This window comes from Fulvia fulva, chromosome 1 (assembly GCF_020509005.1).
Source record: "Fulvia fulva chromosome 1, complete sequence".
Taxonomy (NCBI): domain Eukaryota; kingdom Fungi; phylum Ascomycota; class Dothideomycetes; order Mycosphaerellales; family Mycosphaerellaceae; genus Fulvia; species Fulvia fulva.
The window spans coordinates 3,677,615-3,749,027 of NC_063012.1; the positions used below are offsets into that span (position 1 = coordinate 3,677,615).

At 47.6% G+C, this 71,413-nt stretch overlaps 9 protein-coding genes across 9 annotated transcripts; 5 read left to right on the forward strand and 4 right to left on the reverse strand.

Moving 5' to 3' along the window:
- Positions 1-13,639: 13,639 nt before the first annotated feature.
- Positions 13,640-15,097, forward strand: CLAFUR5_00767 (uncharacterized protein; the record flags this gene model as incomplete). The annotated part of the gene is made up of 1 exon (XM_047899915.1): positions 13,640-15,097. One exon carries the CDS (start codon positions 13,640-13,642, stop codon positions 15,095-15,097), a length of 1,458 nt encoding a protein of 485 aa, XP_047756141.1.
- A 312-nt stretch (positions 15,098-15,409) lies between these two features.
- Positions 15,410-16,581, forward strand: CLAFUR5_00768 (ATP-dependent RNA helicase DEAH12, chloroplastic; the record flags this gene model as incomplete). Its single annotated transcript, XM_047899916.1, has 2 exons — positions 15,410-16,215; positions 16,263-16,581. 2 exons carry the CDS (start codon positions 15,410-15,412, stop codon positions 16,579-16,581), a joined length of 1,125 nt encoding a protein of 374 aa, XP_047756150.1.
- A 1,397-nt stretch (positions 16,582-17,978) lies between these two features.
- Positions 17,979-18,944, reverse strand: CLAFUR5_00769 (uncharacterized protein; the record flags this gene model as incomplete). Its single annotated transcript, XM_047899917.1, has 2 exons — positions 17,979-18,514; positions 18,566-18,944. 2 exons carry the CDS (start codon positions 18,942-18,944, stop codon positions 17,979-17,981), a joined length of 915 nt encoding a protein of 304 aa, XP_047756149.1.
- A 473-nt stretch (positions 18,945-19,417) lies between these two features.
- Positions 19,418-20,849, forward strand: CLAFUR5_00770 (uncharacterized protein; the record flags this gene model as incomplete). The annotated part of the gene is made up of 3 exons (XM_047899918.1): positions 19,418-19,501; positions 19,552-20,549; positions 20,597-20,849. 3 exons carry the CDS (start codon positions 19,418-19,420, stop codon positions 20,847-20,849), a joined length of 1,335 nt encoding a protein of 444 aa, XP_047757371.1.
- A 662-nt stretch (positions 20,850-21,511) lies between these two features.
- Positions 21,512-23,511, reverse strand: CLAFUR5_00771 (ATP-dependent RNA helicase dbp5; the record flags this gene model as incomplete). The annotated part of the gene is made up of 2 exons (XM_047899919.1): positions 21,512-22,700; positions 22,751-23,511. 2 exons carry the CDS (start codon positions 23,509-23,511, stop codon positions 21,512-21,514), a joined length of 1,950 nt encoding a protein of 649 aa, XP_047757372.1.
- Positions 23,512-23,606: 95 nt separating this feature from the next.
- CLAFUR5_00772 (uncharacterized protein) lies at positions 23,607-25,901 on the forward strand (the record flags this gene model as incomplete). The annotated part of the gene is made up of 2 exons (XM_047899920.1): positions 23,607-24,287; positions 24,345-25,901. 2 exons carry the CDS (start codon positions 23,607-23,609, stop codon positions 25,899-25,901), a joined length of 2,238 nt encoding a protein of 745 aa, XP_047757373.1.
- A 2,819-nt stretch (positions 25,902-28,720) lies between these two features.
- Positions 28,721-30,361, forward strand: CLAFUR5_00773 (uncharacterized protein; the record flags this gene model as incomplete). Its single annotated transcript, XM_047899921.1, has 1 exon — positions 28,721-30,361. One exon carries the CDS (start codon positions 28,721-28,723, stop codon positions 30,359-30,361), a length of 1,641 nt encoding a protein of 546 aa, XP_047757374.1.
- A 1,582-nt stretch (positions 30,362-31,943) lies between these two features.
- CLAFUR5_00774 (Guanine nucleotide-binding protein subunit alpha) lies at positions 31,944-33,059 on the reverse strand (the record flags this gene model as incomplete). The annotated part of the gene is made up of 2 exons (XM_047899922.1): positions 31,944-32,079; positions 32,134-33,059. The coding sequence occupies 2 exons, from the start codon at positions 33,057-33,059 to the stop codon at positions 31,944-31,946; spliced, it is 1,062 nt and encodes a 353-aa protein (XP_047757375.1).
- A 2,816-nt stretch (positions 33,060-35,875) lies between these two features.
- CLAFUR5_00775 (Paxillin-like protein 1) lies at positions 35,876-38,284 on the reverse strand (the record flags this gene model as incomplete). Its single annotated transcript, XM_047899923.1, has 1 exon — positions 35,876-38,284. One exon carries the CDS (start codon positions 38,282-38,284, stop codon positions 35,876-35,878), a length of 2,409 nt encoding a protein of 802 aa, XP_047757376.1.
- Between the last annotated feature and the right edge of the window lie 33,129 nt (positions 38,285-71,413).

Sequence of the window (71,413 nt, forward strand, 5' to 3'; positions counted from 1 at the left end):
TAAGGCTAGCCTATACCGGAACTAACTAGCGGCGGTCGGGTATAAGCGCCCTAGGGCCGAGAACAATATAAAGGATACGCAACCTAGGGCGTACGGGAGGCCACGTGCTCTACTAGCTACGGCGAGGGAATCTAACTAGGCCCGGCTCCCCTTTAGTATATAGCCGATAGGCGTAGACTAGGACGTATAAGGTAGTAGTATATAGGATATTATAGAGGAAATGATTGTCGATAACGATAACTAGCCTCGATACGCTTAGTATTATCTAGTATAACGTTAACTATAGTAAGGATATAGTCTAGAACTATTTCCTATACGAGGCGGACCCGTACGTCTACTACGCCCTAGTAATCTAGGAGCTATAGATTAACCCGTACTATAAGAGACTAACGACCTATAAGTTACTAGGCTATACGACATACCTATAAGGCGACGGTAGACCCCGTACGTACTTCTATATTAGTAAGGATATACTAGAATCCGACTAGGAGGTAGTATACTACGTAGACGAAGAAGACGGGGGCAATATTACCTCCCTCTACGTAGGTAGTACCTAGATATACAACCTATATATATAACCGCTAGCCTCGAGGTCTAGCCGCGACCTTAGGGTCTATAGACACCTAGATAGTACGCTTAAGAGATAAGGGTACTATATCGTAGTAGGAGACTTTAATATACACTACCCTTCCTAGGAAAGCCTTATATAGCCGTACCCTATAGCCGACGAAGTACTCGACTTAATAGCGAGTAACGTAATTGCCCTTATTACCCTAAAGGACCTAGGCACCTAGAAGAGAAGGGGACTCTAAGGCACGATCAACCTCTTCTAGATCTTAGATAGCTACTACTATATAGTAACCTACTATAGGATCGAATATAAACTCGAGGCGTCGGTAGACTATATACTAGTTAGGACCTCTATTACGATATAGATATAACGTATACTAGCGAGAACCCCTAAGCTAAACTAGAGAAAGGCCTACTAGGCCAATATCTAGGCGTACCTTAACGACTCTAAGATGCTAGTCTAGATTACGTAGTAGTAATATAATAGTAAAGACGAGATAGACGAGGTAGTCTAAGGGTTAATAGACGTAATATAAAAAGCGACCTTACTTTACGTTCCGCTTATATAACTAACGATATAGTCTAAACTATACTAGACGCCGAAGTATACTACGGTAGTAAGAGAAGTAAGGAGAGCCCGCCGGGTATAGACGAGTAGCTATAGTAAGGAGGCCTAGAACGTATATAGGGAGGTATACTAATAGAAGAAAGCTATAATACGGAGGGAGAAAGTAGTCGGCTAGAGAGCTATAGTAGAAGAAATCGCCGGTAAGCTAGCGAGGATATAGAAGCTAGCAAAATAGGCCCGATAGGACCCTATATAGGGCCCCTCCTTCTCTATCCTAGCGCTATAATCGCCTAGTAGCCCGGTTAGCGACCCCGAGGCTAAGGCGCGTCTACTAGCTAGTAAGTTCTTCCCGCCCCTAGTCGAGGCTAATCTAAGCGATATAAATAGCTCTACTCCCCTAGCCCCTAGTATCGCGGTCTAATAGGATATGTCCGAGGGAGATGTTACCGCTATACTTAGGAAGTTACCGGCGAAGAAAGCCCCGGGGCCGGATAGGATCCTAAACGAGCTACTAAAGAAGTATAGAGATTAACTAGCCCTAGTAGTCGTAGCGATCTTTAACGCCTACCTATAGACCGGATACTACCCGATAGTATTTAAACAATCGACGATAGTAGTCCTACGTAAGCTATAAAAGGAAGACTATATATAGGTGTAGTCGTACTGCCTAATTGCGCTCCTTAACACTCTTAGGAAGGCGCTTAAGAAGCTAGTTATAACGAGACTCTCCGAGGCGGTAGAGGAGTACTCCCTACTCCCGGACACCTAGATAGGTACGCGCCTATAGCGATCGACGCTATTCGCGATAGAACTTATTACCTCTTAGGTAAAGGCTATCTAGTATAGGAATAGGGACAAGGTAGTATCCTTACTTAGTCTAGATATATCGAGGCCTTCGACTACGTATTATACCCGTAGCTACTCTATATCCTAAGGTCGAAAGGACTCCCTAAGTAGCTTATTAACTTCGTACGGTCCTACCTCTAAAACCGTAGTACGTCGATCCTAGTCGGTTAGTATAAAAGCCTATTTTAAGTAGTCTATACTAGAATCCCGTAAGGCTTAGCGCTAGTACCTATTCTATTCCTCTTCTTTATAGCGACGCTACTCCTAGCCTTAGAATCCTAGATGTCATGGTCTCCCCACAGAGTGTACAGAAGGTGGGGACAGAAGAGCCTCAGAGTGCTCAGAAGTCGTCAAGAAGTGACAGTCCAGCTTGGTGTGTGAGCGCCAAGAATCACATGCCCCGTAACATTCACTACGGGACCTAGCCCTCCAAATTCACCCCTCTACTAAACCTTGACAGATTCACTTCGGCTCGTGACTATATGACTCACGGCACTCCCGCGAGCACCCGCGACTGCGCTGGACCCTGGAAGAAGCACGTAGAAGACTCGGAACGTAGGGCAGGTTGGAATAAGGTTTTGAGCAAAGCTGCTGAGCGCGGCTTCGCACGGGTTAGCCCTGTTGATGCGGGGACACGCACTCGCGAGGGTCGCGTATAAATATCTGGCCTTCCCTAGGCCTCTCTTGCTTTCTTCGTCTTTTGTTTTGTGTAGCAATCATACTATACCCTTTTGCATCTGCACTTCGCACCTACATTCTCGCTTTCACCCTTGCATCTTACAGGCCAGGCTCTCGCCCTGACATCACAAAAGACCAACAAACCGTCAACCACTCGAGTCATCCTCATAGGTGACCACGCCACCGATAGAGGTGTCAACCTCGACAACTAAGACACTCTATTCCACTTTAGTAAGTGGACTGACATCCCCTTCTCGAACGCCGCTGCCTTCGGTGCCTAGGCAAACGCTAACCCCGACACCGCCTACGCTCTCATCAACCGCACCGTCTCCTCTTTCCGCGAGACCGCCTAGCAGGTCGAGCAAGCAAACAACTAAGCAACATACCTTCAAGGTATTGTGAACACCTTCCAGAACCTCGCCCCGCACGCCGACGACAACCGCCGCTAGCACTTCTCTAAGAAGGTCAACGACCTGGACGAGTTCGACGGCAACAAGAGCAAGTTTGAGGCATTTGAGACACAGCTCACTATCAAGCTGTTGGCTAATGCCGACCACTTTCCGTAAGAGAAGGACAAAGTCACGTACGTCTTCTCCCTCCTTCGGGGAGACGCCGCGGCTTAGGTACAACACTACATCGATAACGCCACGCAGACTATCGGCTGCCCGGACGTCCTCACCTTGATGTAGGACCTCCGTGCTGCCTTTAGTGATCTAGACCGTAGAGCTACCGCCTAGAACGCTATCCACAACCTCCTCTAGAAGAACAAGAGCTTCGCCGAGTACCTCGCGGCCTTTAACCGCGACATCGGGTTCACCGGCTACAACGAAGAGACCAAGAAGAGCACTCTCCGCCGTGGTTTGTTAGCAGAGCTTCTTCGAGCCCTCGAGGACAAGGACGTCGGTGCTATAAGCTTCCGTGAGCTCGTCGAGACCTGCCAGCGCCTCGACTCTAATATAAAACACACCGCCTCTCTCCTCGCTTCCCGTTCTTAAGGTCGTCAGCCTCGTGGTCCCGGAAGCCACTTCGCTGCTCCATTAGGCGCCGCCGCTCCTACGGCTCTCCCTCCCGTCTCTGTAGGTGACGCTATAGATCTTAGCGCTAGTGCCGCCGTCCCTCGAGTCTAGGGCCTCGTCAACGGTAAGCTCACTCCCGAAGAGAAGCTTCGCCGTCGCCAGGCCGGACTCTGTACCTACTACGGCGGTCTAGGCCACATCGTAGCCAACTGTCCGCAGCTCGCTGCCCGTAACGCCCGCAACCCGGTTCGCGGCGCTGTCGGCGCTATCGAGCCTGCTCCTACTGCTCCCGCTAAGCAGGAAAAAGCCTAGGTCTTCCTTATCGACGCGATGAAGACTAAGAACAACGTTTACCGAAAGTAAAGAGAGGAAAGAAGTTGAGGATCAATACAGCACAGCTAGACCTGTACGACGAGACGGGCAAGGACCACGCTTACAAACCGTTCGTCACGAATGTAAATATCGGCTCAAAGAAACTCTCTTCTTCTAATCTCACTCTTATAGACACTGGCGTACTAGGCGAGTCTTTTATGGACTATAAACTCGCGACCTCTCTCAACCTCGAACCCTAGGAACTGAAGTACCCTCGCACCCTTGAACTCTTTAACGGCACGGAGACTACCACTAGTAAGATTACTCATGTTATATACACGTCAATCACCCTCGGAGGCAAGCGTATGTCGATCACTAGCTTCCTTACGTCCCTACCGCATCAGAAGTTTATCCTCGGCCTCCCCTAGTTCAGACGACACCGACCTATCATCGACTGGACTTCCCTTACTATCAGCTTCCCTCTAGAAGTTCCTCCGGCACCTCCGCCTTCTCCGCCGCCTCAGCGCGGTCCTGAGTATACCAAGATCTTCTAGGTGAACGCCGCTGCCTTCACTACTGCTGCTAAGCAGCCTAAAGCTCAAGTCTTCGCCGCCTCTCTCCGCGATATCGACATCGCCCTCGAGAAGCTCGACAACAAGCGTACACCTACCGACCCTGCTACGAAGGTCCCTCCTTAGGCACACCACATCCTCTACGTATTCGATGCTAAAGCCGTAGACGAGCTGCCTCCTTATCGCCCTCACGACCACAAGATTGAGCTAGAAGAAGGTGCAGAGACACCGTTCGGACCGTTATATTCTATGTCCCGAGAAGAGCTTATCGTCCTTAAGAGATACCTCGAAGAGAACCTAAAGAAGGGGTTCATTCGAGCGAGCCGTTCTAGCGCTAGCAGTCCCGTCATGTTCGTCAAGAAGCCCGGCGGTAGTCTACGCTTCTACGTAGACTACCGAGGCTTGAACGCTGTTATAAAGAAGAACCGCTACCCAATACCGTTGATTCAGGAGACGCTCGAGCGCCTCTCTAAGGCCAAGTACTTCACCAAGCTCGATGTTATCGCTACGTTCAACAAGTTACGAATGGTAGAAGGACACGAGTATCTCATAGCCTTCCGTACTCGCTACGGGCTGTTCGAGTCGCTCGTTATGCCCTTCGGCGTTTGTAACGGGCCTAGTACCTTCTAGAACTTTATTAACGACATCCTTTAGGAGTTCCTCGATCAGTTCTGCACTGCCTACATCGACGACATCCTAGTCTATAGCGAGACTAAGGAGGAGCACCGCGAGCACGTCTGTAAGGTCCTTCAGAAGCTCGTAGACGCCGGCTTGCAGCTCGACATCGACAAGTGCGAGTTTGAGAAGACCGAAGTCAAGTTCCTTAGTTTGATCATTACCGTAGACGGCATCAAGATGGACCAAGAGAAGATCGACGCTATCGTCGAATAGGATGCTCCTACGAACGTCAAAGAGGTCTAGGGTTTCCTAGGCTTTGCCAACTTCTACCGCCGCTTCATCTACGCGTTTTCGGGCGTGGTACGCCCTTTGACGAAGCTCACGCGCAAGGGTGAGAAGTTCGCCTAGACCGACGAATGCCAGGAGGCTTTTGACTTGCTCAAAGCGAAGTTTGTTAAGAACCCGCTTCTACGGCACTTCGATTTCGAACTGGAGACCCGTGTAGAGACCGACGTATCCGACGGCGTGGTGGGCGGTGTCCTGCTACAACGCCGCTCGCCTGAATCCCCCTGGTTACCTGTCGCCTTCCTCTCTAAGAAGATGACCGCCACGGAGTATAACTACGAGATCTACGACAAGGAGCTTCTCGCCATCGTCAAAGCTTTCGAAGAGTGGCGCCCCGAGCTCGAAGGCTCTGCTATACCCGTCCAAGTAAGCTCCGACCATAAGAACCTCGTCTACTTTATAAAGAGCAAGCTGCTTAATCGTCGCTAGGCCCGCTAGAGCGAGTTCCTCTCCCGGTTCAACTTCGTGATCTCGTACACGCCCGGCAAGGCCAACTCGATGGCCGACGCCCTTACCCGCCGCCCTAGTGACTCTCCAGTTGATCGAAGAGGGGGCCGGCAAATCGCAGGGCAACAAGTCATCAAAGAGCATAACCTCTCTTCCGAGCTTCGAGAGTACCTATCGAATGGCCAGCCTACGCTCGCCGCTTCCTTTGCTACTCTCGTGCTCGCTCCTGCCTACCTTGACGAGAGTGACGATGAATCCGAGCCTAAAGAATACGCCTCGGACGCTAAGGACTTGAACGACGATAAAGAGGGCTCAGTAACGACCGACGGCTCATCCGAATTAGACTTTAAGGGGTTTGATAATAAGGAGCAGCCCGAAGGCATTATGGCACGGGTACGAACAGCGTACGATGCCGACATAGACGCCTAAGAGTTAGTTCAGGCCCTTGAATCTGGCGCGAGGACATTCCCGGGCTTCTCGCTGTCCGAGTGCGAGCTCTAGGAAGGTGTCGTCTACTTCCGTAAGAAGCTTTACGTACCGCAGCCCGAAGGCTCTAATATCCGAGCTGAGATTCTTCAAATCATCTACGACTCCGCCTCTAGGGGTCACCTAGGCGTAGCTTAGACCCACAAGCTCCTCGCTAGGTATTACTAGTGGCCGCATTCCTAGAAGGACGTCCGCCGTTACGTACTGAACTGCGCTACTTGCCGAAGAGCCAAAGCTAACCGCTACCGTCCCTACGGTCTCTTGCACCCTCTCCCGGCTCCTGATCGTCCGTAGAAGCACATCACTATAGACTTTATCACCGATCTTCCTCACGGCAAGACCTTTAGCGGCGTGAAAGCAAAGGCCCTTCTAGTGATCGTGGACCGTCACTCTAAGGACCGGTACATGATCCCGTGCTAGAGCATGACCGCAAAGGAGACTGCTCGCTTGTTCTACGAATTCGTCTGGCGCTTTCAAGGCCTCCCGGATAGCATCACCTCTGACAGAGGCACCCAGTTCATCTCGCACTTCTGGAAGCGTCTGTGTGCTATCCTAGGCATCAAGCATAACCTCTCGACCAGTTTTTAGCCACAGACCGACGGCCAGACCGAAATTACGAACGCTATCCTCGAGCAGGTCCTTCGTTGCTTCGTCGACTACCACTAGAAGGATTGGCCTCAGCATATCCCTGCGGTGGAGTTCGCTACTCGTAACTAGGACTCGGAGACTACTGGCTACTCTCCCTTCTATACTACGAGAGGTTACTACCCTCGTACAGGTATGGAACCAGAAGAACCTCTCCCGCCTACCGAAGACGTAAACGAGCAAGCAGCAGACGAGTTCGCTACTATGCTCTCACAGATCTATGAAGAAGTTCACGACGAGATAGTGTACGCACAAGCAATCTACGAGGATCAAGCCAATCGTCGTCGCCAGCTAGCTCCCGACTACTAAGTAGGCGATATGGTCTACCTCAACTCTAAGAACATCAAGACAGACCGCCCCTCTAAGAAGCTGAACTGGAAGAACCTAGGTCCTTTTGAGATCACCGAGCGTATCAGTTCACACGCCTACCGTCTAGCTCTTCCTGCGAACATAAAGATCTACGACGTCTTCCATCCCGTACGCCTTCGGCCGTCGGCTAAGGACCTATTCCCGAACCAAAACCAAGACATGCCAGGTCCTCCCGATGAAGTAGAAGTCGACGAGCCTGTTAACCTACCTTCTGACGACTATGCCGTCCGTAAGATCCGGGGAATCCGCGTAGAGCCTAACGACGTTGAAGGACTACCGCCGATTAAGTATGGAGTCGAATGGCAAGGTTGCCCTGAGTAGGATACCTCATAGGAACCTATCCAACATATCATCTTCAATCGTCAAGCAATCGAAGAATACCACGCCCGCGCAGACGGCCTAGAAGTCAATATCGGCAGGCTCTTCGAATCTGAGCTTTTCGACGGGGCTTACCAATGGTGTATCGACCATGACATCAGGCCTAGGCCTAGTACTAAAGCTGAACATCCTCGATATGTGGAACTACTACGGCTTCGTAGGAACTCAGCTTTGTTCGGGGGGGCTACTGTCATGGTCTCCCCACAGAGTGTACAGAAGGTGGGGACAGAAGAGCCTTAGAGTGCTCAGAAGTCGTCAAGAAGTGACAGTCCAGCTTAGTGTGTGAGCGCCAAGAATCATATGCCCCGTAACATTCACTACGGGACCCAGCCCTCCAAATTCACCCCTCTACTAAACCTTGACAGATTCACTTCGGCTCGTGACTGTGTGACTCACGGCACTCCCGCGAGCACCCGCGACTGCGCTGGACCCTGGAAGAAGCACGTAGAAGACTCGGAACGTAGGGCAGGTTAGAATAAGGTTTTGAGCAAAGCTACTAAGCGCGGCTTCGCACGGGTTAGCCCTGTTGATGCGGGGACACGCACTCGCGAGGGTCGCGTATAAATATCTGGCCTTCCCCAGGCCTCTCTTACTTTCTTCGTCTTTTGTTTTGTATAGCAATCATACTATACCCTTTTGTATCTGTACTTCGCACCTACATTCTCGCTTTCACCCTTGCATCTCACAGGCCAGGCTCTCGCCCTGACACTAGAATACCGCTACGAGCGGCTTCGTAGACGATACAAACATCCTAGTATAGTCTTCCTCGACTAAGGAGAACTATAGGCTACTAGAAGAAAAGCATAAGATCTACGAGGACTAGGCTAGGAGGCACGGGGCTCGGTTGACCCTAGAAAAGTACAATCTAATACACTTTACGCGCCGGCTACGGTTCTATAATATATAAGCTTCTATCTAGATATAGGGGTATACGACTAACCCGGCAAATTAGCTTAGGATCCTCGGACTATAGGTAGACCCGGCGCTACGGTAGAGAAAGTACGTATAGGTAATATTACGGAAAGCTAAACAGAATATAGCATTATACTAGAGGCTTACTACGTCTATATAGGGGGCGAACTTTCGGTAGTTACGACTCCTATATACGGCTATTATACGGCCAGTCCTTACCTATAGTAGCTAAGTATAGTCCTTAGGCAAGAGGGCCTACCTATTAAAGGGACTCGTCGCGCCGCTAGCGAAGATCTAAAACTAATGCCTAAGGAAGGACACCGGGATATATAAGTCGATACTAATAAGGATACTTAAGTACGAGACCGCTATACCGCCGATCGACCTATATATCTAGGGACTACGGACCTCCTACTTAGACAAGTCGGTATAGTACCTAGTATAGAAGGTCATCGCTAGTACAGTCGTAAGGGCCCGCGAATTAGTACTAGCGTATAAGGGCATTCGACCCGGAAACGAGCCGAACTACCGGGTAAGGGACGAATAGCTAGTAATACGATAGGAAGGTAGGAAATCGTTTATAGAGCAACTATAGAAAGAGAGGTAGAACAACTAGGGTATAGGGTATAGTAGACGCCCTTAGCTAGCGGGACAACCTAAGGAATAGTTAGCTACGAAATCCGCGGTTAAGTACCCCCCGAAGCTTATCTACTACCGCCTTACGAGGGCATAGAGTAGTATAGTAACCTAACTACGAAGCGAACACATCGGCCTCTAGGGGTACCTATTATAGAGGAAGGTTCTAGAATACACGAATACTAGCTACCCCTACGGCTATTACTCCTAGAATATACGGTACGTACTCCTCGTCTATCCGAGGTAGTCGCTAGGAAGGGGGAAGTAGATAGTAAAGGCGAGGAACCGGACGATTAGGGTACTTCTTAATAACGTTAAAGACCTACGGCGTATTACGAACTAGATACTAGAGAAGGGCTAGCTAAAATAGTACCGCCTAGTAGGAGTAGTATAGGAAGAGAGGATACGGTATAGCGCGACGAGACCGGCTAGGAGCGGGGGCTAACGGGGTAGTAATATAGACTACGTACGTTGAGAGGGAAAGCTAATCTAGATAAGGAGAAGTCGGGGGCGGGAAGGGTTTTTACCTATTCGGGTTTCCCTTTATATATAGTAATAGATATATACCTATATAGGCCGAATAGGGTCCTAGAATAGAGGAATAATAAATCTATCTATCTGATTACCTTGTTTTTTGCTAGTTTCCGCTATAGGCATTCCGCGCTATATAATAGGTAGTACCCCGGACAGTTCGCGTACCGCCTCGTAGCCGATATATAGCCCCTAGATATATAGTCTCCTATATAGTTCGAGTAGGCCTACTTGTTTATATACGTATAGGTTTAGTGTCTATACTATTAGAATTTAAAGCATTAGAGGACATAAAAGGATAAGGAGTGCTTTTCGACTATCTTAAGGCTATATTACTAGATTAGGCCTTATTCTATTACTAGATCCGCCGCTTTTACGTCTTATAGCTATATAATTAGCGCCGAGGCCTTCTTACCTTCTAGCTATTTCCTATAGAGCTAAATCGCCTTCTAGATTAGAGAGTTAAGAGTAATCGGGTTGTCCTCTTAGAGAGTACGTAGGCAACCTTAGTTAGGTCGAACTCTTTAGGTATATCGTAGACTAGGATCGTAAATTACTTCGTTAAGACCTTCGCTAATACCGTAACCTTAGATACCTACTATAGCTATACCTCTAGGTACCTCCTAGTAGTAGTAGAGCTAGTATAGATCTATAGAGTACCGTTAGACTAACGTGCTTTACTACCGAGCGGGTTATACTACCGAGCGGGCTATACTACCGAGCGGGCTACTTTTACTAAGAACTATACTACTTTTACTTTAATTACGACGGTATCTTAATACGACAACATCCTATAGAATCGTTACTAGGAGGAAAATTCCTCTTTAGATTCTTTGCTATCTAGTAAGTCTAGTTAATAGGTACGTACGTTATACCCCGACTCGCTATATCGCTTATAGCGTCGTAGCCTTAGTACTAGCCGAACACTATCTAGCGACTCTCTACTTACTTCCTACCTCCTAGTATCCTCTAGAGGTATTAATTACGACGCCTTATCGAAGGTTAGAGACCCTCTAGACTAAATATAATTACGCTTTCGTGCTTTTCGCTATATAAGGGCCTCGTTAGACTTACGTAGCTTACTAATCTCGCTTTATATAAGAGCTATCTAATATGCTATCTCTCTACTCCCTTTTATAAGCTAATATACCCCTTCCTATAACGAGTTTAGCGATAAACCTGCCCGGGCACGCATTTTGCTCGTTACTAGTGTCGATTAAGAGTCGAATTCTTTTGTAGTTTATAGTGTCTTCGACTCCTAAGGGGTAGAGTCCGGAGCTAGAGGGGTTAGCGTATATAGCTTAATATTAAGCTTGGCTATCACTACCTATAGATTAAATAGAACCAAACCAGCGCCTCTAAAGCTCGATAGGATGTTCTCCTGTCTAAATACAGTGTTATAGGCTGCCCGGAAGGCGCGTAGGAAGTCTACTTTATCGATATAAGTAATACGCTAGCGTACTAAGCCCGAGAGCTAAGTATCGTATACCTTCTTTAAAGGCGAATAGCAACCTATATCTAATAGCTAGAGTAAGTACGAGGCGTATGATAGTATATATAGGGCTAAGATCTTATATTCCTTATATAGATTCTACAATGCCTTCGAGTTATAGCTCTCGTAGCTATCGATAATAAGCAGTCTCTATACCCTAGTCGTACGAGCTATAGTATACTTCTAGAAATACTCTAGCTACCGTATACCGAACTTATTGTTAGTCTAGCCGTTCTCTATTAGCCCGATTGTCTAGTCTAGACCCAAGTTGCCGTCTTAGTACTAGGTACTAATATACTATTTGCCTATAAGGATAACGTAGGGTAGGAGCGCTATTCCGTCTATATAGATAGTCTTAATTACTATTACCTATTCTCTATTGCCCTATTAAACGACCTTCCTCTTTCTACTACGCCTTTCTGAACCCGTAACGACGCTCTAAGATGTAATAATACCTATTATAAACCCTATCTCGTCGAAGTTATAGGTGTCCTAGTTAAGGATAGTATACTTCTCCTTTATATTACCTATAAGTAAGAACTACTACTTAATAACGTCTAGATCTTCTATTAGGGCTCGCTAACAATTGTATCTACGTGTTATACGAACCTTTAGCTCACGATACTACCTAATGAACCTGTCTATCTAGTTAAGACTAGCGGGCTTAAGACCCTTCTCTTATAGTAATAAATTGGCTATTACTTGTATACTAGCCTTTAATAGCGGGAAACCTCTAAGATCTAGCTCGAGTATATACTTAAGTATTACCCTCTCTTCTAGCTCTATAAGCTTCTTCGAATTAGGCTCGTAGGTCGTCTATTCAAGCGATACCCTAGTATAGTTCGAGACGCGTCGTATATCTTTATAGTAAGTCGATTCGTAATTGTCGCGTCGCGTTTTGTGGCCTAGATAGCTAAGGTCAGTTTAGCCTCGTTTAAAGATAATATACGCTATAATAGTAGTTATATAGCTATATCTATAGAAGTAGTATAGTTCTTAGTAAAAGTGGCCCGCTCGGTAGTATAGCCCGCTAGGTAGTAAAGTACGTTATTAGTTTACTACGACTACCCCTAGTTAATTAATTCGCTAGGCGAGCTCCTTATTTAATAGCTTCGTAACTTCGGCCTAGTCTTCCTTTACTATAATACGAATCGTAACTATATCGTACGTTAGGCGGGGGCCTAGTATTGATACCGCGACCGATACCTAGCTATAGAGGTATTAAATTAGGGTCGCCTTATTAATTGCCTAAGACGTCGTCCTTATTTCTTATTACCCTCGGTAATACGATAGTACTAGCGCCGTACGTAGCTAAGTGATTATTATCTAGAGAGACCGGTATAGGAGCTAATCGTTAATTTCTATACTTTTTACGTCCTCTATAAGCTACTACTAGTTATCTTAGGGGAGCTTTGCCTATAGAGCCGTAGGCGCCGGTAGTACCGTAGCCTAGACTACTATTACCTAGGAGTTGCCTAATGTAGCTAGGTACCTCCGCGGCGTTTAGAGCTTAAGAAATAGGGTGAAGAGAACTCTAAGCTATCTAAAATAAATGAAGTAGAACTCCCTTAATCCTAGGGGTAGTAGCCTACTTTATAGATCGTTAGAATAGCCTTAATAAGGGCTTTCGAATATATCCTAGTCTATTTATATATACTATAAGCTAAGGCTCTTACTATACGAGCTGTTAGATTATAGTAGTATAGTAACCCCTATATATATTACGAGCCCTTAGTAGTATTAATACCTTAGATTATAACCTTAATTTAGCTAATCTAAGTACTATAGAGTCTTTATTTCGCATTGTCTTACTATAAGCTACGGCGAGAGAATATGTGTTCTGGAGAAGCCTCGGTTACACGCCTAAGTGGTCGATCTACGTGTCCGATACGCTAGGGGGCCCTGTACACCTCCCAATCGTGGCATAGTGGCTACTGCTATATTGGCTGCAACAACCATGTCAGAAGCAGGCGCTTGTGACTCTTATGCGCGAAGACGCTGTATGGAGATGGGGAGTATGTACATACATGTAACATTGTATGAGGGCGGAGCGCAAGGTGACATTTGGAGGAGGGACATGAACAGACAAGAAGATCCGGGATGGCGTTCGGTGTTGATAGAGTTCGCCGTTCGTGGCACCCTTGCCTAGCGTACATCTCAGCCGAGCCTGTGCAACTTTTCTGATGCTTTGCATCTCTGTCCTGTCGCATGCACAACCATGGCTCCAAATAGAGGCCGCAATAGGCAAAGTGAATTCGAGGAGTACGCCGCGACCACAGCGAAAGACTTCGACCCGGAGGAGGACAACTTGCCAGCCAACGATGACGACGATTCTGGTTCCGAGGGGATTGGCGACGAGTTCAACGGCAGGGAGCATTACGAACATGTAGAGAAGAGCAAGCTGCGGAACCCGAAGGTTGCGCCATTAGGTCCACAATATAGAGGTGCGAAAGTGGGGAGACATGCGCTGGACGAGCATGAGGAAGATGACCCATTCAGTCACGCATTTGAAGATGAAGATAGCGGAGAGGAAGACGTGGCAATGGAGGATGAGGATGGCAGTGAGGATAGTGAAGATATGGACGACGATCTTGCCAATGCCACGGATGCCACTGATTTGAGCGAAGAAGAGGACGAGGGAGATGAGGAAGAACAGCAGCAATCAACGGCCAAGATATCGCCAAAGGACCTCGAGGATCTGAAGAAAGTGCGGGGCGAAGATGCACAAAAGGATGTGGCCAAATCTCTTGCACAGTCGAACAGGGAAGAAGCAGAGAAGGGCCGAGCAGTGAAGAAACAACGAACCACTTTCGACTCGCTGTTGAACGCCAGGATGAAGCTGCAGAAGTCGCTCGTGGCCACAAACACCTTGGTTGGCACACCCGCAGATGAGATTGAAGCAGAGAGATCGGACGCGCAGCACGCCTTAAAAGCTGCTGAGACAGCGGCATTCAGTCTCTGGAGCTCCTTGAACAGCTTGCGTGAGGATCTGATTGAGGCTCGCACGGGAGAGAAACGCAAGCGCTCGCACTTTACTGCCAGCTCCAGCACGAACGATCTTTGGGGCCACCTCCAAGCTCAGGAAAATCAGAGCCGACCAGCGCGGGATGCGGTACTGAAGAAGTGGTCGAATAAGGCGCAAGGTCCGACTGTGCAAACACAGAGCGGTCGTATCAACCGCACCGAACACCAAGCAACCATCATCGACGTTCTACAGGAGCAGCTTTCCAACACCGATAGACTCATGAAGCGCGCTCATGCTCCGAAATCGTGTGCGCCGTTGCAGCTCTCACGGCGAGTGAGCGAGGACGACAAGATCTACGACGACGCTGACTTCTACGGCATACTGCTGAAGGAGCTTTTGGAGCAGAAGAGTGCCGACTCGGTGGCTGCCTCGAATATCGACCTGGGCTATCAAGTGCGAAGGGAGGCCAAGACTAAGCGGAACGTAGACACCAAAGCTAGTAAGGGGAGGAAGCTGAGGTATACCGTGCACGAGAAGCTACAGAACTTCATGGCGCCGGAGGATCGGACTGTGTGGACTGAGTCGAGGGCGGATGCGTTGTTCCCCAGTCTGTTCGAGCAGAATATGGGTTTGATGGAGAAGGATGACGACGATGACAGGGACGTAGATGGCGACGATGGATCTGTAGACGGTGCCTTGAGACTCTTCTGAATGCATCAGAGTTCTTGCAGTTGCCCTGCATTGACTGGCAAGTTGCTCCAACGTCGATCTCCCCAGTAACAAGATCGTGGTGCTGCCTGGGGCAGAAAGGGACGCACGGGTGCAAAATTGCATGTGAAAGTGCGGCACCTAGCGGGGCTCTTCCCTTCCAGTCAAGCAAACGCGAGCGCTCCTCTTCCTGGAAAGTTCGACTCATCCACAAACACCGCGGTGGCGTACATTAACACCGCAGTCATTGGTGGACTGATAGCTTGCACCACTGAATTGCAATCCTCAGTCTTCGCCACCTGACGCCCACCCATCATGTCCGACACGGAGCAGTTGGACGACCTCGATGATGTAACCGCCGAGACCATCACCCGCTTCGAGATCCTGGACATCCAAGACACGACACCTGCGCCCCCAGTACCAGCGCGCCAAGGTCCAGCCCGGGATGAAGCACTCAAGGCACAGCAGGAGCAGACTGCCCGCGAGGTGCATCGTGTTGAGCTCCTCCGCTATCGCGAGGTGCGAGGCTTCGCCAATGCTGACTTCCCACATGTGCCCAACTTAGCTACCGATGAGGACACTGACGACCAGGTCGAGGAGGTTGTCAATCGTGTCGTCCCGGTGGTGTACGACTGCACCTCGTGTGGCGACGATCACCCACTCGAGAATATGTTGGTGGCACCGTGCGACCATCGGTTCTGTGCCGAGTGCCTCGAGTCGCTGTACCGCGCCTCCATGAAGGACGAGACCCTCTTCCCACCACGGTGTCATGGCGCACCATTCCCATACGAAGATGCCAGTCGCCTGCTCAGTCCCGAACTTCGAGTAGAGTTCTCAGCCAAGAGGGAAGAACTAGCAGACAGGAACAAGCTGTACTGCAGCGTCCCAACATGCTCTGCGTACATACCTGCGGGCGACCGCTCAGGCCGCACAGCAGCGTGCACTAAGTGCGGCATGTCAACATGTACCGACTGCAAGCTTAGTTATCGAGGTCACACCGCAGTCTGTCCCCGAGACCCGGACACAATGGATGTGCTTTCTATAGCTCAGCGGGAAGGATGGAGGCGTTGCGACTCATGCAAGACCATGGTCGAGCTCAACACGGGATGTAACCACATGACGTGAGTTAACCTGATCCAATTTTGAATTATGCTGACAATACTGACAGCTGCCGCTGCCGCCACGAATTCTGCTATCTCTGCGGCGCCACCTGGAACACATGCGAATGCCCTCTATTCGACGAAGACCGCCTACTCGAGCGTGCACAGGTCATCGTCGATCGCGAAGCTGAAGGTGGGGAAGCGGGTGATGCTGCTGCTATGGCTGATAACTTGCGCGAGCAGCATGAATGTGGGCATCAAAACATGCGCTGGGTGGGGGGTTCGCATGTCTGCGAGGGCTGCGGCGATAACATGAAACCCTTCATCTTCCGCTGCCGTCAATGTCACACTCAGCTGTGCTATCGCTGCCGGCATCATCGTACTTGAGTTGGCGTCCGTTGTGGTCGTAACTCCACGTCAGGGGCACTTGCTGGAGATGCTAGCACAAGGGCATGAAAGGGGTGTGATTGTTGCGCAGGAGGTTCAAATTTTGTTACAAAAGCGAAGGACGTGGCTATGCGTTGACCAGGCATCCAACCGTAAATGTCGAAGATGGGGAGCGGAATTATTTGTGCATGCCTTGAACAGTTTTGTGTAAGGATAAGCTATAGAACGGTTGACTCTACAGCCTCCAGTGAGGCTTGACCTGTTCCGGCCTCTCGCAGGCTACTGAGCCCTCTTAAGCCCTATCGTTTAATGGTACATCTGAGCCTTTGAAGCCTTTCCAGCGAGATGTTGTAGAGCTGGTAGACAATCACTACATCATCGTGCAGGACCACGTTTTCGACGGCACACTGGCTGCGGTCCGTGGTGCTTTAGCCACTGGCTCGTTCGACGACTCGCAAGTCTCTGATGGGTCAATGCTACTACGCCGCCTCTTTCGACTGATGCCTTGTACCTCTATGCTTTGCGAATCTTTCGAGATCCGTTTGTCCCTATTGCAGTTCATGATGACCAGATCATCGAGCCTTTCGGAGCCGGGACTGGTTAAGAGGGCCATATCTTCCACTGTGAAGTCAAGGCCGGCACATATGACTTCGACTTTCTTGATCGAAGCAGGAAGGATTGAATCCAATGTCCAAATCCTGTTACGCAGACTCTCGTTGTCGTATTGACCGAACAGTGCGGAACTCGGTGCCGAGGGATTTGCCAGGTGGCTCAAATGTCGCAGGCTGCCGAAGCGTTCGATGTTGATGGATACGAACTCCGTTTGCTCAGCTTCATTGAGCGCAACGACCGACGAGCGCTAGCCACACCGTAGCGACGTGTGAGCTTGCGAACACTCGAGCGTAGTTAGTGGCGTTAGCGAGGAGGGAGTGGAGCTCTATATCAGCCTTAGGAATTCCTTGGCGCCCTTTTGATTGGCTAAAATCAAGTTGCTAGAATCTGACTAATTGAAGTTACGTATGTGCCTTCTATAAAGGCAGATACCTCGGGCAGCTATCACAACGCGCCGTAGGCACTGCTATAAGGGTTAGAAAACTGTGCTTACGTCAAGCAGATTGCAACATATAGGAGTTAAGCCCCGTAATATTAGCTAGGCCGGTGAGAGAGCTCCACTCCGTCGTTACGCTCACACTTGTGGGTCTCACAGGCCCATACAGCACATTTTCTAAGTGGCTAGGCATGGCCTCGACCAACTCGTTGTACAGATCCTCCCTGTGTGCGATCTCGACACGGAGCTCTTCCAGTAGAGGTGTGTGCTGTATGGTCATTTCTGCTAGTTGCCGCCACTGCCTTAGTGTGTAGCCATCGACCTCGTCCGCGTAGCACATTGTCAATGATCACAACTGTCCGCATCGCGCCAGGAGCATGTCAAGGCCATCCCCAATCGTAACAATCCTGGACAGATTCAATTCGCGCAAATTGGATTGAATTGAGTCATCGCCCTCTGACAGACTACTCAAGCTACCGAAGAATGGATCAATCGTGAGCTTCTCGAGCTTGGGTAGTCGCAGAACGCTTTGGAAGCTCTCCATATCAATCGCGTGGTCCGTGGCATTGACATGGAGCTCCACGATGTTGCGCAAGCCGTCTGGATATGCTCGAGCAGCCGCGTCTTCGACATCCTCGCTGCCACCTTCTGACAGTGCGAGGCATAGATCACCCATCTGGTACAGGTCATCCGGCCATCCAGCAACCCGTACAGATCGCAGTCGTGGGCAAGCAAGCATAATCAGGCACAGCCATGTCGTGGGAGCGTACATGCCTTCCTCTGTGACGCTGGACGCGGGCTGCTCATCATCGTCGATCTCGTCTTCTATGAGGTTATGTAGGGCCAGCCATTCCCAGAACCTCGATTGAGCTTGAGGGGATAGTCCTGCGAAAGGGTTAATGCCAGCACGGTGTTACACCACTATGCTAGATCAACTGCGCGTTGCATGGACGCAACTGGACTCCTTGCCTAGCTCGCTTGACAGCAACTGTTGCACCTGCTCATGATTCGGCGGCGGAGTATGGATTGCCATAGCCGCATCGACATTCTCAACGTAGTGATCAACGGCCTGCACGTGCTTTGCGAGCTCAGGCTTCTGCAGAAGCGTGTCGAGCAGTAGATGTAGATCATGCCAGTAACCGTGCTCATCGTCGTTGTTCTCGCTGCGAAAGCCAATGGTGTGACAGAGAGCTGGTGTGGCGACGCGATAGCCCAATTTGTTGGTCAGACAGATCGCTGTGGCTGTCTTCCCGTCGATCTGAGCGGCAAAAGTGAAGACACGCTCGACCAGTTCGGTGGGAATGGTTTCGGCCATCGTGGTGATCGGCCTCGCAGGTTAGTCAAGGCGAAAAAAGGGTATGATGAGAGACTACAAGGCGTCGACGTCAACATGGGAAGACCCAAATGTATACCTTGAGGTCTTGAATCACTTCTTCAAGTCGCAGCGGCATCGCCTTCCTCGCGGACACAGTTGTTGGAGGAGGCCGCAATGGATGCAGGAGTCTGCTCTTGCAGTTTGACGTTGAACGAAGGACGTCCTGGGACCTGCAGCCAGAACACGCTAAGGCACGCTTTGCCCCGGTGCTCCGACAATAGCTCCCGGTCCGGCTATCTATCCGCCTTGTCTACACATGGACATGCCCTATGCATGGAGCATGTGACAACATCACGCGAGCAACGAGCACCTCATCGCCCTGATATCCTTCCTATCCACTACACCTAAACCGCAGATGGATCTTTAGTAGTGTATATCGTATCCATTCTTGACAGCCCGACGAGACCGCCATCATGACGAGCCGCGCCATGATCCCCGTCCTGGTGGCCTTCATGCTGCTGACCGGTGTCTGCAACACGCTGTTGACCAAGTACCAGGTGCGAACCGCTAGCATGCTGAAGCAGGAGCAAGACTGACCGATGCATAGGACATGCAATGTGTAGCAGACTGCGATACCGACCGCCCGAAGAAGTTCGAGCAGCCAGTCATCCAAACCCTACAGATGTTCGTCGGCGAGGCTGGGTGCTGGCTGGTAGTGGTCCTGTCCTGGTTGGTCAAAAGGGTATTGACAAGCGACGTTGTGCCCATACAAGATACTCGATACGTGCCAGTGGCATCAGAAGAGGCGGGAGAAGAGCTTGAGTCCGATGAAAACGAACTTCACCACGATCTATCTTCGTCCCAGACGCTCGTGGACCCGACGAATATCGTTGCCGCACCTAAGCTAGATCCAGAGCTATTGCACAAGGAACGCCAGCCGCTTACTGGATGGAAAGTCACGATGTTGGCGTTGCCAGCCATCTGCGACATTTGCGGCACAACTCTGATGAATGTTGGCCTGCTGTTCGTTGCGGCTTCGATCTACCAAATGACTAGAGGAGCTCTGGTCCTCTTCGTCGGCCTCTTCAGCGTCATCTTCCTCAGGAGACATCTTGGAGCTTGGAAGTGGGCAAGTCTCTTCATTGTCGTGCTTGGAGTTGCAGTGGTGGGTCTTGCTGGCGTACTGGATCAGAAACACGGCGCGCCCACCTTACCTGGAGACACTCGGCCTGACGATAAGACCGACCTGCTTACCCATGCCGGTCTTGCACTCCGGCGGGGCGTCACAGCGTTGGAAGAGCACACTGCAGCTGAGACCGTGCTGGGCTTCTTCCTCATCGCTACAGCACAGATCTTCACAGCTGCACAATTCGTCCTTGAAGAAAGTATCATGGAGCGATACTCGATGGACCCCATTCGAGTCGTAGGCTGGGAGGGCGTCTTTGGGTTCCTCGTTACGCTTGCCGGTATGGGCGTCCTGCATGCTGCCATTGGGCAGACAGAGGCTGGCAAAGGCGGCTACTTCGATGCACGCGAAGGCTTCTATGAAATGTTCCACTATCGGTCGATTGGGATCACATCTCTATTGATAATGGTATCCATTGGGTAAGTACATGTACGCCATCCGTACAACACAGCTAACATGATCTCAGTGGTTTCAACTTCTTCGGGCTGTCTGTCACACGGGTCATCTCTGCAACCGCACGATCTACAATCGATACATGCCGAACACTCTTCATCTGGCTTGTGAGTCTGGGTCTGGGCTGGGAAACTTTCAAATGGCTCCAAGTGGTTGGCTTCATCCTTTTGGTCTACGGCACAGCGGTGTTCAATGAAGTAGTTAGGCCGCCGACCATAGCATTCCTGAGACGGCAGAAGAGAGTGGCTCTACAGGAAGAACGTTGATGCTAGATCCTATACCCTGCTATATATAAGCTCGTCTCTCTTGCTGGCCTCTTCACAGCGTTGATGCGTAGTCCACTCGGTAGGGTGTAGCATTTCTTAGTGATGTGGAACGTGGAAGCCCGGTCCACAATTTGACGTGCAATCACACCTGGGCACCGGGAAAAACATCCGCAGCACTCAACGTGGGCTGCATAGGCTCTTAGATTTGGGCAGTGCCACCATAACCCTATTGCATCCAGCCATCGAAGCGCTGTGTCAGGTTGTCTATAGCACTACGACAGGCAGTGAAGCACAAGATATTATTGTACTGCTTCCGCCCAGCACTTTACTGCTGATGATCCGTTGCTGTCTCGATTCGTCGATGCGCTGTAATCACTCGAAACCCAGCGTCTATGTAACAGAGCCATTGAAGTTGAAGCTGTACAGAAACGGCGACAATTTGTCGTCAACATGCATCGTCTATCTATGTGTCGATGCTGGGTATCTCTTCGAGCGTCCTATGCTCTGATGGATGCCTTTTCATCCTCAGTAGGCTCTCAATGGGCTTTCGCCCCAAGTAGTACGCGACCAATCTTGGCGGGTGTCCACTGGAGCCATGACATCCACCACCGTCCGTCGCAGGCCCCTTGACCGCAATCCTGATTCCATCACAGTCAACCTCTTCAGCTCATATCAACGTCGACCGCTGCACGTTGGTTCTTCATGATGGTCTTGATGTGCTTTTCGACTTCGTCCATGTTGGATAGATCGATCTTCTCTGGCTGGACCCCAAAGTACTTGCAGATGGCCATGAGTCCCTGCCAGCTGCGCTTATCGTGTACGAGACTGATGGCAGCACCGGTGCGGCCGAAACGACCAGTGCGACCAATGCGGTGGAGGTAGGTCTGGAAGTCAGGCTGGCCGTCGACAGTCTCTGGAATGTCGTAATTGACGACCATGGTAACGGTCTGGACGTCGATACCGCGAGCGAGGACATTGGTGGCGATGAGTACCTTGGCTTCACCACTGCGGAACTTTTCGAACACGGCATCTCTTGCGGGGCCCTCCAGTGCGCCAGTGAGAGAAACGACGCTGTGGCCTTCGGCATTGAGACGACGCTCAATCTCTGCGGCAGTGTCGCGACGCTTCACGAAGATGATCGAGGAAGCCACCGTCATGAGCTTGTAGAAGCTGACCAGAGCTCTGTATTTCTCCTCGTCGTTCATACAGTCAAGGTACATCTGGTGGATGCCCTTGACAGTGAGCTGCTCGACCTGGAGAGTGATTTGGTTGGCGCCAGCTGCAAACTGCTCTGCGAATGCCAGCACAGCAGGAGGAAATGTAGCAGAGAAGAGGACGAGCTGGGCCTGACGGCTGATCATCTGCCTCACCCGCTTGCACTGGTCACCCATACCCTGCATGTCCAGCATGTTGTCCGCTTCATCAAGTGTGAGGATCTTGATGTCGCGTCCGTCGATATGCTTTCTCTTGAGCAGGTCGATGACGGTGCCCGGCGTGCCGACCAGGATCTGGGCTTCGACGTTGGTTCGAGCGGAGCCTGACACTGCTTCGTAGACGTCGCGCAAGCCCTGAGGTCTGAGGAACACGCCCATGAGCTCGACGACTCCCTTGATCTGCCTGGCCAGCTCACGTGTCGGAGCCAGCACGATAGCTTGTGCCTTGGTGGAGCTCAAGTCGATGCGCTGCAGCATGTTGATGACGAAGGCGGCTGTCTTGCCAGTTCCTGATTGTGACTGTCCGATCAGGTTCTCGGTCGGGGTTTGCTTGAGTAAAAGCGGAAGAGCGCGCTCTTGGATCTTGGAAGGTTGGATGAAGCCCATGGTGGCTAGAGCTTGCTGGATTTCCGGCTTGCTGAGGTACTGTTAGCAGTGACTTGAGGGCGCGGCATGCATAGTACTCACAGTCCGAGATTGGCGTCTTCGAAAGACTTTGCCGAGTATAGCGGGTTTGTCGGGTCGGCTTGGAGATCTGCGAGCTTCACGTTGACATTGAACTCGGGCTCGTCGAGTCCAGCTGAGCCGCGCAGCCAGGTGGTAGCACCATCAGTCTGCGCCTTTGCGAGATATTCGCCCTCGCTCTTCTTGTCCGCCTTTGTTGCGTCCATCTTCTTGTCCGAGTCTGCAGTGGGTGTCTCGGCGTCGTCTGCCCAGTTGAACTTTCCCGGTGTGAAGGTGGAGGCAGCTGGATTGCTTCCGTTGGTGGTGGCGGCAGGCTTGCTCGAGTCATCGGAGATGGAGAGTTTTGTCAGATTTGCTGGCTCGGGCTCTGAGGATGTTGCCTTATTGTCCGACATGGCGGGCGGTGTATTGTGGACGTGACTGAAAGAAAGTGCGTGTCTCGATGCGGCGGTGGTGCTTTGTGAGGGCGAACACGTGGCTGGTGACGTAGTGATGGTCGTACAGCTGGCGTTGAAAGAATGTGACGCGCTTCTCATTTGACGCGGCAAGATGACCAAGTTGTTGTGTGTCGCGTGTGTGTGAGGTTTTTGGCGGGTGAATTGAGCAAGAGAGCTCTTGCTGTACAGAAATGACGAGGGGTCCTTCCGTTTCGCGATTGGCGTTGCAGGGATTCGGGCCGCGATGAGGAAGCCCCGCCACGCGTGCAGCGTGCCAAACCAAACCTTGGAAGATCCGACGTTCACTGCTGCGCCCCGGAGTCTCATGGCATGGCGGATAAAGTGAATGCTCTCGGCGGATACATATAGTTTGGTGGAGCTGTTTGTTCACCTTCACATGTCTCACTCATCACGACGACGATATGGCTGAAGTCGACATAGCGCCGCAGTTCGGCCTCGAGCTGAAGGATGGCTTTAAGCCCGTCAATGCCTGGGTCGCCAACGGGATCGCGTGGCTCGACGACATCCAGCAATTCTACCGCGAACGCAGTGTCATTGAGAAGGAGTACAGTCAGAAGCTCAGCGCTCTTGCAAAGAAGTACCATGAGAAGAAAGCGAAGAAGACTAGCAGCCTGAGCGTCGGCGATACCCCTACTGTCACGCCCGGCTCGCTCGAAAGTGCTTCGATGACAACATGGGCTGTACAACTCACGACGTTGGAGGGACGAGCCGCTGAACACGATCGCTTCTCCAGTCAGCTCGTCTCTGCTGTGGCCGAACCCCTCAAACATTTGGCTGCCAGGTACGAAGACCTCCGGAAACAGCACGCCGAGTATGCTTCCAAGCTGGAGAAGGAGAGAGACGGCAACTATGGTGACTTGAAGAAGACCAAAGACAAGTACTATGGCGTCTGCCAGGAAGTAGAGAATAGGCGAAAGAAGCTGGATAGCAGTTTTGACCATGGCAAGCAAAAAGCACAGAGTGCTTATGCCCAGCACCAGAGCGACATGAGGAATGCAAAGAACACATATCTGATCACCATCAATGTGATCAACAAGCAGAAGGAACGATACTATCATGAGTATGTTCCTGAGCTGCTCGACGTAAGCCGGCGTCCTTGCTGTGTCACTCCAATTTCAAGCTAACGTTGGCAATGCTAGTCCCTGCAGGCTCTTTCCGAAACAAGAACTTCAACTCTGAACAACATCTGGTCGACAGGCGCCTCTCTCGAGACTCAGACGATGACCCGGTCCACACAATTGCTAGAGCACCTTTCGACCGAGATCCCTAGGAACAACCCCGTGCTGGACAGCATGATGTTTGTACGGCATAATGCAATACAGTGGCAGGATCCACCAGATTTTGTCTTTGAGCCCTCTCCGGTATGGCTGGACGATGACACGATGGCTTCAGATCCTCAGAGCAAGACCTTCCTCATGAACATTCTCTCGAAATCAAAGTCTTCTTTGGGTCCGCTCCAGAAGGAGTGCGAAGCAAAACGGAGAGAAGTCGAAGGGGCGAAGCGTGTTAGGCAACTCATCAGAGAGGGTAAAGACAAGCGGGACGAGGTCGAAGTCGTTCGCGCACAGTTCCACAACCAAGAAGTACTTCATCATGCCGAGCGGAGAAGAGTCACGGCCGAGGTCGAAGTTAGCACCATCACTTCGGCGGTAGGCGATATATCTGTTGGAGCGCGGAATCATACCTTCAAGAATCAGACTTATAAGATTCCCACGAGCTGTGACCTGTGTGGCGACAGGCTATGGGGCCTCAACGCCAAAGGCTTGAGCTGTGAAGAGTGCGGTCTCACATGCCACACGAAATGCGAGCTGAAAGTACCCGCCGATTGCCCTGGAGAGCTCAACAAGGAGCAGAAGAAAGCGATCAAAGCCGAGCGACAGGCAGCGGCGCAGGCTCAGACGGCAGCACCGCCACCCGCCAGCAATGGTCATAGCAACGGCAACGTCGACCGCACTGCCAGTCTGCAGAGGAGTGATACCATAGGATCGATGAACACGCTCAGCTCTGGGTATGCAGCAAGCGCGAATCGCAGTGTCTCTGGTATGACTGTCAGGTCAAGTGAAGAGAGCCACGCCACTGCACCGACGACGATATCTCAAAGCACTTCCGCAGCTGGGCGACATCGAGTCATGGCTCCTCCACCAACCAGCTACGTCAACCCCAACGGTAACGGGTCCGCGCCAGAGGAGCAAAAGGGCAAGATGCTCTATGCCTATCAAGCAAATGGCGATGGTGAGATATCCATTTCGGAGGGCCAGGACTTTACTGTCGTTGAGCCGGATGATGGCACAGGCTGGATCAAGATCAAGCCATCGTCTTTTGGTATGCCTGCAGGTCTAGTCCCTAGCAGCTATGCAGAGCTCAGCGCGCCGGCGCCGCCTTCGAAGAGTCCAGTCGATGACAGGCCGGTGAGCATGGCTGCCTCAACGTCCACGACAAGTCTAGCAGGGAGTGATACACCCAGCGTGGGCAAAGCAAAGAAGCAAGGTCCTGCTGTGGCGCCAAGACGAGGGGCAAAGAAGGTCAAGCACGTTGAAGCCATGTACACTTACCAGGCTTCTGGTCCTGGCGAGGTCGACATGGAAGAAGGGGAGAAGATGGTTCTGGTGCTGGCGGATCAAGGAGACGGATGGGTAGAGGTAGAGTCCAAGGCTGGGAAAGGCATCGTTCCTGCAACATGGGTAAAGGATGTGTGATGATCGTGAAGATATGTTGATAAGTTGAGCATTACTTTTGTGCATAGCGGTGGGATATATCATTTCGCGGGCGAAAGAGTGTCATCAAAGTTTGGCTATATCTTTCTCTCTTATCATCGCAAACGCGATTGACTGGCCTGCGGCAACGCTATGCTGTAGTTTTAGCAGAGCTGACCACCCACTCCTTGGATGACGGACTTTTTGGTACAGCGAATCGGCTGCCGCGCAGCTCGTTCTTCTTGTCACACACTGCGACGGTAGAACGGCGGTGAAGTCCAACGTACAGACCATGACAGTCACCGTCCACAGCTCGATAGCATGGATGAACATGGCATGGCAGGATTGCATCACCATTTCTGAGGATACACACTCGAACACCTGGATGGTGTTTGGTTTCACCAAGTGTTCGGAACACGGTTCATGACGAAGTCTAAAGGTTAACGGCAGCGGGTGACACACGGTGTGCTGGGATGTTCGTTCAGTGAGTCTCGCTCGTGTCGTAGACTCGTAGAAGCTGTTGTTCGGCTATTCTGTTGCACCTGCTGGCACGACTGGTTTTCTGGTCGAACATCCTCGACTCCACAATCTAGGGTCGAAGAAGCGAATGTGGTACAGATGCGGGATTGCGGTCTCTTTTTCTTGTCGAGATGAACTGTGGTGTGACGGGTACGCATGAGCGCGGGTCTGGACTTGCGGCGACGATTGCCTGCTGTGGGATTTTCATTGAGCGCAACGACCGACGAGCGCTAGCCACACCGTAGCGATGTGTGAGCTTGCGAACACTCGAGCATAGGTAGTGGCGTTAGCGAGGAGGGAGTGGAGCTCTATATCAGCCCTAAGAATTCCTTGGCGCCCTTTTGATTGGCTAAAATCAAGTTGCTGGAATCTGACTAATTGAAGTCACGTGTGTGCCTTCCATAAAGGCAGATATCTCGGGCAGCTATCACAACACAACGCGCCGCAGGCACTGCTGTAAGGGTTAGCAAACTGTGCTTACGTCAAGCAGATTGCAACATATAGGAGTTAAGCCCCGTGTCATTAGCTAGGCCGGTGAGAGAGCTTCACTCCGTCATTACGCTCACACTTGTGGGTCTCGCAGGCCCATACAGCACATTTTAAGAGTGAGATGCAATGCCAGGCACCTGGCGGTTGACCAGAGACGCGTTCTCTTCGCTTCAATGCATGGTCGACTTGACTTGTCATGTCGGTGTTCGCGTGTCGAGAACGCCATGGCGATGACAGACGCGAGATCGTGCATGACTTAAGCGCCATTGCCGTCTGTGGATGCGAGGAGCGTGACAGGCTGTGGACGCTGCGGATGCTGCCAGCGCCAGTGCCAGAGAAAAGACTAAAGCCCGCTGCCCACAGGGCCAGGGCCAGATCTAGGGACCCATGCGCAAAGCTGAGACGGCGACGAAATCACCGTCGCGGTCCTGCTGCAGGCCTTGCACTCCACCGTCTGCGCTGAGACTTCGGAGCGCGCTCTGCAGACGGCGACGGCGACGGTGACGGCGAGTAAGCAGGTATGGTACATGTATTCGTGGGCGACACGGGGATGGCTTTGGTCCACGTCAACCTATTCTCGCTGCAGCAGTCACGCTCATGACAGTAGTCACGGCGTGTTGGTGAGTTGGACGCGCGATGATTGGCAAAGTCGTTGGCTGCAAGTGGTAGCGCTAAAATGCTCGCAGTCGGCCAATGACCGCCCTGCTCTCCTTTCTCTTTACCTTAGTCTCTTCCCTGCGCTGCACCGTGCACCGTGCACCCGCTGGCCGTCTGCTGCTCCGCTGTTTTACAGTGTGCAGTGTGCCTCCTGGTCCCAGCTCCCAGCTCCCAGCGTGTCCTTCACCACCTGCACCGACCGACCGACCGCCCTGCTACCTGTGCCTTCTTCACATTGCACCTGCTGTGTCCATCGTTCCTTCGTCTGTTGCAGTCCTGCATCTTTCGCCGCGCACCCATTGATTGCCTGCTTCCGCTGCCAGTCCGTTCCAGCTCGCCGGTCGTCGCTCGCAGGAGAACAGCCTCGTCGCACTCTCTCTACACTCGAACTCGCCCTCGCACGCGCACGCACTCGCACTCGCACTCGCACACGCACACGCACACTACCAGGCACACGCACACACCAGAGGCCTCCTAATTTCGACTTTTCCCTCCGCACGACCTCTGCGCCCGCCGTCTGGCCAGCAGCACGTCCACTCGCACGCCTTGTGTCACCGCACTCTGCCTGTCGACCACGTTTGCCCTGCTCTGCTCTGCTCTGCTCTGCTCTGCTCTGCTCTGCTCTGCTCTGTCAGTAGTGTCCTTCGAGCACACCTGCACGGCACCAGCATCAGCCACAGTCACGCCTCAGGCAGCACCACCGCGACCGCCGATCTTTGTGCGCTTCCGCCGCCCGGCTCGACCTCGACTCCATCTCTCTACGCTTGTCCTACCGTCCGACGTCCTCTTTCTGACGTAGCTTCAAAGCAACGGCACAAGCATCACATCTCGGCATACCAACCCTCTGGGCGAAGGCAAATCACGACAAAGACGACTTCTTTGTCGCGGCAGCAGGCTCTGGCAATTCAAAAGATCTCTATTTCTTTGTAATCTGATAATCTGTACCTTACCACCACCCGCTGCTGGCTTTGACTCCGCGGTCTAATTCGGGCGTCCTCTCCACAACATCCACCTAACAGCATCTGCTTAATCTGCGTTCCTTGGACACCTCCTGTCGCCTCGCTGCAACACCTTTCGACTGCAGCATCTTTGTTACATTTGCAACGCGCTCACGACTCCGCGATACACACTTTTCAGTCAATCTTCGGACCTAGAGAATGAGCTTTGACGCTGGCGGTCTTGCTCAAATGACTTACAACAATAACGGCAACGGTTTTCCTTCCACCGGTCTGGGTCTGCCTGGCTCAGGCTTTGGCGCTCGCGGAACTCGTCACAACACTAAGAGGTTAAGTGTCGCCCTTCCGCCCAGAGTGCCGGCCATCAGCGAGAACCAGGTGGATAATCCTACTCCACGCACCAGCCGCTCCCACCTGCTTGCAGGTCTCCGAACCCAGCCCAAGACTCCAGCAGTCCCGGCTTCCGCTCCTTACCACCAGAGTCACCACTCTATCAACGGCCTTGCTTCACGATGGGCGGACCAACAGAACTACGGCGGCTACAATCAGGGTGTGCCGCAGACAGCTACGGGCTCTAGCTTTGATATGCATGGTCAATACGCCCAGAGCGCTGGACAGCAAGTCTATTCTCTCCCTGAGCAGGTGCTGGCACCCCCAGCTGCCTTTGATCAGCTTGATGAGATGGACCCAGTCGTCCTTCAGCAGATGCAGATGCAGCGTCTCTACCTTGCTCAACGTCAACAGCAGCTTCAGCAGCAGCTCGCCAGCCTCACGGCCGCTGCTCAGAGCATGAACATCAACGGCAATATGCGTCCCGCCTCTTTCCACCAAGGCCCCATGACGCCTCAAACGCCGCAGAACTCCTATGGCCAACAGCAGATCCAGTCTCCAATCGATGTTCCTGGCCAGCCTGGCGTCTTCCTCGTATACAATCCAGCCATCCAAGGCTATGCGTATGCGGTCGACCCCAGCATGCAGCAGGCTCAACAGACCATGTCTCCTGTCAACCAGAACCAGGGCAATCCGTTCTCTCCGGCCAAGTCAGTATCCCCGGCCCAGAGCTTCGGTGCGAACTATCCAGTCAACGAGCGCTCCACGCCAACCAACGGCCGCTCCTTCACGCCTCCAAAGAAGGCTCCATCCCCACCCACCTCCCTCGAGCATGTCGAGCCACTGCCACCTCCATCTGCGACTGCTTTCCGACGTGGCCATAAGAAGGCTTCGTCATTGGCTATCAACGCCTTCGGGAACGTAGCAGATGGTCCAAAGACATCATCGGTCGCTACCTTTGGGTCGCAGCGCGTGGCTTTCCCTCCCACACCAATGACGGGCACTTTCGGACCTGGAGCAGCACGTGCTGGCGAGCACCCAACGCGCCAACCTCGCGGACCACCTCCGTTGGAGGAGCTCACTGCTGCACCGACCAGCAAGCACGAAGGCAGCAAGAACTTCGCTACCCGTCAGCGACGCCGAGCACTCGACAGCCTCATGAAGGCTGGTACTCAGCGTCGTGGGGTCTCGCAATCCTCCGGCGGAAGCCCGGTTAGCGAGCGTGAATACAACTTCCCCATTCACGAGGAGACTGAGGATGTCAACCCTACCGGAGGTGCTTGCAGGAAGATGAGTCCCATCGGCTCCGAGATGAAGGAGAAGCGTGGCTCTCAGGGCTCTGATGGCGGATACTTCGGTTTGAGCTCTGCCTCTAGCAGCGAGGGCGAGGACTTTGGAGCTTTCAAGCAGCCACCCACCCCAGCAACACCCGGCGCACCTTCAGGTGACCGCAAGAAGATGATGCTCGGCGTTCTCAACGCTGCCGAGAAGCGTCGAAGCTACGCGTACTAGATCCGAAAGGGTCTGGGATTATTGCTCGCTTCTTGGATGTTCAGTAACGTTTCACATGCTTTCTTGTTAGAGATTCGGTTTGGATCACGGTGGTTGGAAAGAGATGAAGATGAATCTGGGGAGAGGCTGGATTTTATCTACACAGTTCCGCATGCGCGCAACCGCAGTGCGTGTTTTGCGCGCAGAGAGCGGGAGCTGTATTGTGCATATCTAAATGCCACTGTTCTGGCGAGCATTTCGAAAAGGAACAACGAAGTCGCTCTTTACGGCCTATCACGAGAACAAGCAGATTAAGCTCAACACATTCATTCGAAGAATTAAACGCTGCACCATGGTCTCTAGTCTCTGCTGCCACTCCTACATTCAGGTTCTTATCCTACTGTAACTTGTCAAAGGGGGCTCTTCACACGAGAGGTGGCCGCTTGCATAACAGCAGGAACGTAACTGGATAGCCAACAGAGTAGCACCGTGGCCCATTGAGCGCTCATAAAGTGGAAGCGTGGAAGCGCACCATAGGTTTTAACATCATTCCATACGTCGAAGCTACTCGGATCCCTTGAAGCAGGTCGTTGATGCTTTGCTCTGCTCTTGAGAACGAACAGTTCGCCTCTTTGGTCAGCAGCCCGTGCAGCTTCTCAGTGTCAAATCCAGCGTGTGAAGGTGCAGTACATATGTGTATGCAGTCGAGGTGGTCTCCTTTGTGTAAATGATCCCCAGCGATGAACGGTTCGTGACTCCCTGCAAATGACTTGCTTCCTGCGTTGCCATTGCGTCTCTGTTCAACATCCTACTCAATGTATTCGTGCTCCCGAGGCGGACGTTGCATGTAGAATGTTTTGCCTTCTCTGAACATGCTCCTCCGCGCATTGGGCAAGATCGACTTGCGTGCGAGTTCAAGGCGTTGATCCTGATGATTTCTCTCGCTCGTGTGATGGATAAGCTAAGCAGACCAGAGTCTGCCGTCAGTATTCGTCGCAGAGGAGCAGACCTCGTCACCGAGTCTCACATATGGATAAGCAAGCACTGCGGCGAATGATCGCCCAACCGATGGCTGTCGCTCCAGATCATGACCTTGAGAAAGAAAGTGGGACTGATGATAGCAGAGCCTCCTTCTCTCATTTCACCCAATAAGCTACCTCCATACTTCCACAGTACACAAAGGGAAAAAGACTAGGGTAATCTCGCGGCGAAATAGCAATAAGAGCGCCTCCCGCCTGGTCGCAAAAGCTTGAGCATAGTACATCTGGACCCATCATAGAAGAGGCGCCTGATTCAAAAAAGAGGTCCAGCCAGCCAGGTATAATATCATCGGGTGGGTTGTGCGCCGTTCAACGCCATCCGTGGTATCCATAATATCGCTCGCTTTTGCCGTTCGTCGAGCTGCAAAAGCAATTCGTCCATCAACATCCTCGCGATCTCTGCTTCTTCTTTTTCTTCTTCTTCTTCCTCCACCATCTCTGTCCCTTTCTCTAGCGGGTCACATGCGTGCTGTTGCGATCCACAACCTCCATATTGCTACATTGACTTCGAACCCAAGATTTCTAACCTGCCCAGCAAGATCCACGCGAATGATGCCGCCTGATTATATCAGACCGCACATGCGTAGGTTCTCTTGGATGATGATGTCGTTTACTGCGGCCATGACGAATCTTATTTGCATCGTGTCCGTGGCGCAGGTAAAGTGGGTGTAGATTTGCTTCGTAGGATGTTGGTTGAGTCTGCGTCAAGAATTAGCATGCGTACTAAGTGAAGCACACGAGTGTCGAACTTACGATACGAATCGGTTCAGGATGTAATCGCACGCAGCTCCGTAATCTTGGCCACCTTCGTAATCCGGGAAGTAGTTCTTCATTGGTGAGACTGGCAGCTTCTCCTTGAACCTGTCGATCTTGTTGAGGAACAGGATGATGCTCGTTTTCGTGAACCATCTGCTGTTGCAAATGGAATCAAACAAAGTCAACGCTTCCTGCATTCTGTTGACTGTTTCATCTTCGAAGAGCAGCTGGTCGTACTCGGATATCGCCACCAAGAAGAGGATGGTGGTGACATTCTCGAAACAGTGTATCCACTTCTTTCGCTCTGATCGTTGGCCGCCGACATCGAACATACGGTATGTCAGGTCGCCAATGATAAAAGTCGTCTCCGTGATACCTGTGGTCTTGACACGCGACCTGAGCACATCGGCATCTGATGGGATGTAGGTGGGCGAGGCAATGGTATCGATCGAATCGAAGTAGTATTTCGCGCTGTCGTTGAGCTGATACTCCCTGCTTCGCTGGAAGGCGGCTTGGACACCTGCGTCAGCCCACAGCGTTTTGATGGCTTGGCCGACCTCGGGTGGAAGCACGTCGCCTTCAATCTGCGCAGGCTGCATGAAGATGGTTTGAACGTGATATTCGGCTCGTTGGTCATCCAATGGCAACTCCAGGCTCTCCATGGCTTCTAGTATGACGCGCATGCTTTGCACGGTGTTGGAAAAGATTATTTCCCGGAAACTCTCGCGCTCGTCTCTCGAGTAGCCGCCTTCGTGGATCAGCTTCATCTGTTTCAGGATTGTGCTCTTTCCACTCTCTCCGGCTCCGAGCAACAACATCTTGATCTCGTTTCGAAGGTTCATCTTGTCTCTCTTCAATTGGTTCTCAATCTCCTCATTGCGCTGCTTGCCCTCCTTGGACTCGGAGCTCTGGCCGCAACCCATCTTAGCGGTATTGATGTGTAGATGTCCGCGCTGTGCGTGAGGTTGTAGATGCAGTGGCTGTGGAGTGGTGGGCACAACGCGAACGAGTGCGTATTAGTGTCGGCAGTACGTATTATAGTAGGCGTTGGAAAGTCGCTTGTCGATGATGTTCTGAAGTACAATGAGTCAGTCACGAATGTTTCTCTGATTGTCTTTCGCACAGTCTGGCCGTTGGCGATGAACATAGCAATGGCACACGATGCAGTATTGTTTGCAGACACAGTGTGACTGTGGCACCTGTTTCGTGCGACGCTGTCGCCGACTGCTGCGATCAGGTGACCACTGCAAGTCGGCATGCAGTGCAAGTACATTTCTTGTTTCGCGCAATGATCGTTGTCGCGGTCGATGCAGACCGGCGCAGGCAGCTTGGCAGCGGGGATAATCGAACGTTTACTCACCTACAGGCGGATGCTCGTGAGCAGTCCAGTGTGAAAGCGGCGGGCAGGCGGCGGAGAGAAACAGAGCGCTGCTCAGCTCTCAGCCCGTCCAGGAGTCGCGGCGAGGTGTTTCGATGGTAAGCAGGTTGCGGAGGCCGGCAGGCGTAGGCGTAGGCGTCGGCGTGGATTGAGCGCCCGGAAGGAAAGAATGGCAATGGGCTCCGGCGAATGGGCCCCTGGGTGTGGGTGTGGGTGTGGGTGTGGGTGGTGGGGAGCGGCGGTGTGGTTGACTGTGCCGCTGGGCAGTGGACGGCGTGGAGGAGAGAGGTGAGGTCGCAGCTACGGTTTGGTGCTGGTGCGGGCGCAGAGGGCAGGGAGGAGTGTGATTTGTTGGAGGAAAGCTGGCTCGCAGCTTTGCGTTTCGGGAGGCAGAGTGCAGGTGGAGAGCGATCAACAACCTTCACTACTGCGATACCCTATTTCTGATCCCCGTCAAAGCTCGCCACCCAGCCGCGGCTGCACTTGGCTGTGACTGCCGATTCGCCGTGTGTCGCTATGTAGTGAGGGTGATGGTAGGGTACATGGACTGTACATGTAGCGGTAGCGGTGCGCGACGGAGAGAGATAGAAAACGAGCAGCAGCAGTGACGACAGCGTGGTGTGGTTGGAGTGCTGTGCTGGTGGCGAGGATGCGACAGTAGTTTCGCAGACGCAGACACTCTTGGTGAGGGCTACCCAGGTAGTTCTAGTGCTACCTCCTACCTGGTGCGAGAATGAGAATGTGTGGGTGCAGGTGGGATTGGTGGCCAGAGCGGATGCAGCAGCGTCTCAAAGCCGACGGGACAGACAGAAAGACAGCGCTTGCGCAGTGCAACGTCTCTGCGCTGCGTGATGGGTTGGGTGATGGACGAGGGCAGGCTTGAGGCTTGCTTGACGTCGAGGCAGGCTAAGGCTGGCAAAGCGAAAGCAGGGCAACTCTACGCCAGACCAAAAGAGAGACGGCCTCACCCCATGCCCAGCCCCTGATGCCATGTCCGTTGTAGTCGGCTTGTAGCCAATGGCCATGCGCAGCTTATTCTTGCAGCGCTGCACCCTGAGCATCAGCGACACCACCCGGCATCCGCGTACAATCTCTCATCAAGCTTCCTGTTTAGACCTGACACACATCTTGCATGCAGATCTGCAAGCAGGACGAGTACACCCGTTGACCTGGGACGAGGCCAGCATCTGTGCCACCTTGCGACTCGTAGCCGACACTTGCGTGCTAGGTGATACTGTACAACAATCGTTTCTCCGTCACAAGCCTCCATGTGTTCTGGCCGCTCGGCATCAAAGACGATGATGCATCATTGTCTTGAAGCGACTCTTCATCTCATCAGCTGTGCATTCGCCGTGTCCGGCAGACCCAAGCAAGAAATGCACTAAGCTTTGACCAGAATCCTTCTGGAAGACGCAATCTCTCGGCAGCTGCCGCTAACTTTACGGCCATGGTGAGATGAATATGCCATCGTGATCCCAGCAACGCAACGCTGGCTGTGCTTGATGCCTCAAACCTTAACTGCCGAATCTGATGACTTCTGCCGAGACTGTGTATAAATCGGAGACGACGAGTTTGCCATGTGAGCGACTGAAGCTACATGTAACCGGGACGACCATCGATTGTCGCATCCACTCGCCAACTTTTCGCATTGCTATAGCTGCATACACAAGTCATCCCTCCGCCCTTACTTATCACTGCTCTGGCTAAGCTGCAGCTTCTTGCTGGCACAAAGTAACACCAACCGCTTCTCGCCTCCTCTCTTGCTGCATACGAGATACGCACCCACCCGACGTAAGGCGTTCGGTACTGTGTAATGTCAACCATCTGCAAGTAGGCTGCTTGCATCATAGGATCTGCCGCACAGCATGCAGGTGTCCAAAAGGCGTCGCTGCCAGCCGGACGTACTGCCCGAAGAGGCGTCTGCTCCCTGCATCTCCTCGCCTTTCCCAGACACCTGTGGCACTTGGAAGGTTTGATCGTTCACTTTGGATATGTGGGGATGGGTGTTTTGTCTGGGTGAGTCCCTCATTTATACATTACGAACGTAACTACCAGTCAGCTTGTCGAAACCCGTGGGTTTACATATGTGACAAGTTCTGCTGGGCGCTCTATTTCTAATGCCATCTGCTCGCCATGGGTATCAACAATATTCAGAACGGCCAGAAGTGGGGCTCGCCAACCAAGACGCGTTGGACTTGATGCAAAAGATGCCACGCCGTGCCTCCCACGGGGAGAGACATGAAACATCATGAAACATCGAGTGGCTGTCATGGCGTGTATTGTGAGAGTCGTGATGGCTGACCATCATGCTGCTGGACAGGTATCGTCAGGGGTATGTCGATGTAGTAGACCTTACAATACTCATGCCATCATTGGGTTGATGAGTCGGGTAGTTCGTCGCTCCGCGATCAGATTCCGTCTGTCAGGAGGTTGCAGGCCTGCACCCAGTCGTGCCTGCGCGCGCATTGCAGCCAAAGCATGTCTCTCGCAGTAGACCTTGCTTGTGATCTCAAAATAGTCCTGCGCCAAAACCATGCGGCATTCGCAACAGGTAAAGCAGCGCGGGTGAAACTTCTTGTCAATGCTCCCGAACCTTGTCGAGCTCGAAGTTTCCAGATACTGGCCTTCAATTCCTCGATGGCAGCCATGGCAGAGGGAACCATTCTTCTCGTGGTAGTGTTGCTCACAATACGGCTCGTTATTCATCACGTAGAAGTCCGCAGTCATGAAAGGCTGTTGACATGAGCGACAGACGAAGCAGGCCTTGTGCCATCGTCCTGTCAGACGACCATCTGCAGCTTTGACGGATTTCCCCTCAATCATGAAACCACATCCTCTGCACATCGCCTTAGCATTGGTTGGTCGTCTTCCGTGCTGTCTTCGCGCTGGCGGTTCTTGGGGTGTCGGCGGAGGCTGCAGTGCACTGGGCGGGGTGTTTTGCGGCTCAAGCGTCCTCAGTGTCAAGCTTCGATTGCTGGCAGAACGAGATCGTTGGACGTACTCCGTGCTCGACTTGGTCAAATCAACATAGTCTTGCAGCTTTGGCATAGAAAGATCGGAGGGCGAGGGTCCCCGCTCGACACGCTCTGATCCCCAGGGCTCGAAGGCGTGGCCTGAACGATTCTGCATAGTGGAGAGTGCCGGGTCCATCGGTGATTCCAGGGGCGTGAGAGACGCATCTGTACGGTATCGTGGCACATCTTGGTCTAGTGATGGCCGCGCGAAGTTACGTGCCGGAGACTGCTGTATTGTTCGCTGGTGACTGTGTGGTGGCTTTTCGGGACTCCTGCTAACATTCAAAGCACGCACGTGCATCCGGTCGTCCTCACCATATCTTCGTGGCTCAGACGCCGGAGGGGAGAACATATCCAGGCTACTCGCGACACTTCCATCGGGACTGATGCCACTGCTGTTGGTGTTGGTGCGAGAGTTCGTTGACGAAGTCACGGAGGAGCTTGAGCCGGTCGGAGTGTGCATCATGTTCTCTCGATAACTCAGCACTGCTTGAGGCAGCGGAGGCACGTCCCGTCCACCGGCTCGTGATGAATCAAGATGTTCACAATTCGCGATCCCCCCGAGCGAAGGCCTGCGGCCAACCGCGTGAAGCTGAGGTTCGCTGTGCATTCTTGCAAGAGCACTACCCTGTGTTTCATGCTCGCCCGCGCTCATTTGCGGAGGGTAGGTCTGACTACGAAAACCGTCGGAATCTTGACCATTATCCGGTCCCAGCGAGGGTGCCATTATTCTAGTTGGCTCTTCACTCATCTGATCCAGGAAACTGAGTCGAAGGACTTCCTCAGTCGGTCGCGCCGGCCGTGGTGGTGCCGCCTTCTTCTGGCTATGCGACCCATTGACCAATTTTTCGGTATTTATAGCGTTTGCATGGGGCGAAGACGATTCGTAGGGGGTGGCAGTAACGGGTGTGTTGTCCTCCAACGGTGCCAGGCTTGGTCTGCGAGTTCCATCTGTCCTCACGTCCCCACTGGCCTTCCTGCGCGACGCGCCAAAAGGACCACTCCTCAAGGTGTCCAGTCTTTGTAACACATTCGCATTAGTGCCACCAATGTAGGGGCTCTTGGGCGGCATATCGAAAGATTCCGGTTCCGCCGACATAACATGATCCAAACGCGAGGCTCCCCGTGATGGTGCGCGATCACTGCCGGTCGGGGTCTTTCGTCCATGGTTACTGTGACTGGTGGAGGGTCGCCTTTCGGTTCCTGCAGAGGTGGGAAATGGCGGAAAGGCACAATCTAGATTCGCAGAAAGCTCAGGGCTTGGAGGACGAAAATCAAACGGACGAGACGCAGGACTCGTGTTGCTTCGCTGGTATCCAGACCTGCCCACACTACTGCTTCCGGAGCGGCTACTTAGAGTAGGAGACAGAGGAGGCTCGAACGGAGCTGGTCTGGGAGCCAGGAACGGCTTGTTCGCTGCGTCGTCGGAGTTGATCCTCGGTAGTGGCATTCGCTGCGATCTCTGCTCTGGAGCATGTGCCGCAGTGTCGAAAGCCGTGCCATTGATTTGCGGTATCGAGGAGTGTGATTGCGGTGAAGGCATAGCTGCCACTTGCTGTCCTCTTGCATTCATTTGCCGCAAGGTGAAGGGATTTATTGCGCTGGTCAGCACTGGCGGCCTCGTCGTTGTAGGTGGACACACATGGTCCCCCATCTCGTCGATCTGGATCTCATTGCCGCAATCAGAGCATTTGATGGATGGTAGAAAGCTGACTGGCCGCACGCCATCTTGGGCGAGTGCGGCAGCCAGCGACATGATCGATCTGCCCCGTCCAGAAAACCATCAAGCTTTCTTGGTCACTCCTATATCTTGTGTGACTGGCCTTCTTCTTGCATGCAATCGCTGTCCACACGGAAAATTGATGCTGGTACGTTCGGATTTAGCCTACGGGGCCCCAGTATGGCTATCCAGTGCTTTCTGAAGTTGGGAATGGGTCGTGATGCTCGGCGTCGATGTTGATGCTGTGGAGAGTCTACAGTATCCGGATCGCGGTAGTCGAAGTGCAGATTTCAATTGCAAGAAGCACAGCCAGATGTGAAAGGATCGAAACAACCGCAACAGATCGCAGACAGGAAGTCTACAGGGTGTCAACTGCATACGTGGATAGTGTCCCCCTTCTTTCGCCCATTCTGTACTGCCGACTGGCCATACAGTGAGTTAGCACTAAAGACACTATCCACACATGCACGAAACACCCTGTATTGTGACCCGAGAGGCTATCCTGCGCTTGACGGGAGGATGCTCCCAACGATCACCGGGCGCCTTTCGTCTGGTGACGGTCGCCCAAGCACGGCGCTTCCACTCTTTTGTCTTTTGATGGAGGGGACGATATCTTCAATTGGGTGGATCCGCGCCAGTGCACTTGTGAAATGAACATGGAACGTGCGGCGAGCAAGGGGTGCACGTGAATGTGCTCTGGCAGATTCCGCTGGACAACAGGACTCGAGATGGAGTTCGCAAGCATGGCCGTCTTGTTATTACTGAGCTCCTGCCTGGTTGACTGCACCGCGCACCTGACAGACACCAGTCCCACGGCCGCAGAATAGATGTAGGTGCAATGTAGTAATGTGCCCACGATCAGGCGAACATGGTCGAGACTCTGACGCGGCCCTCGATGTTAGCTGGGGCGCGGAGATTTCGAAGTTCGAACGTCCCGTCCGTCCTGCCCGGCTGCTCCATGGCACCAGCAGGGGCCGTCGGCAGGCACCGACGCTCACACTCGGTTGACTATCTTGCTGCCGCTCTTCCAATCAACAGAGCAAGACCCGCTCGACGCCTATCCACTCGCCTGTCTCGATTGCGACGGCACAGCGATGGGCATTGCAATGAGAGTCTAGCCGCCCGGCGCGTGAAGTCTCTCATATGCGTCCGCACATCGCCATGAGCGAAGTGCGTACAGGGTGTTTCTCAATCTCGTGGATAGCACCTATGTCGCTATCCCTCTTTCTAGGTATATTAGGCCTATTCTAGTAGTAATATCCGGTAGCGTTTCCTAAAGATCGGGTGTATCTTATTCGCTATATCTATACGTATTCTCGTTCTATTATCTAGTTAGTATATAATAAGCTAGTACGTATTAAATATACGTATTATATTCTTCTACCTCTTTCCTTAATCCCTATTAATATCTTTAAACCGTTAACGTAAAGCACTAGTGAGCTAGAAATACTAGTGGGCTAGGAATTTTGTCTTAGTACGACTAACTTCTTAATTATCGTACTATATCTTAATAATATAATATAGATAGATAGATAGATACATTTGTTATTCCCCTGTTCTAGGACCCTACTCGGCCTATATAGGTATATATCTATTGTTATGTATAAAGGGAAACCCGAATAGGTGAAAACCCTTCCCGCCCCCGACTTCTCCTTATCTAGATTAGCTTTCCCTCTAAACGTACGTAGTCTATATCACTACCCCGTTAGCCCCCGCTCCTAGCTAGTCTCGTCGCGCTACGCCGTATCCTCTCTTCCTATACTACTCCTACTAGGCGGTACTGTTCTAGCTAGCCCTTCTCTAGTATCTAGTTCGTAATACGCCGTAGGTCCTTAACGTTATTAAGAAGTACCCTAATCGTCCGGTTCCTCGCCTTTACTATCTACTCCCCCCTTCCTAGCAACTACCTCGGGTAGACGAGGAGTACGTACCGTATATTCTAGGAGTAATAGCCGTAGGGGTAGCTAGTATTTATATATTCTAGAACCTTCCTCTATAATAGGTACCTCTAGAGGCCGATATATTTGCTTTGTAGTTAGGTTACTATACTACTCTATACCCTCGTAAGGCGGTAGTAGATAAGCTTTAGGGGGTACTTAACCGCGGATTTCGTAGCTAACTATTCCTTAGGTTATCCCGCTAGCTAAGGGCGTCTACTATACCCTACAACCTAGTTGTTCTACCTCTCTTTCTATAGTTACTCTATAAACGATTTCTTACCTACCTATTATATTACTAGCTATTCGTCCCTTGCCCGGTAGTTCGGCTCATTTCCGGGTCGAATACTCTTATACGCTAGTACTAATTCGCGGGCCCTTACGACTATACTAGCGATGACTATCTATACTAGGTACTATACCGACTTGCCTAAGTAGGAGGTCCGTAGTCCCTAGATATATAGGTCGATCGGCGGTATAGCGGTCTCGTACTTAAGTATCCTTATTAGTATCGACTTATATACCCTAGTAACCTTCCTTAGGCATTAGTTTTAGATCTTCGCTAACGGCGCGACGAGTCCCTTTAATAGGTAGGCCCTCTTGCCTAAGGACTACACTTAGCTACTATAGGTAAGAACTAGCTATATAATAGCCGTATATAGAAGTCGTAACTACCGAAAGTCCGCCCCCTATATAGACGTAGTAAGCCTCTAGTATGATGCTATATTCTGTTTAGCTTTCCGTAATATTACCTATACGTGCTTCCTCTACCGTAGCGCCGGGTCTACCTATAGTCCGAGGATCCTAAGCTAATTTGCCGGGTTAGTCGTATACCCCTATATCTAGATAGAAGCTTATATATTATAGAACCGTAGCCGGCGCGTAAAGTGTATTAGATTGTACTTTTCTAGGGTCAACCGAGCCCCGTACCTCCTAGCCTAGTCCTCGTAGATCTTATACTTTTCTTCTAGTAGCCTATAGTTCTCCTTAGTCGAGGAAGACTACGCTAGGATGTTTATATCGTCTACGAAGCCGCTCGTAGCGGTATTCTAGGATTCTAGGGCTAGGAGTAGCGTCGCTATAAAGAAGAGGAATAGAATAGGTACTAGCGCTAAGCCTTACGGGATTCTAGTATAGACTGCTTAAAATAGGCTTTTATACTAACCGACTAGGATCGACGTACTACGGCTTTAGAGGTAGGACCGTACGAAGTTAATAAGCTACTTAGGGAGTCCTTTCGACCTTAGAATATAGAGTAGCCGCGGGTATAATACGTAGTCGAAGGCTCCCGATATATCTAGACTAAGTAAGGATACTACCTTGTCCCTATTCTTATACTAGATAGCCTTTACCTAAGAGGCAATAAGTTCTATTGCGGATAGCGTCGATCGCTATAGGCGCGTACCTATCTAGGTGTCCGGGAGTAGGGAGTATTCCTCTACCGCCTCGGAGAGTCTCGTTATAACTAGCTTCTTAAGCGCCTTCCTAAGAGTATTAAGGAGCGTAATTAGGCGGTACGACTTTACCTACGTATAGTCTTCCTTTTACGGCTTATGTAGGACTACTATCGTCGATTATTTAAATACTATCGGGTAGTATCCAGTCTATAGGTAGGCGTTAAAGATCGCTACGACTACTAGGGCTAGTTGATCTCTACACTTCTTTAGTAGCTCGTTTAGGATCCTATCCGGCCCCGGGGCTTTCTTCGCCGGTAACTTCCTAAGTATAGCGGTAACTTCTCCCTCGGACACCTCCTATTAGACCGCGATACTAGGGGCTAGGGGAGTAGAGCTGTTTATATCGCTTAGATTAGCCTCGACTAGAGGCGGGAAGAACTTACTAGCTAGTAGACGCGCCTTGGCCTCGGGGTCGCTACCGGGCTACTAGGCGATTATAGCGCTAGGATAGAGAAGGAGAGGCCCTATATAGGGTCCTATCGGGCCTATTTTACTAGCTTCTATATCCTTACTAGCGTACCGGCGATTTCTTCTACTATAGCTCTCTAGCCGACTACTTTCTCCCTCCGTATTATAGCTTTCTTCTATTAGTATACCTCCCTATATACGTTCTAGGCCTCCTCGCTATAGCTACTCGTCTACACCCGGCGGGCTCTCCTTACTTCTCTTACTACCGTAGTATACTTCGGCGTCTAGTATAGTTTAGACTATGTCGTTAGTTAGGTAAGCGGAACGTAAAGTAAGGTCGCTTTTCTTATTTCGTCTATTAACCCTTAGACTACCTTATATATCTCGTCTTTACTATTATATTACTACTACGCGATCTAGACTAGCCTCTCGGAGTCGTCGAGGTATAGCTAGATATTAGCCTAGTAGGCCTTTCCCTAGTTTAGCTTAGGGGTTCTCGCTAGTATACGTTATATCTATATCGTAATATAGGTCCTAACTAGTATATAGTCTAACGTCGCCTCGAGTTTATATTCGATCCTATAGTAGGTTACTATATAGTAGTAGCTATCCGAGATCTAGGAGAGGTCGATCGTGCCTTAGAGTCCCCCTCTCTTCTAGGTATCTAGGTCCTTCGGGATATTAAGGGCAATTACGTTGCTCGCTATCAAGTCGATTACTTTGTCGGCTATAGGGTACGGCTATATAAGGCTTTCCTAGGAAGGGTAGTATATATTAAAGTCTCCTACTACGATATAGTACCCTTATCTCTTAAGCGTACTATCTAGGTGTCTATAGACCCTAAGGTTATAGCTAGACCTCGAGGCTAGCGGTTATATATATAGATAGATAGATATTTCATTTAAGCTATTATAGTGCCCTTTGGCCTATATATCTATACTATCTTGTTTTTGTATATATAGAGGGGAAACCGTATTAGTAAAAACCCCTCCTCCTTCCCGCCTATCTTTCCCCCTCGTTATCGTCTTAGATTTCCCTTATTAAGGGTACGCTAGTATTATAGGCCTACCCTAATAACTACCCTATCTATAACCCTCCTAGCTTTCGCCTCTTATCTATCTACTCCTCCGTCTCGCTAGTAAGGCTAAACTACTAGAGGTATCCCTACTATACTATCTACCGAGCGATTCGGCGAATGTTACCTTTGTCCCTAATAATTAACTTATAGTCTCTCCTTTCCGCTTAGTGCCTCTAATTTCCCCTACTACTCGCCTACTACGGGCATTATAGTAGTATATATTCTAGGTTTTACAATAGGTAGCTATACTAGTAGGCTAGGCTTTAGATATCTAGTACGCGTCTCCTAAATAGGGAGGCCCTTCGTCTAATATATTCGGACTTAATTTGGATCGCTATACTTACTTCGGCCCTTATTAGGTCACTATATAGCTAGTAGGTCGACGACGAGAATGACCTATACGTAGTGTCGGCTACGAACCTCTCGTCTAGCTACGAGAGAGCTAAGTATTCTTACGCTAGAGCGTCGTAGGCGCGACGAGCGCGTAATATAGGCGAAGCCGCGGCGAATAGAGGACTACTAGTAAAACGGGTATAAAAACTATCCGACGAGCGTATACTCGTATCGGGAGCGAGTCCCTCTTCTTTCTACGTATAAGAAGGGCACGGAACCGTAGCCTATACGCTCGATAGGACACCTCTAGTATAAGGACAGAATTTTTACCTCTGAAGACCGTAAACCGAGCGGGCCGAGCGACGAATATTAGACGAGCGGACTATAGAACAATAACTAAGCGGACTATACAACGGCGTCGAGCGGACTACGAAACAATCTAGTGTTTGCTAGCGGGTAATACGGAGGGTAGGTAGATACGCGATAAAGCCTATAAGGGCCTATTAAACACCCGGTATAGGAACGAGGGTTTTACCTAATACACTACCTATTCCGCTATATAACGTACCTAGTCTAATATAGTAGATTACGACGAGAAAAAGACGATAGCCTAAGCAAGGAAAAGACGGCTATTAGGACGGGGAAAAGACGTATAATACGAGTAGATTAGTTCTATAATCGGGGAGGATCGAGGGTAGGGTAATAAGGAACTTCATATTAGCCAGTAGGTAGAAACGTAAGGAGTACGCTGCCCGGCGTAGTGTGTGCCCCGAGCAAACCTACGAGGTATAGACGGCCGCTTTCTAGAGATAGGCTACGGTAACGCGAAGGGCGTCAAAACCTAGGGCGTAGTATACACTAGTAGCGACGGCTAATACTGTCTATATAGCCCGAGAGGACGGATACGTATGTCGGTCAATAGAGAGCACTAAAGGGCTTAGGCCTATAGAGGTGGATATTGGCTTAAGGAGCAAACAGGGAGGGAGGGCGTAGAGGGAAGCTTTTGCTCCGGGCTAACCTCTCGAAACGAGGCTACACGGTAGTACTAGATAAGTAGGAAAGCGCGGTTAAGACTTATTACCTTATCTTGTAACTAGCTTACTAAATACGATTCCTTCCTTACTAGAATCCTAAGAAGATGTAGAAACTAGTAAAGTAGGTAAGACAACCTATATAGGACAGAAATATACTGCCCTAGTTTCTAAACATTAAAGACTAGGAAGGAGTAATCTAACACACTCTCCTAGGAAAGGCACAGGCATTGGGAAAACATTTCTTTAGCATATAGGTAGAAGCTGACCTATAGGATCTAGAGGGCAGTGTGTATCTAATACTACTAGAGTAATCCTATACAGTAGGAGAGGGAGAGATCAAGAGCATCATTAAGACACTCTTAGGAAACAAGGCCCTAGGACTAGATAGGATTCCAAACTTGTTCATTAAGACATGTAAGGACTAGATCTCCCCTGTACTATTAAACATCTTTTTATAGTACATAGCCTAAGGACACTGCCCTAAACACTTTAAGGAGTCACTGACTATAGTCTTAAGAAAACTATAGAAAGAGGACTACACAAAGCTAAAGGTATATAGACCTATTGCCTTACTTAACACACTAGGCAAACTCCTAGAAAAGATTATAGCAGAAAGGCTAACAAACCTAGCTAAAGAATATAGAATCCTTCCTAAAGAATAGATAGGAGGTAGGAAATAAAGATCAACACTAATAGCTATAGAACTTATTATAGAGCAGATCAAGACCCTATAGCACTTTAGGAACAACAAAGTAGCCACACTCCTCTTACTAGACATATCAGGAGCCTTTGACAATGTCTTATACTAGAGGCTGATCCACATCCTAAAACAGAAGGTTATCCCTAACTAGATAGTCCAGTTCATCTAGTCCTTCCTTAGAGGCAGAACCACAAGACTAAGATTAGGCAGATACAAATCTAACAGCATGCCTATAGAGATAGGAATCCTATAGGGATCAACAATGTCTCCAATCCTGTTTCTCCTATTTATAGCAGACCTACTAGCAAAGCTAAACTCTAGAAACACATCAGCCTTAGGGTTTGTGGATGACACAAACATCCTAGCCTAGTTAGACAGTATAGAAGAGAACTGCAGAATCTTGTAGAAGAAACATAAGGAATGTAAGGAATGGGCTAGGAAACATAGAGCTAGATTTGCCCTAGAGAAGTACTAACTCATCCACTTTAGTAGAGCTAGAAACAGACATAATATATAAGCCCTAATCACTATTTAGGGACACATAACAGAACCCTTAAGTGAATTAAGGGTGCTAGGAATATAGCTAGATCTAAAGCTTAGCTAGGGACTATAGGTCAAGAAAGTATAGGCAAGAGTAGATAACAATAGGCAATCAATTAACAGGCTTATAGCCTCTATATAGGGAGCCATATTTACGAAAGCAAAGGTTATGTACAAGGCTATTATAAAGCTAGCTATGCTATATAGAGCCTAGATCTAGTCAGCCTAAGACAAGATCCTAAAGAGAATTATAGATCCTATTAGTAGAGCCTAAGCCTCCTGTCTAAAAAAGGTGCTTAGAGCATATAAGTCAACTCTAATAAGGGTGGTCGAAGTGGAGTCTAGCTCCCTACTAGCTAAGCTCTACCTTTAAGGGTTAAGATACTAGTATATAGGAAAGACGTCTATATACCTAGCCTAGCTAGTAATCTAGAAGGTAGTTAACAAAATCAGGAGCTAGTACATAAGAAGGCATAGACAAGTAAGACCTAATCTAGCCCTATAGAAGTAGTAGGACCTATAGAAGTTTAAAGAACTAATAGAACAGCTATACTCAGCCTAGTAGGAATAGGACAGAAGGGCTTAAGGGAGAGGATCAGTAGCTAGCTAAGGGAAGAAGTAATAGTCTCTAGCTAAAAGGATAGTAGGACTCCTCTAGAAGACTAAATAGATAAGAACACTATAGAGGCTAGGAACCCTAAAGGCACTCTAACAGTTTAGTAGCTATAACTACCTACTGTACTTAGACCTAACCAGGTCAGAAGTAAGTATAGTAATACAAATCCGCTCTAAATATATCGGAGTTAGGGTATACCTATATTAGAGAAAAGTCCTAGATATCGAAGACAAGAGTTGCCTATACGGCTACCTGTCCTAGAATATTAAATATAGACTTCTAGTTTATAAAGAATAGAGTATAGGGAGAGGTAAATAGAGGGCAAGGGCAAGGAACAGAAACTTCTAAGCTATAATTAGTAATAAGGGAGACCTCTAGAGAATGACAAGGTGGATTATCTACTAAGGATTTTTAGAGTAGTTCTCTCTTACTAGAGAAACAGAGAGATAGATTGAGGAGAGAAAGAAGGAGGAGGAGAGTAGGAAGAGGGGGACAACTCTAGGGTTGGAGACAAGGTAGTCAGAGGCTAACTACTATAATACTAGTATACCCTAATAGAAGGAAAACTAAGAACTTATAGTAAGGAAGCTATTAGAGAAGGAGAGGAGGTTTTTACCTAGGAACAGGTTTCCTACCTTATATAGCAATATATATAGACATAAACCCGGATAGACCGGAGGGCACTATAACGGGTAAATGAATTATCTATCTATCTATCTATAAAGTAGGCTACTACCTCTAGAATTAAGGGAGTTCTACCTTATTTAATTTAGATAGCTTAAAGTTCTCTTGACCCTATTTCTTTAGCTCTAAACGCCGCGGAGATGCCTAGCTACATTAGGCAACTCCTAGGTAATAGTAGCCTAGGCTACGGTACTACCGGCGCCTACGGCTCTATAGGCGAAGCTCCCCTAAGATAACTAGTAGCAACCTATAGAGGACGTAAAAAGTATAGAAACTAACGATTAGCTCCTATACCGGTCTCTCTAGGTAATAATTACTTAGCTACGTACGGCGCTAGTACTATCGTATTACCGAGGGTAATAAGAAATAAAGACGACGTCTTAGGTAATTAATAAGGCCACCCGGATTTAACACCCCTATAGTGTTACGAGGCTATAGTAGGCGAGTATAGTAGTAGTTTATTAACGAAGTCGATAGCTAAAGAGAGAAGGTAGTTCTAAGAGAGAGAGGGCTTCTTAAGGGAAGCGGAGGTCGCGCTCGGGCCGAGCTTAGTCATTGATGTCACGTGATTACGAGTCACGTGACCTGATCCCGAATCCTCTACTTACGGAGCTACCGTATTACTACCCCCCCTTTAAGACACGTCCGTCTCGAAGCGTATGTCCTTAAATCTTCCTTAATAAGTGCGGAAAGGCTTTATGATCCTCTATATCTATCGTATCCTCTAGTAGCTTAACTATATAAGCCTACGTCGTTAAATCTAGTCCTCCGCGGTTAGCGCTATTAGCCTATCCCTTACTATAGCTTATATAGCCGGTATAAGCGTATAACGGTATAGCCGAGCTAGTATTCTCGCTTAGATAATTACTAGAAGTAGGTACTAGTATAACCTCTCTATTATAGCCTATAGTAATATTATAAGGCGTATAGTTAGTCGGAGGTAGAGCTATATCGCCGGTACTATAAAGTAGTCGTACGAATAAAGTTACCTAAGACGCTAGATCTATAGCGTATATATCTACTTCGGCTAAGTGTCTATTTAGGTCGTGTAGCGTCTCGTTTAGTACCTAGTCCTATAGCGGATAGAAGTTGACTAGTATAGACTTGTCTTAGTTATTATACTTAAAATCTACGACTACCTTCGGTATATCCTTATATATTACGCTCGCGGGCTCCTATATCGGCTTACGATATCCTTACTATTTTACTAGTATAGTAATACCTCTACCCTTAGGCTTTAAATCTAGAATACGCTCTACTATCTAGGCCTAGAAAGTGTTTCTAGTATTATCGGTAACCTCGATCGGCGGGGGTAGCGTATTATCTTCCGGGTCTACTAGGCAAAGTAGGTTCGAGTAGAACGAGTTATATACGCGGATAGTATCTAGTAACGTAATACGGTAAGCGTTCTTACCTAATATAGCTATAACGGTTACTAGGCCGAACTACTTAACGTCTAGCTTCTTCGCGGGTCTAGAGGACTTTCAGTTCTTAGTATTAATATAGACGCGGTCGCCTACCTAGTATTAGGGAGGGACTATACGTTATATATTAGTATTGTCTACTTATAGTACCTAGTCGTAGTATAATAGCTTATATAGGTACTAATAGAAGTCCTTTATCTAGTTTACAAAACGTTTAGCTTTCTCTATACTAATCCGCTACTTAGTTAGTATAAGTCGTCTTAGTAGATCATCGCTATTAAAGTTGCCGGCTCGTAGATTACGTCCTCGTTCTATAAAGAAGGGCGAAACGCCGGTAGCTTCGGTAGCGTAGTTATTCTTCGCAAATTCTACTAGTAGTAACTAGTATACCTAGTTATTCTAGGCGTAGTTAATAAAGGGGCGTAGATACTTCTCTATTTCCTTATTAGTGTTTTCTAATTAGCCGTTAGTCTTAGGATAGAAGGCTATTAATAGCTTATAGTCTATTCCTACTAATTCGTAGAAACGCCGCTAGAAAGTAGATAACTATTAACTGCCTCTATCGGTAACGATTAAAAGCGGGGCCCCGTATAGGCGGTAGTAGTCTCGTACGAATATATAGGCGATATATCTAGCCGTTATCTCTTTAATAGGTATTATATAGGAGCCCTTACCGGTACGATCCGTAATCGTAAGGATGTTCTTATATTCTACGCTATCGTACGATCCTTTGCTCGGGAGTAGTCCTACGACGAATTCTATAGCGACCTTGTCCTATAACTCGAAGGGAATAGGTAGGGGCTTTAGTAGTCCCGGGTATTACGTCTAGGAAGGCTTAGAAGATCTATACTTATAGTACTTAAAGATCTTATTACGTACGTACTATAAGAGGCTGGGCTATATAAAGTCCCTTATAATTAGCTCGTACGTCTTAGCGCGCCCTAGATAACCGGCTAATAGTATAGCGTAATAAGCTTAGAACACCTTAAAGCGTAGATCGGGCTTATTAGGTACGAATACGTTATAGCCGCCGTACCTATTCTTAATATAGATTAGAGCTCCTATCGCTACTACGTTATTATCGTCTATTCGATATTAGCGAAGTAGCGCGTAGGGCTCTCCTATATCGAGCTACCGTATTACTTACTATATTTCGGTAGTACCGTATACTATACGGATCTCTATTATAAGGTTGTTATCCTACCGGCCTAGGCGGATTTCTAATAGGGAGATACTTAGGAAACGATCTTCTAGTAGTAGGGTCTGTTCCTAATATAGTCTTTATAGATCGTCGTCGGTAGTAGGAACGTCTTAGGGCCGACGAGGAAGTATATCGGGTTTAACGTTTATCTTACCGGGGATATAGACAATCTTAAAGTAGAACTACAATAAGACCTCGGACTAGCGTACCTACCTTCTATTAAGGATCTTCGTACTTACGAACTACTCGAGGTTCTTATAATCTAAATATACTAGGATAGGCTTGCCGCTCTTATCCCGAAGGTACTCGAAGTCCGTATTATCGTTAGTATAATCGACATCTCCTACTATAAGCTCTAGCTTCTATTCCTTAAACGCCTTTACTATAGCTAGGAGTTCCTTATCGTAGATATCGTAATTATACTCCTATAGAGGGATCTTCTTAGATATAAACGCTACGGGCCGCTATACGCCGTCTTTACCCTTCTACGAGAGGACTACGGCTATAACGTAATCCGAGGCGTTAGTCTCGAGCTTCGTTTCTCGTCTAGCGACGAAGTAAGTAAGGACTACGTCGTCTTCTATAAATACCTACTTTATACTATCGAACGCTCGCTAGGAAGTATCGTCCTATACCTACGGTACGTCCTTCTTCGTAAGCTATATAAGTAGGTATATAATGCCCGAGTAATTACAAATAAAGCGCCGGTAGAAGTTATAGAATCTAAGGAACGATAAGATGTCCGTAGGGTTACGAGGTATCTCCTACTCTTTAATAGCTACAAGCTTTTCCTTCTCTATTTTAATGCCGTTGGCTCTAATAATAAGTCTAAGGTACTTTGTTTACTATACATAGAATTCGTACTTATTAATAGCGAGTTAGAGCCCGGCTACTTAGAGCCTAGCTATTACCTTATCTATATAGGTAATATACTCCTTAAGCGTATCGCTAAAAATTAGGGCGTCGTCTAGATATACGGAAGTGAAGTCGTCTAGATACTTATATAACGCGTCGTTAATATATAACTAGAAGCTTCTAGGAGCGCTATATAACCTAAAGGGTATAACTAAATATTCGAATTGTCCGTAACGAGTCGTAAATACGGTTTTCTATTCGTCGCCTTCCGCGACCCTTAGTCGGTTAAAGGCTATAATTATATCTAGCTTTATAAAATACTTCTTACCGCTTATTTAGTTACGCGTATTCTATATAAGTAGAATTAGGTATCGAGATTTTACGGTGATTACGTTAAGCCGCCGATAGTCGATATAGATACGTAAGCTACCTCTAGGCTTACGGACTATAATAACTAGTACTATAAACGGTAAGTTACTTTGCTAGATATTACTACTCTCTAGTTAGTTATCCACCTATACCTTTATAACTTCCGCTTCCTTATTCGATATTAGATACGGACGTTTAAACGGTAGCTTATAGTCTTTATTAAGCTTAATCTTATAATCTAGTCCGATAAATAGTAGATTGAACCTAATCGCGACTAGTCGGCGCTATCGCTAAACACGATATAATCGAAAGCCCTTATTAAGGCTATTCTAACGATCTATAAAGTAGGCTACTACCCCTAGAATTAAGGGAGTTCTACCTTATTCAAGTTAGATAGCTTAAAGTTCTCTTCACCCTATTTCTTTAGCTCTATAGCCCTAAACGCCGCGGAGATGCCTAGCTACATTAGGCAACTCCTAGGGAATAGTAGCCTAGGCTACGGTACTACCGGCGCCTACGGCTCTATAGGCGAAGCTCCCCTAAGATAACTAGTAGTAACTTATAGAGGACGTAAAAAGTATAGAGACTAACGATCAGCTCCTATACCGGTCTCTATAGGTAATAGTTACTTAGCTACGTACGGCGCTAGTACTATCGTATTACCGAGGGCAATAAGAAATAAGGACGACGTCTTAGGCAATTAATAAGGCTACCTAGAGTCAACACCCCTATAGCTAGGTATCGGTCGCGGCTTCGAAACTAGGCCCCCGCCTAACGCACAATATAGTTATAATCCGTATTGTAGTAAAGGAAGACTAGGCCGAAGTAGCGAAGCTATCGAGTAAGGAGCTCGCCTAGCGAATCGATTAACTAGGGGTAGTCGTAGTAAACTAATAGTCTAACGGTACTCTATAGATCTATACTAGCTCTACTACTACTAGGAGGTACCTAGAGGTATAGCTATAGTAGGTATCTAAGGTTACGGTATTAGCGAAGGTCTTAACGAAGCAATTTACGATCCTAGTCCACAATATACCTAAAGAGTTCGACCTAACTAACTAAGGTCACCTACGTGCTCTCTAGGAGGACAACCCGGTCACTCTTAACTCTCTAATCTAGAAGGCGACTTAGCTCTATACGAAATGGCTAGAAGGTAAGAAGGCCTCGGCGCTAATCGTATAGCTATAAGACGCGAAAGCGGCGGATCTAGTAATAGAACAAGGCCTAATCTAGTAATATAGGCTTAAGATAGTAGAAAAGTTCTCCTTATCCTTCCGTGTCCTCTAATACTTCAAATACTAACAGTATAGACATCAAACCTATACGTATATAAACAAGTAGGCCTACTGAAACTATATAGGAGACTATATGTCTAGGGACTATATATCGGCTACGAGGCGGTACGCGAACTATCTAGGGCACTACCTATCGTGTAGCGCGGAATGCCCGTAGCGGAAACTAGCGAAAAACAAGGCAATTATAAATAGAACCGTCGCCCTAAGATTCTACGGCGACCGTAAGGCTAGTCTATACCGGAACTAGCTAGCGGCGGTCGGGTATAAGCGCCCTAGGGCCGAGAAAGATATAAAGGATGTATAACCTAGGGCGTACGGGTGGCTACGTACTCTACTAGTTACGGCGAGGGAATCTAACTAGGCCCGGCTCCCCTTTAGTATATAACCGATACGCGTAGACTAGGACGCGCTAGGTAATAGGACATAGGACATTATAGAGAAAATGATTATCAATAACGATAACTAGCCTCGATACGCTTAGTATTATCTAGTACAACGTTAAGTATAGTAAGGATATAGTATAGAACTATTTCCTATACGAGGCGGACCCGTACGTCTACTACGCCCTAGTAATCTAGGAGCTATAGATTAACCCGTACTATAAGAGACTAATGACCTATAAGTTACTAGGCTATACGACATGCCTACGAAGCGACGGTAGACCCCGTACGTACTTCTATATTAGCAAGGACATACTAGAATCCGAATAGGAGGTAGTATACTACGTAGAAGAAGAAGGCGGGGGAGATATTACCTCCCTCTACGTAGGTAGTACTTAGATACACAACATATATATATAACCGCTAGCCTCGAGGTCTAGCCGCGACCTTAGGGTCTAAAGACACCTAGATAGTACGCTTAAGAGACAAGGCTACTATATTGTAGTAGGAGACTTTAATATATACTACCCTTTCTAGGAAAGCCTTATATAGTAGTACCCTATAGCCGACAAAGTAATCGACTTAATAGCAAGCAACGTAATTGCCCTTAATACTCCGAAGGACCTAGGCACCTAGAAGAGAGGGGGACTCTAAGGCACAATCGACCTCTCCTAGATCTCGGATAGCTACTACTATATAGTACCCTAGGTCGACGACGAGAATTACCTATATATAGTGTCGGCTACGAACCTCTCGTCTAGCTACGAGAGAGCTAAGTATTCTTACGCTAGAGCGTCGTAGGCGCGACGGGCGCGTAATGTAGGCGAAGCCGCGGCGAACAGAGGACTACTAGTAAAACGGGTATAAAAACTATCCGACGAGCGTATACTCGTGTCGGGAGCGAGTCCCTCTTCTTTCTACGTATAAGAAGGGCGCGGAACCGTGGCCTATACGCTCGATAGGACACCTCTAGTATAAGTATAGAATTTTCACCTCCGGAGACCGTAAACCGAGCGGGCTAAGCGACAAACATTAGACGAGCGGACTATAGAACAACAACTGAGCGGACTATATAACGGCGTCGAGCGGACTATAAAACAATCTAGTGTTTACTAGCGGGCAATACGGTAGGTAGGTAGACACGCGACGAAGCCTATAAGGGCCTATTAAACACCCGGTATAGGAACGAGGGTTTTACCTAAGGCACTACCTGTCCCGCTACATAACGTACCTAGTCTAATATAGTAGATTACGACGAGGAAAAGACGATAGCCTAAGCAAGGAAAAGACGGCTATTAGGACGGGGAAAAGACGTATAATACAAGTGGATTAGTTCTATAATCGGGGAGGATCGAGGGTAGGGTAATAAGGAACTTTATATTAGTTAGTAGGTAAAAACGTAAGGAGTACGCTGCCCGGCGTAGTGTATGCCCCGAGCAAACCTACGAGGCATAGACGGCCGCTTTCTAGAGATAGGCTACGGTAACGCGAAGGGCGTCAAAACCTAGGGCGTAGTATATACTAGTAGCGACGGCTAATACTGTCTATATAGCCCGAGAGGACGGATACGTATGTCGGTCAATAGAGAGCACTAAAGGGCTTAGGCCTATAGAGGTAGATATTGGCTTAAGGAGCAAATAGGGAGGGAGGGCGTAGAGGGAAGCTTTTGCTCCGGGCTAACCTCTCGAAACGAGGCTACACGGTAGTGCTAGATAAGTAGGAAAGCGCGGTTAAGACTTGTCACCTTATCTCGTAGCTAGCTTACTAAATACGATTCCTTCCTTACCGCTATATAGAGTGAAGGTGATACCTATAGCGGACGAGGACTATTTATTCGACAGCCCTTATTAAGGCGAGCAATCTACTTAAGTAGTAGCGACCCGCTTACGCTAGCGGCGGCGCAATCGTGGTATAAAGAACCCTAAAACTAAGGTTCCGTTCCCCTAAAGGCAGACCCTAGAGTTACGGAGTTACGGAGGACAACTGCCTAATTAGGAAGCGCGACCCCGAATAGTAGCGAAGGATAGTAACTAACGAGAGCTATAGCCTTACGAACACTCTATACTAAGAGTCAAACCGGGGAATAGACTAAGGAAAAACCTAGGACATAAGCTAAGGCCTACTATATAGAAAGCAGAGGCTAACGACAAACAATATAGCGTAGACGACCCTATATACGGAGGCGGAAGACTTACTAGGGGATAGCGAACACCTAGCCCGGACATATAAGAACACTATAGTATAGCTACTAGGAGCGCTAAAAGCGCTATCATACTAAATCCCGAAAACAATCTAATAAGCAACATAGAAGGTAGCCTAGAGACTAACTATATAGGCAATAGTAGTAGTAGGTAAGAATTAACCCCCTCCGAAGACAAGTAAGGCGGTACGCCTATACATTACTAATCCGGCGGAAAAATAAGAAATCGTAGCCCTAATAAGCAAGGAGATTATCGACAGAATCGGCCAAAAGGAGGTAGTTAGAGCGAGAGTAGAGGCAATAGGCGTAGTGAGACTCTTTACCGTATAAGAGTCTAATAGACGAAAGCTAGAGACCTATAAGGAGTGGACTACTAAAGTCGCGAAGTTAGTACGAGTCTCCTACTAATAGTATACCGTCATCATCTACGGGGTCCCTAGGACATTTAAGGTCGAAGACCTTCCCCACCTCTAAGTATAGAACTAGAACACCTCCCTAGGAGTATAACTAACAAAGGCGGTATAGCTATATAAGATAGTAGACTGAGAAAAGACATACTCATCGCTTATTATCTAGGTAGAGACAGCGGAATAAGCTAACTAGATACTAGATAATAGGCTATTCTAGAACTACGAGAGAATAGACACGGAGATCTATTAGAGTAGCTATAGGGTACTACAATGCTTCTAATACTAACAGTACGGTCATATAGCCCTAAAATACGGGGAGAAGACCCTAAGGTGTCCTTACTACGTAGGCCTATACTAGGGAAGGGAATGCCTAAAAAAGGAGAGTAGGTATATATACTACGGCAGAAGGCACCTAGCGTATTTAAGCCAATGCCTAACTAGAATAGTAGTAAAAGAACGAGCGAGACAAGCAAGGATTTCTATACTAGCTAGGTACCCCTAACGGTAGTAGGAGGGACCTACCGTATATAAGGGCTTTGAACCGAGCAAAAGGAAGAGGGTAGAAGAGACGAACAAGGGAACCTAACCGTAAACGTATCTACCTCCCGGTAGGCCTCGACACCTTAACTAGGCCGCTAACGAACTAGGCTAAATACGAATCTTTAGGGCGCCCTAGCGGCCCTAGGGCTAGCCGGATAGCGAGATATAGGCTTAGGAGATATAGTAGGTTAGTACGGAAATAGACCTTACGGATAACGAATAATACTATACGACGACATTACTATCGTATAGTATAACGTAAACAAAAGTAGGGACAAGGTCTAGCGCCACTTTCTATAAGAGCTAGACCCGCTACGGCACTACGTTATTACGGTATAGGAACTATAGATTAACCCCTACGTAGGACTCCTAGCCACTTGTAATGACCGGAGATACTATACCGTAATCGCGGGCTAACGAGGCGTCATCCCGAGGACATATATATACGTAAGTAAGACTATAGACCTTGAGTCGTAGAAGGTTATACTACCGTAGTAGGGCAACCTAGGAGACATAACATCAATCTAGATCGACACGACACAAGGCCCTATCTAGATCTATAACGTTTATAACCCGCTACCGCGGGGTCGGACGAGTAGGGAACTAGGAACCCTCGCCTACCTAGAGCGGACCCTAAGCTAAGACATAAAGTAAGTACTCCTCGGCGACTTTAACCTCTACTACCTACGGTAGGGACTCGAATTCACTCCCCCGTACGCGTTTCTAGGGGAAAAGCTACTAGATATAACCGTACGCTACGGAATGGCCTTAGTAATACTAAAGGGAACAGAGACGTAGAAGGCCCGTATAAGTATAAGCACGATCGACCTATACTTTCTATTACGAGAACTTGAAGAGAGACTAGTCTAATACCGACCGAACTACGCGCTAGAAGCCTCCTTAGACTATATCCCTATCTAAACGACGCTAGGGGTGAAGGCGATAGAGGAGCTAGTAAGCGAACTACGCCGTAACTAGAAGAAGGTACGCTAGGACGATATAAGAGGCTTCCTAATAGCGAACCTACTATAGTATAGAGAACTCGAGACGACAGCTTAGCTAGATCAAGTAGCGGAACAGATTACCTCGGTCATATAGTAAGTAGCGGAACAATATAGGCCGTTACTCCGGCCCTTAACGTAGTAGAAGGCCTTCTAGACCCCTAAATACTCTACGAAGGTAAGGGAGGCTAGAAGGGCAAGGCGATAGTAGACGAAGGAGCATACCTAAGAGACGTAGGAGCAATACTGTCGCGCGACATAAGAGAAGAAGGCATAGATAAGACGCGACAAGCTATAGGACTAGAGAGCGACGATCGGGCTCGTTATAGAAAACCCGGAACAGATATAGAGACTTACTAAATAGGTACGACTACCTAAAGAGTAGCAAACCCCTCACTTCCCCCTAATCGTAGACCGCGAAGGGATTGCCTAGGCTACGCCCCGGGGCAAGGTAAAAGTATTAGCCGACCATTTCTTTTCGACGTAAGTAGAGGTAGACCTTACGGATATCGACCCGAGTATATACCCGGAACCCCTAGACATAGATTAGGCGGTTAGCTCTAATATAGTAACAGGAGTTATAAGTAAGCTGAAAGGACGGAAAGCCCTAGGCCTAGATAGGATAGTAAATATACTACTAAAAGAGTATAGAGAAGAGATCGCGCCGAGCCTAGTAAACCTATTTACCGCGTACCTACGGCTAGGGTATCACCCGAAGCCGTATAGAGAGTCTATAACAGTAGTGCTACGTAAGCTATAGAAAGAGGACTATACTCAGCCCAAGTCGTATAGACCAATCGTACTTCTAAACACGATAGGGAAGGTCCTAGAAAAGATAGTAGCCTAGAGACTTACGTAGCTAGCCGAGGATAACTACGTACTCCTAGTAACACAGATAGGGGGAAGAAGCTAGCGATCGACACTAATAGTAATAGAGCTAATTACGGAGTAAATTCAGACCCTCTAGTACTACGGTAGGAACCGAGCGGCGTCCTTACTATCCCTCGACATCGTAGAAGCCTTCGATAACGTCTTATACTAAAGGCTAATATATATCCTACAGTAGAAAGGTATCCCCTAGTAGGTAACGACGTTCGTCTACTCCTTTCTCTAGGAACGGACGACATACCTAGTCCTAGGAAGGTACACGTCCGACCCGGTAAAGGTAGAGACTAGAATACCTTAGGGATCTACTCTCTCCCCTATCCTGTTTCTAATATTTATGTCTGATCTAATCCCCCTACTCACCTCTCCGTAAACCTTAGTATCGGGGTTCGTAGACGACATAAATATCCTAGCCTAGTCAGACTCGACAGAAGAGAACTGTCGCCTCCTCGAAGATAGGCATAAGAAATGCGAGGAGTAGGCAAAGAAGCATAGTGCCTAGTTCGCCCCTAAAAAGTACTAACTTATATACTTTAGTAAAGCGAGAACATACTATAATATAAAGGCGGCGGTAAGAATCTAAGGCTACGAGACAAAGCTATTAGCGGAGCTACGAGTACTAGGGATCTAGCTCGACCCGAAGCTAAGCTAGAATGTATAGGTTAAGAAAGCCTAGAGTCGAGCACAAGTTAACGAAGCCTCGATAAAGAGACTTACGGCATCTATATAGGGAGCAACATTCGACAAGGTAAGAGTAATGTATAAGGCGATCGTTAGACTAGCTATACTATACGGGGCATAGATTTAGGGAACAGGAGGCGTAGGCAAGCCGATCCCGAAACGGATAGAGTAACCCCTAAATAGGATATAGGTAGGCAACCTACGTAGAGTACTAGGCGTATATAAGATAACGTTAATAAGCACGGTAGAAATAGAGACAGGAACACTACTAATCGGCTAGTACATCCGGGGAATGAGAATTTAATACGCGGTAAGGACGACAGGTTACCTAGTACAAACTACGATCTAGGAGGTAAAGAATAAGATAGAAAGCTATTACCGGAGAGGGGCCGGACATAGGACAAGCCAAAAAGAGGATGACCTTACTACCTTTACGGCTATATAGACAAGCACCGAATAGCTAGTACGAAAAGAGGAGGAGCGTAGGACTCGCTAGGCCGGCGGGAGTAAGGCTAAGACCTAAAGCCTAGCGGAATAGATAGCGAGCTACCTATAGGAGCAGGACTAGAAAAGGAAGCCCCCTAAGACAATAGGCCCGATAGCGCTCCGAGCCTTCTAGAGACACAATTACTAGCTATATAGGGACCTAACAAGGGCCGAGGCAAGCATAGCGATCCAAATTAGGTCCGAACACATTAGGTTAAGGGCCTACCTATTTAGAAGACGCGTACTAGATATCTATAGCCTAGCCTACTAGTGTAGCTACCTATCGCAAAACCTAGAACATATACTACTACGATGCCCGTAGTAGGCGAGAGGCAGGGGAAATTGGAGGCACTAAGCGGGAAGGAGAGACTACAAGTTAATTATTAGGGACAAAGGTAACATTCGCCGAATCTCTCGGTAGATACTATAGTAGGGATACCTCTAGTAGTTTAGCCTCGCTAGCAAGACGGAGGAGTAGATAGACAAGAGGCGGAAGCTAGGGGGTAGCAGATAGGGTAGTTATTAGGGCAGGCCTATAACACTAGCGTACCCCTAACAAGGGAAAATTAAGACAACAACTAGGAGGAAAAGACAGGCGGGAAGTAGGAGGGGTTTTTACTAACACGGTTTCCCCTCTATATATACGAGAACAAGATAGTATAGCTATATAGGCTAAAGGGCAGTACAATAGCTTAATGAAATATCTATCTATATAGTAACCTACTATAGGATCGAATATAAACTCGAGGCGACGTTAGACTATATACTAGTTAGGACCTATATTACGATATAGATATAACGTATACTAGCGAGAACTACTAAGCTAAACTAGGGAAAGGCCTACTAGGCTAATATCTAGCTATACCTCGACGACTCCGAGAGGCTAGTCTAGATCGCGTAGTAGTAATATAATAGTAAAGACGAGATATACAAGGTAGTCTAAGGGTTAATAGACGAAATAAGAAAAGCGACCTTACTTTACGTTCCGCTTACCTAACTAACGATATAGTCTAAACTATACTAGACGCCGAAGTATACTACGGTAGTAAGAGAAGTAAGGAGAGCCCGCCGGGTGTAGACGAGTAGCTATAGCGAGGAGGCCTAGAACGTATATAGGGAGGTATACTAATAGAAGAAAGCTATAATACGGAGGGAGAAAGCAGTCGGCTAGAGAGCTATAGTAGAAGAAATCGCCGGTACGCTAGTAAGGATATAGAAGCTAGTAAAATAGGCCCGATAGGACCCTATATAGGGCCTCTCCTTCTCTATCCTAGCGCTATAATCGCCTAGTAGCCCGGTAGCGACCCCGAGGCCAAGGCGCGTCTACTAGCTAGTAAGTTCTTCCCGCCTCTAGTCGAGGCTAATCTAAGCGATATAAACAGCTCTACTCTCCTAGCCCCTAGTATCGCGGTCTAATATAATATGTCCGAGGGAGATGTTACCGCTATACTTAGGAAGCTACCGGCGAAGAAAGCCCTAGGGCTAGATAGGATCCTAAACAAGCTACTAAAGAAGTGTAGAGATCAACTAGCCCTAGTAGTCGTAGCGATCTTTAACGCCTACCTATAGACTAGATACTACCCGATAGTATTTAAATAATCGACGATAGTAGTCCTATATAAGCCGTAAAAGGAAGACTATACGTAGGTAAAGTCGTACCGCCTAATTACGCTCCTTAATACTCTTAGGAAGGCGCTTAAGAAGCTAGTTATAACGAGACTCTCCGAGGCGGTAGAGGAATACTCCCTACTCCCGGACACCTAGATAGGTACGCGCCTATAGCGATCGACGCTATCCGTAATAGAACTTATTACCTCTTAGGTAAAGGCTATCTAGTATAAGAATAGGGACAAGGTAGTATCCTTACTTAGTCTAGATATATCGGGAGCCTTCGACTACGTATTATACCCGCGGCTACTCTATATTCTAAGGTCGAAAGGACTCCCTAAGTAGCTTATTAACTTCGTACGGTCCTACCTCTAAAGCCGTAGTACGTCGATCCTAGTCGGTTAGTATAAAAGCCTATTTTAAGCAGTCTATACTAGAATCCCGTAAGGCTTAGCGCTAGTACCTATTCTATTCCTCTTCTTTATAGCGACGCTACTCCTAGCCCTAGAATCCTAGAATACCGCTACGAGCGGCTTCGTAGACAATATAAACATCCTAGCGTAGTCTTCCTCGACTAAGGAGAACTATAGGCTACTAGAAGAAAAGTATAAGATCTACGAGGACTAGGCTAGGAGGCACGGGGCTCGGTTGACCCTAGAAAAGTACAATCTAATACACTTTACGCGCCGGCTACGGTTCTATAATATATAAGCTTCTATCTAGATATAGGGGTATACGACTAACCCGGCAAATTAGCTTAGGATCCTCGGACTATAGGTAGACCCGGCGCTACGGTAGAGGAAGTACGTATAGGCAATATTACGGAAAGCTAAACAGAATATAGCATCATGCTAGAGGCTTACTACGTCTATATAGGGGGCGGACTTTCGGTAGTTACGACTTCTATATACGGCTATTATACGGCTAGTCCTTACCTATAGTAGCTAAGTATAGTCCTTAGGCGAGAGGGCCTACCTATCGAAGGGACTCGTCGCGCCGCTAGCGAAGATCTAAAACCAATGCCTAAGGAAGGTTACCGGGGCATATAAGTCGATACTAACGAGGATGCTTAAGCACGAGACCGCTATACCGCCGATCGACCTATACATCTAGGGACTACGGACCTCCTACTTAGGCAAGTCGGCACAGTACCTAGTATAGATAGTTATCGCTAGTATAGTCGTAAGGGCCCGCGAATTAGTACTAGCGTATAAGAGTATTCGACCCGGAAATAAGCCGAACTACCGGGCAAGGGACGAATAGCTAGTAATATAATAGGTAGGTAAGAAATCGTTTATAGAGTAACTATAGAAAGAGAGGTAGAACAACTAGGTTATAGGGTATAGTAGACGCCCTTAGCTAGCGGGACAACCTAAGGAATAGTTAGCTACGAAATCCGCGGTTAAGTACCCCCTAAAGCTTATCTACTACCGCCTTACGAGGGTATAGAGTAGTATAGTAACCTAACTACAAAGCAAATATATCGGCCTCTAGAGGTACCTATTATAGAGGAAGGTTCTAGAATACACGAATACTAGCTACCCCTACGGCTATTACTCCTAGAATGTACGGTACGTACTCCTCGTCTACCCGAGGTAGTTACTAGGAAGGGGGGAGTAGATAGTAAAGGCGAGGAACCGGACGATTAGGGTACTTCTTAATAACGTTAAGGACCTACGGCGTATTACGAACTAGATACTAGAGAAGGGCTAGCTAGAACAGTACCGCCTAGTAGGAGTAGTATAGGAAGAGAGGATACGGCGTAGCGCGACGAGACTAGCTAGGAGCGGGGGCTAACGGGGTAGTGATATAGACTACGTACGTTTAGAGGGAAAGCTAATCTAGATAAGGAGAAGTCGGGGGCGGGAAGGGTTTTCATCTATTCGGGTTTCCCTTTGTACATAACAATAGATATATACCTATATAGGCCGAGTAGGGTCCTAGAACAGGGGAATAACAAATCTATCTATCTATAATCTAGTCCGGGTCGGTATAGAGGTAGCTTTTCTAAGTCTACCTTAGAAAATAGAGCTTTCCGATATTAGTACTCTACCGGTAGCTTAGATAGATTAGCCGGCTTCTCCCTACGATATAGCTTCTCTATAAATATATCGTAGACTATAGCGTTTATCGCGTATACCTCCGCTTAGTACTCCTATCGACGCCGGAGGGCGCGATAGTAGTCCTTTTTAACGTATATTATATAAGCGAAAGCTAAGTTACTAGCTATAACCTTACGAGCCGTTATAGCGTATAGGCTAAGTACTTAGGCCGTAACTAGGTCCGCTATACTCTTTATAGCGTAAGTTTCTCGCGGGTTAATATATATCGTATAGACCTCTATACCGTATATATAATACTCCCTACGTAGCTAGTAGATATTAATCTCCTTAATATCGGGCTCTCCTCCCCGACTAATGTCTCTAAGACCGGCTTCCGCGATAGCTAAGGGGACCGGTATATTAGTAACGTCTAGTCGCTCTAGCGTGTTATAGTCGGGTATTAGGAAGGAGTCGGTAATACGTAGGGAGACGACTAGTAGTATAAGACCTTTATATAGGGAGTACTCGCTATAGTAAGGGTGTTACGGCGGTACTTAGGGTAGTCTATTATCCGAAGTAAGCCTAGATAAGGCTCCGCTAGTATAAAGCTTACGAGCTTTATAATCTCTTCTTTTACCTATTTAGGTAAGCCGGTAGCGCGGGCCTAAGCGGGCCGCTTACGTAGCCGTAATAAAGGGTTATTAAAAGTGATTCTAGACCTACGCTAATCTTTATAGGGTATATACTTAGCGTGCTATATAAGGCCTAGTAGTATATCGTACGTAGTATTAGATACGAAGTATTAAATACGTTCTATATAACCGCTAAGATTTAGCTTAATATCCGTAGCCTTAGTAATAATCGTAGGTACTTACGACCTATCGCCGAGTCTAAGCGTATATAGTTCGACGTTATATATTAGAATATTATGTTTACGTACAAAGGAAGTGTTTATAATTTTAGTATTAGTACTATTATTAAGAAATATGTTTATGGTATATCTATTTGCCCTACCCTTAACTACAAAGTAATATAAGATCTTAGGTCCTCTATCTACTTCTATAGAGGAGGGCGTGTTCGATTAGGCTTATAAGGAGAATGCCTATATCTTATATATATACTAGTGTTTCTTATAATGTTCGTAGGAGTACTTATATTTATCCTAATATAATACTTCCTATATCGGACTACTATCTATTACGCTTAGATAATAGTCTAGGCGTTCTCTAACGGTATTACTACCGGTACCGCGGTAATACCGTTATTACTAGCTCGCTTCTTAGGGCGTTCGTATAGGTCGAGTAGACACTCGGCTATACTAGGACCGTAGTCGGTCCGGCGGTAATAAAGATTACCGCCTATAGCGATAATTCGAGTACGCTTATCCTAGGTAAGCGCGCCTAGGTTCTTAAAACGCTTAGGTCGCTAGTTCTAGGGTAGTAGAGACTAATTAGTATATAGAGAGCGGCTAAGAGGTACGGACGCGTTAGCTAGTAGAGCTACTAGTAGTAGTTATACTACCGTAGGTATAGCCGGCGGCTTAGTACTAGGTAGCTTCTTATCCTTCGGTTCCTTCTCGTTAGCCTTACGAGGGAGATCGATCTCGAGCTAAGCTAGCTCGCTCTCTAGTCGGTAGTACTATACTAATAGTAGCTTAACCGTCTTAAAGTCTTAGCTAATAAGACGCGTACGGTATTTAAAACTAAGCTTAGACTTAAGTTCCTAGGCTTCCTACTTATAGCTTATAGTAGGTAGGAGACGCGCGCGCTCCTTCTAGTAGCGGGAGTAGAATACTAAAAACTTACCGGTCTTAGTTATCTTAAGGGCGTTTATATTATTACGCGCGGTACTCTCGGGGTCGTAGTTACTAAAGTTCTAGTTAAGGAACTTAAAAGCCTTACGAACTGTCTTAAATAGCTTACCCGTAACTTATCTACCGAAGGTGATCTTCTAAGGTACGTAGTTACGGAGTATCTATTAAGCTAGTCCCGTTATATACTCCTAGATAAACCTTAATATAGACGGTACGTCCTTAAATACGGTTACTACGATCTTATTACCTACCTAAACTATCTATCTATACGTCGAGGTTTAGTAAGTCTTTACTGTTAAGAATATATAGGCCGTAGGACAAGCATATAGGTGTAGGTGTGTCATGTGACTAGATCACGTGACTAGGGTTTGCTAGCCTATAGGCTAGCAAACATCCGGACACCTAGTATCTACCTATACCTATACTAATACCGGCGATACTATATATAGATACACGCTATCCTATTGGGTCCTTCTTCGTCCTTCGTATAATCCGCCGTCTTCTACTACTACGTAACTCGTACCTATTTAATATTTACTAATATTCTCTCCTAAGAACTTAGGCTTAGGTATATCGACTCGGGTAGATGTCTTAAAGCCCTTAGTTATAGTAGAATTATAGCGTACTACGTCGATACTAGTATCCGCTAGAGCCTCGACGATTTTAAAGCTATTATTATCGACCTCGTTCGTAGTAGCCTTCTTATACTTATTCTTATAGGGTCAAACGTCTTCGAAGTCGGACTCGGAATCTAATAACGATAGATCTAATAAATTAGAGTTATACGGATTATTACGCTTCTTCTTACGCTTGTCCTTCTTAGACTTCTTAGCGGGTAGTTCGGTAGGTATATTAGGCTTATTTACTAACTCGTTAGGAGCCTTATCTCCTCGTCGGCGGCGTAATACCGAGAGTGATCGTATAGAGCGCTACTTAGACTATTATCGGCCGCGTATACCGTTAGCGTCGGCGACTAACTATCGGAGGTCCTTAATCGTCTACTAAAGACTAGCGATATCCGCTACCGTTAGCGCGGTATCGTCTAGTACGAGGTCCTCGAGTACCTTTACCTTATCCTTAAGTATAGCGACCTCCTTATCTACGATCTTAGTAGCCTTCTCGGCCGCCTTAGTGTTATAATACTATTGATTAGCCTCCTTCTAAAGGCGCTTTGTCTCTTTCTAAAGACGTTCTGTCTCCTTCTAAAGGCGCTCCGCTTCTAGCTTATAATTATATCCCTCTTAGGCCGTACGCTAGAGTTCCGAGTATACTTCCTTATACTTATTCTTATTTAGCTCGTTAGCTTTCTATAACGCCGCCTTATCTAGGATAGCTTAGCGATAGTTAGCCTCGAGTCTTCGGAGCGTATATAATATAGCTTCCGGTTAGTTTTGAACTTAATAACGTAGGGAAGCCGAGTCGAGTATACTTAGCTAATCGAGAGGAATACGTAAGGTCGAGCTTAGGCCTTAGCTATCCGTAATGTCGACCGCGAAGTCCTAGCGAGCCTGATCCTACTCTCCGTTAGCCTTCCGATAGGTAGTAATATCCGAGTCTCTTATAAGATCCGCGAGGTAGAAGTAGTCGGTATTAAATAGGTACGAGTTACGTTATAGTAGAAGACGGCGGATTATACGAAAGACGAAGAAGGACCTAATAGGATAGCGTATATACTTATATATAGTATCGCTAGTTTTAGTGTAGGTAGATACTAGGTGTCTAGATATTTACTAGCCTATAGGCTAGTAAACCCTAGTTACGTAATCTAGTTATATAATATATCTAAACCTATATACTTGACCTACGGCCTATATGTTCTTAATACTCATACTTAGGCTATATAGTCTCCTATAATCCCTTTACGTAAGCTAGAGCTACCTTATAAAGTTTTAGAACTACTAGCTATTAAGGGGCTTTATTAACCTATTAGTAGCTATATCCTTTATATAGTAGTAGTCTACTATAATCTTCTTCTACTACTAGAGATATCTAATATAGTTATATACAACATTAATATACTTTGACCTTTTATATATATAGGTATCTTTAATAAGTATTAAAGCGGCTTAGTTGTTACCTATAAGCTTAACTAGCCTTAGCTCGTTAATAGTGCCCTTGCTTACCCTTATACTCGGCTAGAAAGAGCTCTTTCCTACTAGTTCTAGGCACCCTATTTCCCTAAGGATAGTAGCAAGAAATTGTGACTACTTTACGGCTACGTTTATAGCTATAAACTTAGCTTCTATTGTTAATGTTATAATAGACTTCTACTTCCTACTTATCTAGGACATAGGTAATCTATAAAGGAACCACACGTATCCTAGAATTAAGACTCTATCTACTTTGTCTATAGCGTAGTTAGAGTCCGAGTATCCCTAGAGACTGCCCCCTCCCTTTCTATATATAAGACCTAGGTCTAGGTATAACCGTAGGTATCGGGAGAGTTTCTTTAAAGCCTTTATATACTACTACGATGGATCAGCAACATATAAGCTAATTCTTCTAAGGGGGAATGCTAAGTCTGGCCTTGTTATTGTTATTAGCTATATCTAGGTACTATTATAGCTCGAGTAATCCTGTTTGTTATACCTCTTATCTATAGGAGCCGTAGGTACTAAATGCTCGTAGCTCTCTATAGATAAGTAGGTTAGCGTAGCCTTCTCTCTAGCTATGTTCATCTTAGCTAAGTTAGCGTAGATATAGTGTCCTTAATTAAGCTTTAGAGTAGCTTAGGACCTATCTCTTATAATCCTTATTCTAAGGATCTTCGTAGGTTTACTAAGATCTTTAATCTTAAACACTTTTCTAAGCTTAGCCTTAAACTACTAAACATCTAATAGCTTCGGAGCTACAATAGGTATATTATCTATATAGGTAAGGACTATAAGGTCTCTATCCGTATAGATAAGTAGGTATAGATCTTCCTAGGACTAGGTAAATCTAATCTTCTCTAGCTTCGTAATATAGAGCTTGTTCTAGTCTCTAGCTACTTACTTAAGCCTATAAAGGCTTCGTAGGACCTTAGACACTATGTTTAGAGGTGCTTTAACTCCTAGGGGTAGGATTATATAGATGTCTTTAAGAAGGCTACTTTAGGTAAAAGTATTATTTATATCTACTAGGTATATCTCGAGATCTCTCTTATACACTACTACTATAAATACTCGGAGAGTATTATATCTAACAGTAGGTATAAAGGTCTCTTCGAAGTCAACCCTATATTTCTATAAAAACCCTCTTATAACTAGTCTTACCTTGAACTTCTTAATAGCTCTACTAATATTCTTTTTATATCAAAGACCTACCTAGAAGTAATTAGATTCGTACCCTTTAGCGGTACAACTGCTTCCTAGGTGTTATTACTTACTAAGGTAATAAGTTCGTTCTCGATTACCTCCTTCTATATATATCCCTATTAAGAGTCTCCTACGGCTACCTTATAGGACTTTAGGATTAGTACTTCCTACTAATAGGCTATAGCCTACCTAATAGTAGCAAATGTATATTCTTCTACGTTGTTTAGAATCTCCTCTACCTAGCTTATTATAGGGTCTAGATAGAATATCTAGGCGATAAGAGCCTTATAGTGTTTAGCCTTATACTCTTTAGAGTTATTATCTCCGTCCCCCCTTAACCTCTTATTGCCTATAACCTGAGGTGGCGCTAGGTATTCGGATAGGTCGAACTGAACGACATCTTCTTTTTCTTTTCTTAGAGTACCCTAATCTCTAAACTTCTAGTATTCCCTAATGTCCTTTAGGGGAGGGGGAAGTTATATAAATAGCGGTTACTATAGTATTAATAACTTAGGTAGGTTCTGTATAGATCTACCGTTATTGGCCTTCGATAGTGTTAAAACCGCCTTAATATTTTCTCCTAGCCTTCGTAACGGTGTCTCTAATAATCACCTATCGGAAAATTTCGCCCTAAAGGGCTTCCTCCTAATAGGATTACGCTATAGCGCTCGACTCGGCTAGTTAGTAAAGGTGATACTAAGATCTATATCTCCCCCCTTCTTATTCTTAAACTAGTCGACGTGACTATACGCTTTTATAGCTTTTATGTCGAGATCCTAGAACAGCTATTGTTTTGTAGTGTTTTCTAAGTAGCCTATAAACACGGCTTCTTTTCCTCGGTTGATTAACTTGTCTCTCCTTAAGCCTTAAGGTTAGCCTCTTAGGTCTATATAGACTATAGCTTTGTATCCCTAGACGTAGAAATGGTCGACTAACGGTACTTAGCTAGTAAAGGCTTCTTCTAGTAAAAGTGTAATACTATTAATGATCGGACTATTAGGCAGTCTGTTTCTGATTATAGTCTATGCTTATAAAGCTTCTAGCTAGAACTTAACTAGTATACTAGAGTCTTTAAGTATAGCCCGGACTATGTTCTTAGAGGCTTAAATTGACCTTTCTATAGGTCTATTCTAAAGAGAGTTATAGGCATTAGTTGTGTCTATCTAAGTACTAAACTCCTTCTCCTACTCTTTTAGTAAGGCGAGAATTTCCTTTATACTATTACTACGGATCGTAGATAGAAAGTACCTTGACTACCGTTCTACCTAGACCTTCTAATCCCGTAGGGCTATAGGAGCGTCGCTCCTAGCCTTTAAAGGGATTACCTACTTCTTCCTAGAGAAGTTATCTATAATCTTAAGCTAATATCTATATCCTAGCCTAGAGACCCGACCTAAAAAGGCCTATAGATATTAATAGAGATGAGGGCCAGCCTCTCCCCTTTCCTCTCTATAGCAGGTCCTTTAAGCTTCCTTATGTTTATAAGGGAGTAGACCTTATAGTTCTAGTATTTAGAAGGAATAGAAATAGGATCTTTCTTATTAGTAACTCTATATAGGTTTCTTAGCAGTCCCTTGCTAAGGTATATACATCTTCTATACTATAGCTCCTACTAATCTTCGGACTTAGTATTAGCTATAGCGGTGCCGTTACGTTCTTAAGAGAGTATGCTAGTATACTATAGCTTAAGAATTTCCGAGATCGAGTAGATAAACGGTACTCCTCCTCGAAGTTTGGTCTAGACAACGGGTTTACTAGACAAGGATTTTAGGGTGAAACTAGGTAGTTAGATAGCAAACTATTAGCTAAACTAATTCTACGAAACAAGACTAACTCTAAGGCTAGGAACAAATAGGACATTTTCTAAGACAATTTGCTTTCTAGAAGGACTACCTATTACTACACTTCCTATATGTGTAGCTTATAGATAGCCACCCCTAACCTTAATCTACTTCCTCTTTTAAAGAGGCTTTAGTGTCCTAAATAGTGACTTTTAGTCAGTTATATATAATGATATATAAGAGTTAAGTAACTACTCGGACGAGGGGTACTTACCTTTAGCTTCTATAGTAGAATAGACAACCTTATTAACATCATTATCTTCTAATAGTATCTTAGAGTCTAATACGTCTTCCTAGGTCGTATAGGCCCTTATAGGCTTCTTACTAGAGGAGGCCTTTAGCTTACGGCTCTCCTTTATCTACTTTATAAGATCTGTTATTACCTTAACAACATTACGAAGGTTTAGTAATAATAACCTCCTACAAGGTAGTAACGGTTGTCTCTTAGTAGGGTAGGTAACCCTAGCTAGTTTTTCCTTGTTCCTAATAGCCTACTGAGCTGTAGAAAGGTGTAGGCACTTACTTATAAAATAGTTACTATTATAGAGATAGTACGTAAGCTTACCCTAGAAACCCTTCTTAGCGAATATAGCTGTCTCTTAACAAATTATTGATTCTTGCTTCTCCCTAAGAATTATAAGAATGTCTTGTAGTAAGAGATTTACCTAGGCATTAATTGTATCGCGAATTGAGCTAAATGAGTCTAGTAGAGCTACTAAGAGTTACTAGATCTTTCTGTCCTTAGTCTCGATGTCTTAGAACTAAGGCGAGATTAAAACAGCCCTCCTTACAATTAAGCTAAGCTCCTACTAGGCGTCATCTATTAACTAGTCCTCTGTTATTACGAAATTAGTGTATTGCTAAAGCAAACTTCTTCTAGTAGCGAGAAGTCTTCTCTTATATTTAGCTTTAGCCTATTCCTATAACTCCTTCGTATACCGGATCTCGTATATTATCTCTTAGTCATCTATCGACAGACAGATATATATCTTATATAGGGCCGTTATATTGTACCGTCTATACGATACCTTCCTTATCGCTTAATCTAAAGGAAGGGATGACTCCGATAATATAGAGGGTGTCGCTATAGATAGGGTTATAGCGGGAACGTCCGTAATAATGTCTTCGAGGACCTAGTTAACCTACTTTAATACTAGGTATATTCTTATTAGCTTGAACTATATTTCGTGGTTCTCTCTTATTAGAATAGGTACTACTCTCTTTCTTATAAACCTAGTCTCGTTCTCTATTTTTTGTAAGTTAAGGGACAGGTTAGCTACCCTTAGGTAAAAGGATATATTTAGTCGTACGCGATCGGATCGAAATAGGATAAACCGAACGCGAGGTTGATAGCGGAGAGGATAGCTATCCGCCGGGAAGAGGAGGAAAGTCGGTCGGTAAGGATCGTATTAGTACTAAGACACTATAGCGTAACTCTCTTAGTAGAGGGGGTTTCTAAGACACTACGGCTCCCTTAGAATAAACAGTTAGTCGATACGAACGCGATGTCCGGAGAGCGACTCTTCTTAGTAAGCTCGCCTACTTGTCTAAGGTATTAGTATAGGCTCCCTAACTCGGAGTCTAATAGTGCCTCACTAGGCTCTTTTACGTCTTATATACACCTATAGCACGGCTATAGCTTCCTATATAAGGCGAGTACGGCCTCTAGTCTACCTTCCTTTTGTTCTAAAGAGGAATAACTCTAATACGACTTTATCGAGGGTAAAATACCGAGTTACTAACCCGGGCTTATAACCTATTAAATAGGTACGAGTTACGTAGTAGTAGAAGACGGCGGATTATACGAAAGACGAAGAAGGACCTAATAGGATAGCGTATATCTATATATAGTATCGCTAGTATTAGTATAGATAGATACTAGGTGTCCGGATGTTTACTAGCCTATAGGCTAGTAAACCCTGGTTACGTAATCTAGTTATATAACACACCTAGACCTATATACTTAATATACGGCCTATATATTCTTAATAGTCGGGAATCTTCTATATCCGATTATCTTCTTCCTCCTCTTCTAGTAACTCGTCGAGGAT